The 72,089-nt window shown below is 37.1% G+C and overlaps 1 protein-coding gene and 1 non-coding gene across 5 annotated transcripts; both read left to right on the top strand.

Moving 5' to 3' along the window:
• Positions 1–19,264: 19,264 nt before the first annotated feature.
• On the top strand, positions 19,265–47,684 carry LOC120069763 (actin-related protein 2/3 complex subunit 2A). Of its 4 annotated transcripts, XR_005479672.1 has the most exons (10): positions 19,265–19,528; positions 22,273–22,339; positions 22,426–22,633; positions 43,295–43,464; positions 43,910–43,987; positions 44,222–44,354; positions 44,432–44,523; positions 45,947–46,065; positions 46,150–46,206; positions 47,347–47,430. XR_005479672.1 is itself a non-coding variant. In XM_039021558.1 (9 exons), the coding sequence occupies exons 1-9, from the start codon at positions 19,467–19,469 to the stop codon at positions 47,440–47,442; spliced, it is 963 nt and encodes a 320-aa protein (XP_038877486.1). In that variant the 5' UTR covers positions 19,269–19,466; the 3' UTR covers positions 47,443–47,684. The 4 variants fall into 4 exon arrangements, 3 of the variants coding, with proteins under 3 accessions (XP_038877487.1, XP_038877488.1, XP_038877486.1); XM_039021558.1 differs by lacking the exon at positions 45,947–46,065 and having other exon boundaries at positions 19,269–19,528; positions 47,347–47,684; XM_039021559.1 differs by lacking the exons at positions 45,947–46,065; positions 46,150–46,206 and having other exon boundaries at positions 47,347–47,684.
• Positions 47,685–61,431: 13,747 nt separating this feature from the next.
• Positions 61,432–61,538, top strand: LOC120069792. The gene has a single exon (XR_005479696.1). It is a non-coding gene; the product is annotated as a small nucleolar RNA R71 (small nucleolar RNA).
• Positions 61,539–72,089: the final 10,551 nt, after the last annotated feature.

Below are 72,089 nucleotides of genomic sequence, written 5' to 3'. Positions count from 1 at the left end.
GCATCTGCCTATCACTCTCTATTGTGACAATAATGGAGCAGTTGCAAAATCAGAGGAACCACGAAGCCATAAAAGAGGAAAGCATATCGAGCGGAAGTACCATCTCATCAGGGAGATTGTACACAGAGGAGACGTAATCGTCACCCAGATTGCTTCCAAAGACAACTTAGCTGATCCATTTACGAAGGCCCTCTCGGCTAAAGTGTTCGAGGGTCACCTAGTAGGACTAGGTCTACGAGTTTTGTATCACTAAGGCAAGTGGGAGAATTTATGGGTATTGTAATGCCCTAGTGTATTTGTATATTTTATTCTCTCCATGTAAACTCAACATTGTCTATATTTGTATATATTGATCCACTGGAGTTTTAGTCCAAGTGGGAGTATTGTTGGGTTTTATGTCCTAAAACTCGCAGTTTCTAAAATGATAAACATATTCTATAATCAATATACTTATTATTGATTTTATAAATTGTATGAAAGTCTAAATCCAATAAACTAATACCCATGACTATTGTATGAGTACTTGAACTTTATGTGGAGACATAAAAGTGGATCAGGTTCAGTAAATAGTCAAAATGATCTATGGTACATGAATAAGGTTGGGCACCTTATTCTGGTAACACCATTGGATGCGGCCTACTCTGTAGTTGTTACAAAGAGTTGTAAAGTGCTACATACAAAGTGATCCTAATTCGTACATATTATGGCATGAAGAGTGAGCATCCTATGCAATGAGTTTGCATAAGATCAGGACCAAGAAATAAGTAAATTTTACTTTATAACATTGTTTACTATTTAAGACTGACTATTTCACCTAGATGACCTAGGTAACTCGATCTTAATCCTGAGCTAACTATGAACTTCTATTTATTCAAGATTGCCCTTAAATTTGCATAGGTGAGGGTTGGCTCAATAGTGCCGGCTCAATAAGACTCCCATTTCAGGGGTAAGACCAGATAGATAGCTGGGGACATAGGGTGCAAGACAGAGTTCACACCTACCCGATTTATGGATAGCAGAAAGGTTGTTCTCTCAAGTACTGAATCCAGGTCTTGAACAAGGGGCCCCACCCTCTCACTGGGTTGAGAGAGTTTGGTTTAGTGATTGGATCACAAACTAGTTTTTCATTAGAGGATCAGTAGGGACTTGAGGAATAAGACGTAATCTCGGAGGTAAAACAGATATTTGACCCAGCCATTATTACGAACAACCTCGGAAGAGTTAACTTGCTGATTATGGTTAAATTATGTGGACATAATATATCTACAGTGAGGGGAGTGCAATTATAGGCTTTAGTGGAGTGATCCATTAGTTAACGAATGGAGATTAATTTGGCCTAATGAGTTTAGTCAATTAATCTCGGAACATTGGAGCCCATGATCTGTAGGTCCGCGAGGTCCCTCTACTAGCTCGTAATGGACTAGCTCTAGAATAACGTGATAAGTTAATTTGAATTGTTCAATTAAGAATAAGGGAATTAGTAATTATATGAGATATAATTACAATGCTTAATTTGAGAATTAAACGAATAGGAGAATTATATATTAAAATATGATTTAAATATATAAGGATGGATAGTGTTAAAATTAATTTAATATTTTGATATTAAATTTATTAAGTTTTTATTTAAATAATTATTATGAAATAATTAATTTTTCATTTCAAAATCAAAAACAGATTTTTAATTTAAATTTTGATTTTGTGATAAAATTGGAAAGGTAAAAAGCAAAACACAAAATGGAAAAAAAAGTTTTTTCATTATAATCACACTAAGTAGCTCACACAAAGTGCATTCAATTTTGCCTTGCTTCTCCAAGCATGAGCTGCAACTCATGCAACTTCTCTCCTTGCATGTTGATCTGCAATAATAATGAGAGATTAGAGTGAAAATCGGGCATGCAATCTATAGAGAATTTCGGAGAAAATTCAGGTTGAAGAAAGAGTTCTTCAACAAGATACTGCACTTGCTGAGCATTTCTCCTTCATCCTTTGATTCGAGCTATTTTTGAGTCTCACAAACTCAATCTAGAGCACCAAGAGAATAGTGGGGAAGATCTAGAGGTGGTATGCAACAAGATTTGGAAGAAGAATAGCACTGAAGAAGGACCTTTGAAGCAGTTCTACAAGAGGTATGTCTTGAAACTCACTTGTTTTTCCTGCAAGAGCATGCTTTATATTGTTGCAAAATTAGTGAATTAGAGTGCTTAGATGCTCCTTGTGCTTCCCGTTGTTCTGATACAATCCTACATACCCACGGGAAGAACGGATCCCAAGATGAGAACCGAGTATTTGATAGGATCACCCAGAGATTAGTGGCGAGTGTTGGATCAATTTAGACAAATTTAGAGAAGACATACGGCATCGAGAGGATGAAAGCTTTAGGTGCCACGACGTTTGATGGAGCCACAGATCCAACAGATGTTGAGGTCTGGTTGGACTTTATTGAGAAATGTTTTAGTGTTATGAGATGCCCTGAGGACCGTAAGGTCGAGTTAGCGGTGTTTCTGCTACAGAAATGGGCTGAGAAATGGTGGAAAGTGATGGAGGCCAGGAGGAGCAGTTCAGAGCTATGTCTTGGTCTGAGTTTAGAAAAGTATTTGAAGATAAATACTTCCCTAGTTCTTTCAAGGAAGCATAAAGGGATTAGTTTCTTGGGCTAACTCAGGGATCAATGGCGGTCGCTGAGTATGAGTAGAGATACAAAGTTATCTCAGTATGCCCTTCCAATCATTGCGAAAGAGAAAAAGAGATGTAGGAGATTTAAGAATGGCCTAAGGAAGTAGATACATACTCCCGTTACCTTTACAGGTAATTAGGTGGATTTCACTCAGTTAGTTGAGACAGCTACCAGAGTTGAGCGAAGTGTAGTGAAGTTAAACCAACTCTAGATATGCTCTCAAATTAGGCGATCGTTACATTTTCACACTGATTGCGAATTTTTCAAACCTTTTTTTGCAAAATGAAACAAATTTTCATTTTATTCTTAGGTTACAATAACCGACTTCGGATTCTCTCACTAACACACGACCGAGGAGGGGTTTTCGGCCAATTATCATGTAATTAACCAATATAATAATTGATGAATATAATTATATTATATTTTTACCCTATAATTTGATATCACATATCTACTATAGTGATTTCTCCTCCACTTGATATAAATCATATTTATATCTAATTTCCTCCAAAATAATGTATCTCATACAGTTAGCCAATTGTATCATATATAATTAACCAGTCCAATTATATCATATATAATCAAACTCCCTCTTGTCAATATGAACATTTCAAACTGACCCAAACACTGATTCTCGACTTTATCCAAGCTACCCAGGGGACCTAATGGACCTGTGGCTCAAAGTTCCAACGGTACGTGAATAGCTGACTAAACTCTTTAACCACGAGATCCACCATCCGTTAACCGTCAGGCATTCCACTAAAGACCAACAGCTGAACTCTTCTTACCACAGATATATTTTTGTGTCCATCGTATATAACCAATCATGAGTACAATGACCCTTCACAGATGCTCGTAAGTACAGCTGGGCCAATTTACCATTTTTCCTCTATAGTTACATCTCACTCCTTAAGTGCCACTGATTCCTCTAATGAACAATACAACATAGTCCAACTATGTGTGAACACCTCCCGGGCAAAGAGAATGTGTGTAGCGCCACATCGTTCAAGCCCTGGAATCAGCCTTTAAGGGAGCTATCTATCTACTTACCTCTACCTGGGGAAAGGAATGAATTCCATCTTGTGTTGCTGAGTTTCCAGCTCCTAAACTAGAAGAATCCTCAAAATGGTAGGTTTGAATCAGCGACCTGGCCATTTGCATCCATACAGATCAAAGAACCGCCCTCAATGGCAGAAGTTCCCAACTCACTCAGGATTGAGGTCATGTTACCTATGGTCATCCTAGTGAACTTAAGTCTCTGTCATGAACAGTGTTATATAACGAGACGTTAACACTTCATGGTCAGGTCTTATACAAACTCTTTGTATAAGACGCCCCCTCTCGTATGTCCCTTACACGAATGATCAGGATCAGACCATCTATGATAAGTCATAACATTTGTGACCATTCCATAAAGTGGACCGCATCCGTAGCGTTACCAGGATATGGTTTCCCTCCTATATCCATAGACTACAGACCATTTTGGTTATCACTCAAGACATGAACCACTTGTATGTCACCACATACATGCTTAAGTTACATATAGATAACCAGGGATTTTATGTTTATTGGTTTGTAGTAAAGCAAATAAAACATACAACTGAGCAAGATCAAGATGTGAAGTAAATATCATATATTATACAACACAAGCGTTTGTACAAACTATTTACAAAATACAGGGCACGAGACTTTAGGGCATAACTTTTATATATGTGTGAAATAACCAAGCAAACATGCTATCATTCACCCTTATACTATAACAATTATAATATAAAGATGATGCATGTCAATGCTATTTATGCATGCATAAATATAACTCTTATATTATATGATGCATGAACATGCTCTTACATAATTAAATCATGCTTCTCTAAATTATAACATTTACAATAAAGAGATAATGCATGACCAATGCATAACATAAGGTTGGATTTATTATATGTGTATACCATATGACATATAAAAAACATACATCGCATGTAAAAAATTAAGGATTAATGGACCGGGATGAGCCTTTACAAAAAACCGGAATGAAATAACCCTATCTATTACATTTTTCATCGAGTGAACCGGGTCTTGAACCGCCAGGAGGACTCCATCGTATAGTAAACATTGAAAATAGATGATCGCCCAGCGCACACTAGACGATAGGCGCAAAATCTAAACGATCGCTTAGACGACAACGAGGCTGCAAAGCCTGATCGTCTAGGCGATTGCTTAACACGACGAAAGGTAAATGATTTACTATGCGTTACTAAGCGATGAAGTTTGCTGAGCTAAACGATCATCTAGTGCGCGCGCGCATTAAACGATACGTGAGCATCCCATCGTCTACATGACCTGATACTCAGCGATCGCTTACCCCTTTGTGTACACGACCCGATCAACCCTTGATCGCCTCCTTCCTCGAAGAACTGCAACCCTTGCTTCGATCTTCATCACAAACAACTCAATACTCAAACAGACTTTGAATTATAGACTCAATAACGATTATTAATGCCCAAAACGCAGGGACCTTTACAAACAATCGAAAATGTAAAAGAATTAAATCAAACCGAGGCTAACATCCACGAAAACATCCATTAATCCGCACATCCACAGCAATTTAACGATTAAATAAAGCAGACATGCACCCACCAAGAATGTATATGTAATTCATTGCAATAATGAAATTGGAATATCGGAATCTGACTCTGATACCAATTGAAGGAACTCTTAACAAAGAGCATCCATGAACGCGTTCGGATCTTTCTGATTTCATCGTGACCGAAAAACAACACATATATTCCAACAGACAGTTATGCAAATTGACACTAACTAACAACATCTTTCGACAATAAAAACACAAGGGAAAGAGTTCTCATACCAGTTAAAGACCCTATTCAAACGTTGATCTCAGACGCAGCGGAAGAACCTCTATGCGAACCCTATCGCCCAGCAAACCAGTTCGTCTACACGAACGGCAGCAACTCGAACAAGCACAAACAAGTGAATAGTGGGACGACATCACCAGTTGGAGCCCTTGGTATTCTCAGAGTGAGAATCCAAAATGTGGTCTTTGGTGAATTTGGTAAAGGTTGGAGAAAAGACAAATCGTGTAGATGATAAATAAGTGGAAGAGAAAAAGAGCTATCGCATAGCAGAGATGCTTATCGTTTAAAAGAAGCTACATGATCGTGTAGGTTTTACTAAGCGATTGTTTAATAAAAGGTAGACGATCGTTTAGAAAACATGGCACATTATACGATCGATTAGGAAAGCTTAGTGATCGTTTAGGGACGGGTGTGCAATCGTTTAGGCGCAGGTGTACGATCGTTTAGACGATGAGCGACTATCGTATAGGCTCTCAAACTAGGCGATCGTTACGTTTTCACACCGATTGTGAATTTTTTGAACCTTTTTTTTGCAAAATGAAACAAATTTTCATTTTATTCTTTGGTTACAATAACCGACTTCGGATTCTCCCACTAACGCACGACCGAGGAGAGGTTTTTGGCCAATTATCATATAATTAACCAATTTAATAATTGATGAATGTAATCATATTATATTCTTACCCTATAGTTTGATATCACATATCTACTATAGTAATTTCTCCTTCATTTGATATAAATCATATTTATATCTAATTTCCTCTAAAATAATGTATCTCATACCCCTGCCGAGACTTATACTCAGTATAATTACCAGTCTAAATTATATCATATATAATTAAACCCCCTTCTTGTCAATTTGAACCATTTCAAATGACCCAAACGCGATTCTCGACTTTATCCAAGCAACCAGGGGACCTAAATGGACCTGTGGCTTGAAGCTCCAACATACGAAAATAGCTGACTAAACTCTTATGCCATGAAATCCACCACCGTAACCGTCAAACATTCCACTAAAAGAGCAACAGCTGAACTCTTTTACAACAAAATAGATTCTGTGTCCATCGGATATACAATCATGAGTACAGATGACCTTCACAGATGTCCGTAAGTACAGTTGGGCCATTTTACCGTTTTGCCCCTGTAGTTATCTCACTCTTTAAGTATCCACTGATTCCTCTAATGAACAATCAACATAGTCCAATTAGTGTGAACCCTCCCGGCTAAGAGAATGTGTGTGGCGCCAAATGTTTAAGCCCCTGGAATCAGTCTTTAAGGGAGCTAATCTATCTACTTACCCCTGCTCGGGGAATGAGTGAATTCCATCTTGTGTAGCTCAGTTCCTAGCTCCCAAATCAGCGACCTCCAAAATGGTAGTCTTGAATCGACAATCTGGCCACATCGCTCCCAGACAAATCAAAGGACCGCTTTCAATGGCAGAAGTTCCCAACTGATGGAACGAGAACATACAAGCAGAAATAAGATCTATTACACTCTAATTGCTTTTAATTTAAAGGAAAAAACATGCAATTGAAGAAAAAATATAATTAAATTACCTTTGAAGCTCCGAAAACCTTTTCCTCGCTAACTTCGATCCGAACTCTTTCGAACCACCACTAGAGTTGACCTACTATCCTCTGGATCAGAACCGGATTGTGGACCTGTGGATGAAGAACCCGAAGAGAGGAAAGAGATGGAAAAAGAAATGTGATTTTTCTTTTGGTTTTGGGTTTTCTTTTTTTTAGCCAAATTTAGAAAATATTTTTGGCAAAAATGCAAAAGTTTTTCATCCAATTGAAAAGCCCTTATAGAAAAAAGCCATGCAACAATGCATGAAACAAATCCATAAAACCCAAACCTAGAATCCACTATCTAATGGGTTATGTCTCCACTATAAGCCAAGCACACTAGCCCACTAATTTTGTTAGTGATATCCAACAAAATTGGATTTTCCCACTAACTTTAGTCAAAGGGCAAAATAGTCATTTTGTCAAGGTCAAACTTTGACAAAAAGTCCATTTTGACTTTTTATGATTTTTTTGTTTGACTAATTTTTGACCTCCGCATGAATCCGCATTCATTTTCTCGAAATTCAAATCACATTTGAATATAAGGTCGGTCAAAATTTGACTTTTCAAAGTCAAAAGTCAATTCTTTGACTTTACATTTTGACCTTTTCCATTAATTTCGAGCTTCCGAATATGAACGTATTCATATTCTTGATATTAAATCATTTAAACATTAAAGCTGTATCTTAAACTGAACCTGACCATATATCACATATACTTGTCAGTTTCTCTCTCTCACCTAATTCGAACAATTAAAATTTATCTACATTGTTAAAGTTATTCCATCATATGTATAAGTTTATTCCATATGAGCTAGTAGGAGAACCTAATGGACCTATAGATTTATGACTCCAATGATCCGTGATTAGCTGGATAAACTCTTTAGACAGAGCTAATCGACATTTGTAACTCACGGGTCATTCGACTATAGTCCCGTAGTGCACTCCCCTCACTATAATATATTTGTGTCCATATGATATAACCATAATTAGTAAGCTAATCCTTTACAGGTTGTTCATATCTCAGCTGGGTCATAAAACTGTTTTATCCCCAAGACTACATCTTGTTCCTTAGTTACTGATCCTCTAATGAACAATTGGTTTAAGGTCCAACCTATAAACCGAACCCCTCTCGGGCAAGGAGAGGGTGGGCCCCTTGTTCAAGACCTGAATTTAGTACTAAGGGAACAACCTATCTACTATCCCTATAACGGGTAGGAGTGAATTCCGTCTTGCACCCTATTTCCAACTATTCACCTGATCTTACCCTTGAAATGGGAGGCTTATGGGCCAGCGATAATGAGCTGCCTCACCTATGCATATCTAAGGATAATTTCGAGTGAACATGAGTTCATAGTTAGCTCAGATTAAGATTAAGTTATTAGGTCCATCAATTAACGAAATGTTCATTTTATACATAAAACGGCATTTAGAACGTAAAAAGTGACTATTTCATGGTTCAGTTTTATGAAAACTCATTGCATAGGATGCCCCCACTTTCATGTCTCCACATGAACGTTTAGGATCACATCGTGTGTACTAACTACAAAATGGGCCACATCTATAGTGTCCCCAAAATAAAGCGCCCAATCTTATTCATATACTATAGACCATTTTGGCTATATATTTAAACTTGATCCACATTTATGTCACTACATAAAGTTCAAACTACATTAAATAGTCTCAGGACCTTAGTTTATTGGATTCAAGATTACAATTTCAATAACAATTTTATCGAAAAACAAAACAGATTATGTTTATTAATTTACAATTTACGAGTTTTAGAACATAAAATCCAATATCAACTCACTCAGGATTGGTGTCATGTTACCTATGGTCATCCTAGTGAAGTGAAGTCTCTGTCGTGAAAGGTGTTAAATAACGAGACGTTAATACTTCGTGGCCAGGTCGTATACAAACTCTTTTGTATAGGATACCCCTGCTCACATGTCCCCTGCACGAATGATCAGGATCAGACCATCTGTGACAAGTCATAACACTTGTGACCATTCCACAAAGCGGGTTGCATCCGTAGCGTTACCAGGATAAGGTTTCCCTCCTATATCTATATACTACAGATCATTTTGTTTATCATTCAAGACATGATCCACTTTTATGTCACCACATACATGCTTAAGTTACATACAGATAACCAGGGATTTTATGTTTATTGGTTTGTGGTAAAGCAAATAAAACATACAACTGAGAAAATCAAGATGTGAAGTAAATATCATATAATATACAACACAAGCATTCGTACAAACTGTTTACAAACTACAGAATATGAGACTTTGGGACATCAACCCCAACATTACTATGAACTATTTTCCCTATTCACCTTGCTAATGATCCATGCAAACATTTCACGAATGGAGGTCACTTCCAGGGTGACATGAAACAAAGCATGAATCTCATGGTGTGAACTCTTAAGGACGTGAGAGCTATGAACAACATACCGTATATGTTATTAATATCCCAATGAAGTGTTCTGTTGTTGTTGGGAAAATCTTTACTTAGGTATATTCTGGCTAATAAAACAATCTAAGTCTAGGTGTTTTTCCAAGTATAACAATTAAATTTGGAACTAACCTACGATGTCTAGGTGATAAACCAATTTTTAAAACTTCACACAGCTCACACATGCTCATGAAACCAAGTTAACAACACTCAATTATTCGGTCATAATCCCCAGGTAGGAGGTGTTCCATTGACCGTCAACCTAAATAACTCAAGCCTTAGACAGGATTATATACCAGTTGAGTTTGTAACTACAATTTTACAAGATAACAACCTATTTTAACTATTAAAACAAGTTGTAAACCTACATGAGCATGCATTTTATCTTTGTTATGAATTTTAAATGTCTAACCCAATTTTATAACAACTTATAAAACTTTAGACATGTTTTGCATCCATAACAATGATCAAACATTTCGGGATTTAAAATAACACCTTATATTAAACACTTGAAACCCTAAACATACATATTATATATTATAACTCCTTATAACATGCTTGCAATAGGCTTCCTATTGTGGGATTTTAAATCTACATGGCATACTATATGCACATATAAGATTTATTTAATTATAACATACATCACGTGCATAAATAATTAAACACACACTAATATGGACCAATTTTGGCATTTAAAGCAAGCAAACGACCCAATTATTATTATAATAATAAAAATGGCTCCAAAGAGCTTTTAGATCATTTGAAATACCCCGAATCGAACCCGAACGACCCGAATCGGACCTCCAAAGCATCAAATGGGTTGAAACGGTCTAGAAAAGGGTTGAACCGGACCTCCCAGACTCGAACCGGCTGAACTGGTTTGCTTGAACCACCGGTTGGGTCACACGTGCATCTTCTAGACTGAGATGAACAACGTTGCGATGCTGCATCCATGCGTTCAAACGCCATGGGTTGGTTCCTTCAAATCTAGGTTGAAAGATGAGTAGCGTTGCAACGCTTTAGGGGTAGTGTTGCGACGCTGCCTGGCAGTAGCTTCAAAGCTGAGTTTCTGCTGCTGACCTTCCTTGCTTCTTTCTTCAATTACAACCTAATTTCAATTCTATTGACTCTAACAAATTTATAAACTCTTAATCACACATTAAGGCCCATAAACAAAGAGATAGTTACAATAATTAACGCTTAATTGTAGAGAATTTGATACCAAAACTGGAAAAAACTATATCAGTCCACCATTTTCATACATCTTATAAAAAACACCCACCAAGCTAAAATTAACACGAATTGAGTGCTTAAATCTTACTTTGATACCAATTGATGGAAGTAGCAAGCATACAATGGAGGAATCCAGGAATATTAAGTACTCTAATTCATCAATTTTAGCACAAAATCAGCATATTCATAGAATATCAAGAGGGTTTCAGAAATACCTTTAAAGAACTCCTTTTGATCCACAAAATCAGCAACAATCTCCTTAGCAACAAGGTGTAGACCATCAATAGATCTTTCCTACTATTCTCTTGGACCTTTGATTGAGTTATGAGACTCAAAATAAGTTGATTTTTAGGGAATCTTTAGGAGAGAAGATGACATTTGCTAAGGAAAATCACCTTGCATGCCCTAGTACCTTAGTTAAATGAACTGAGTTTTATCCTATTATTTCATGCATACCAAAAACACATCAAGATGACAGCTTCTTCTTGGAGATTTTTAATGGATTTGAGTGGAATGGTGAGTAAAGTGGGAAAAACCCACTAAAATTGGAATTCTCCATTTCCGATTTTAAATTCAATTTTTCTTTAATCAGGTTTTCAGAAAGTTCAATTAAGATTAAAATAGAATTTAATATTTGAATTTTCCAAAAAAAAAAATCAATTTTCTAATTTTGAATAAAATTAATTCAAATAATTATTTTAAAATAAAATTAATTCTTTAATAATTAATTACAAAATTAATTATTTTAATTTAATATCAAATATTAAATTCATTAAAGACTAATTCCATAATCATGAATACCTATTCATGTAATTAATATTTAAATCAAATTTAAATATTATTTGATTCTCCAATTTCGTTTAATTCAATAATTAAACATGTAATTATATCATAAATAATTACTAATTCCTTTAATTTGAATTTGAATGTTTCAAATTTACTCATCACGCTATTCTAAGATTTATTCCGTTTATGAGCTAGTAGAGGGACCTAATGGACCTATATATCATGGGCTCCAAGGATCTGAGATTAACCTGCTAAACTTTTTAACCTAATTAACCAACATTCGTTAACTACCGGGTCACTCCATTAATACCCAGTAGTTGCACTTCCCTCAATATAGATATATTGTGTCCACTCGATATAAGCATAATTAGTAAGTTAACCCTTCACAGGTTGTTTGTAATAACGCCTGGGTCAATAGCTGTTTTACCCTTGAGATTAAGTTCCACTGATCCTCTAATGAACAATTGGTATGAGATCCAATCATGAAATCGAGTCCCTCTCGAGCCAATGAGAGGGTGGGGCCCCTTGTTCAAGACCTCGAGTCAGCACTTAAGGGAACAACCTCTCTACTATTCCTAAAAGCGGGTAGGAGTGATTTCCATCTTATACCCTATGTCCCCAGCTATTTAGCCAGTCTTACACTTGAAATGAAAGGCTTATTAAGTTGGCGTTGTTGAACCAACCCACCCATGCAAATCTAAGGATAATGTCGAATAAACAGGAGTTCATAGTTAGCTCAGGATTAAGGTTACGTTACCTAGGTCATCACTTTGAAATATTCAGTCTTAAACAGTAAACAACGCCATAGAGTAAGAGTGAATTATTTCTTGGTTCGATCTTATGCAAAATCTTTACATAGGATGCCCCCACTCCTCCTGTCTCCACATGAATGAATCAGGATCACTTCGTTTGTAGCACTTTACAACATTTGTAACATCTACAAAGTGGGCCACATCTGATAGTGTCCCCATAATAAGGTACTCAGTCTTATTCGTGTACTATAGATCAATTTGGCTATCTACTCGAGCTTGATCCACTCTTATGTCTACGCATAAAGTTCAAGTATTCATGTAATTGCCATGAATCTTAGTTTATTCGATTTAGTCTATACAAGTGCAATTTACATATTCAACAACAATTTGATTGAATAACTGGCAATAACATCTTTATTGAAAATAGAATATATTTAAAAAAAAATACAAACTGCGAGTTTAGACATACAAACCAACAATGTGGTGCTGTGTTGCAAACTTGGTGTTGAACTAAAGCGTTTTTGGCTTTAGCTTGTTTCACCTTTCTTTTTCATTCATCTTGTGTCTAAATGTGTCATATTTCATACTTTTTCAAGGATTGTTAGTTTTATAATCTCATGATCGCAAAGTATAATTATTCGTGTTGATTCTTTGTCAAACTGATACATTTTCCTTTTATTTTTCTCAACTGTTCTCAATAGAAAAGCAAAATAACTTGTATTTCTATAAGTTATCATATATGTATATATATATCTTAAGGACATACCTGGCGATGACAAAGAATCTGTTATTGGCCAATGGGACACTTTGGACTTATATAAAAAGTCAATCTACAGAACCTAAAACTTAGGCTCTGATACCAGCTGTAGCGTCCCGATTTTCTAGGATGGGAATTAGATCATTACTACATGCAAACATAAATCTCAAAACGACTCTTTCACAAAATTTAACTAAATCCAAAAGAATTTCATAAAATAACTACTATTATAAAATCTATAAAAGAACATAAAATCACTATTCGGGGTACCCCTAACTCAAGTTTGAAATATATTATTTAAACAAATAAATAAAGGAATAAATAACCAAAGAGTAATAAATGTTTGACCCCTAAACCAAAACATGTCAATTTAAGATAATAAATGAAAGCAATGTCAATTCCCAAGGCCTGGTCATGGATTCCTCTTGTCATTCGTCGTTTTGTCTTTTCCTTTACCTAAAAAAAATTATAGATAAGAGAGTGAATATAATGTTGGAGTGAATGTCCTAAATCGAGTGGATCTTATAGTTTGTAAAGATAAATTGTATATCTAGTAAAATAAGAGGTATTTTATTAATGTTTATACTACATTAATTCAATCCAATAAACTAAGATTAAAGGTTATTTTTTTAAACTTTGTAGAGACATACATGTGGATCATGTTTAAGTAATAACCTAAATGGTTTGTAGTAGATGGATAAGGCTAGGTACCTTATCTTGGTGACACTACGAATGCGACCTGCTTTGTAGATGTTACAATAGTTGTAAAGTGCTATAAATGATTTGATCCTAATTGTTCATGTGGAAACATGTGAGCAAATGTATTCTATACAAATAGTTTGTATAAGACCAGACGGCGAAATGAATAGTCTCTATATGACACTGTTGCTAGAAGAGGCTTACGTTTCACTAGAATGACCATAAATGGCTTGACCTTAATCCTAAATAAGTTGTGAACTATTGTCTATGAAGACAATCCTTTGATTTGTATAGGTGAGAGTGGTTTTGTTAGCTGACTCAACAAGCCTACCATTTTGGGGATTTGTCCGAGTAGGGAGCTGGGAACACAACTACACAAAATGAAATTCACTCATTTCTCGACCTTAAGGAAAGAAGATAAATTACTCCTTTAATAGCTGATTTCGGGTCTTGAACATTGAGGCCTCAACCTCTCATTGGCACGAAAGGTGTTAGTTTATAGCTGAACTATAAAATATTTGTTCATTAGAGGGATCAGTGGTATTTAAGGAGTTAGATGTAACTATAGGGGAAAATTGTATTTGACCTAGCTATAGTTATGAGTAATTTGTGAAGGGTCAACTCACTGTTGATTGGTTATATCCGTGGACATAAAAATAAATCTACAGTGCGAAGCGTGCAACTATCGGTCTTTAGTGGAATGACCGATAGTGATTGAAAATTGATTAATTTAATTAAAGCGTTTAATTAATTAATCTTATATCATTGAAGCTTCTAATCTATAGGTTCATAAGGTCTCCTTGTTAGCTCACTAAAAGATATATAAGAGGAATGATTTGAATTGTTCAAATCAATTGCATGTTAATGTGATTAATATAATATGGTTAATTATAGATGTGATATATAATAAAGAGAGAATAGTATTTGAATAAGATTCAAATATTAAAAAGATGTATACATATAAATATGTGATAATTATATGTTGATTTTATATTAAATATGATTTAATATAGTCATTTAATTGATTAATTAATGGTTAATTAATTAATTAATTAATTAAATTTTTAGAAGTATAGATAAATAAATATGTGATTTTTATTTATTAAATAATTATATATATTAAATTGGATTTATTATATATGGTTATTTAATTATTGGACTAATTAATTAAATAAAAATTATTTAAGTAAATTAGAAGTAGATTAGGAATAGGAAAGACTAGGAGAAAAGGGTCACTTCCCCTCTCTATAAATAGGTCTTCATGGGCCATGTTTATGACAGTTGAATTGGGAATTCTGAATCCTAGTCTCCTACTACTTCTCTCAAAATCTCTCTTATTTTCTCTACCACTTCTTCTCCCTCTTCCAACTCTCGGAAACTACACATCCATTTTTTGGGATCTTAGAGAATAGCAAGGTTTCACTTACAGTGATGTCCCTTGATCATTGAATAGACGTTCTATAAAAGACGCGAAGGGAATTGTGAAGAATTTGGGAATCTACAAAGGTAAGCTTTAGCTCTTCCCTCTTTTCTTCTCCTAAATGCATGCTAATTTTGATTGTTTATCCATTATGTTATTATTTTTATACCATATTTTGTTTATGTAAAATTGAAAACAAAATTCCAAGGCGATCACATGCTTCCGCTTGAGATTCGATCCCTTCATATAAGAATATCCAATCAGTGACCCACTACTGGGCCCACTAAGTGTACAAGTTAGTATCCCTATCACGACAATGGTGTGCATCCGGACGTAGGCATAAGGGGCGAAACCAAGGCACATTTTCATAGGTAGTGATCCCATAAGGACACCGAAACATACTCAAGGGATGAACACAGTCCGATAGGGGCGCTAACAGCCACCATCAGTCTACATGCAACATACATCGTCCAAGTTCATGTCAAGCCACAATATAATATAATAATCATAGTAACATATCTCATGAGTTTCCAAAACAGTCTCAATAGTTCATCCATCGATCAAACATAACAAAACCTTCACATAATATCATATTTTGCATAACATAAACACAGGTTTCTAGAACACCCTCAATAGTCCAACTAAAGCAAGTTATAGCAATTCAATGCTTCAAAATAGAATCATGCTTTCAGTATTTTCACAATCCTAACGTCAACTTGGGTTCGAGGCGAACCAGTAGTAAATTACTTACCTGATATTAAGCTCTAGTAACAAGCAATTTAACTTTCTTGAAATCCTTGAATTTGGAATCAAGCCTATAACATAAACCAAGTTTAGAACTATTAATCTAGGCCTAGTTCCAAACACCTAATTTCCCAAATAATTTCCAACTAACTTTGAATAATCGTACCCAAAGTGTGGTTCGGTTTAAATTCACTTCAACACTTCCAAATCAGCACAACCAAAAGCAAAACTGCCAAAGTTGATCTTTAACTCAAATAGACAACAACTAAATCTCCACCTCCTAAATCACCATGAATTCCACCATTAAGACCAAATTCTAGTGGGTAATCAATATTAAAAGAAACCCACACCAACAATCAACAATGTCCTACCCAAAGTATACCGAAAACTCCTAAAACCCCCTCAAAGCTGTTGGATAGTGATGAGAACGCCTTCAAAACTCCAAATTAACCCGCCTTTAAAACTCCAAATTAACCTTTATAGGTAAATTAAATCTTGGTCAAAACCTAAACCAATATTAATGAGCATTTCAAAAACAACCAAAAACTTACCCAAATCTCAGGATTCTAGCGATCGAATAAAGGAAAGGACGCAGCTGGATGATGTGGTCGAACAATGACTGAGCGGCTCATACGAGTGACGGCTTAGCGGCATACACGAATGGCGGAACGACTGAGTGATGTGCACAACGAGATCTGAAACACGAACTCCGATGACGACAACATGACTTGAGAAGCTGGGCATGAAGGACTTCAACGCAACAGAGGCGTGTGAGCAGCTGGACGAAAATAAAAAAAGGGGGCGAGGCATGAACACGATGAGGATGAGAAATTTTTTTCCCCTTTTGCATGCACACGAGATAATTACACACACACATATATATATACTTTCTTCTCCTTTTACCAACCCTAAACCTAATCCTCCACTTAAATAATAAATATATATACATATATATCATATACTTTTTCCTATTTCTTTCTTAAAACTCCATAATTTCCTCATCAAAACAACGACCCACATTGAATAAAATTCACAACTAACTAAAGTCCAAGTCTTCAAAAAAATTTAGCATATATATTTAAATTGGATTTCTCTCTCTCTCTTAACCCCATAACTAAATTCCATTTTTAGTTCTGACAAATAAAATTCCCAATTATAGATATATATCATACACTTTTTCCTATTTCCTTCTTAAAACTCCATAATTTTCTTATCAAAATTACAACCCACATTAAACAAAATTCACGACTAACTTAAGTCCAAATCTCCAAATTTTTTTTACCACATATATATAAATTGGATTTTTTTCTCTCTTAAACCCATAATTAAATTCCATTTTTAGTTCCGACAAATAAAATTCCCAATTAGCTCTAGATAATGCAAATTGAATTTACCCTAAAATGCCACGACGTCACACATTGTAGGTGCATTTCAATTAGTCATTGCACGTAGCTATTTTACATCATATTTGTCATATTTTGAGCATATTTCAAGTCAAGCACACAGGTATTTTGTCACAACAATATATTTTCACTAGGAGACTAGCCACCCATCATTTTCTTTGTTATGTATCGTCTACTGATGTTGTACTCCTATTTTTTGTATCTAGACCCAATATTTCCACCACTGATTATTACTTTTTCAATTATATAACCAAACATTGTCGATTTTTCTACATTTCGTTTTGAAAATCCAAATAATTTACCCAATTTTGTTCATTCATAGCACGTATTGTTATAGAAGTGCAACAACATATTTGTGATGCATTATTGGGAAATTGGCTATACTGAACCAAATTGACATATCGTACAATTTGGGAAGTGTCATTTTGTTAAAAAAAAAAGAAGAAACAAATTAGGGAACTTATCGTTGTCCACACTTCATATCAAATCAACACAAGGATCTAATGCATTCTCTAGATGAGTCAGAACAGAAGCAGCCTATGTGCCATTCGTACCAATCCTATACTCCTTAAAGCTCTCAAATAATTTTCATGTTTTGGTTGAACATAAGAGATCATTTTAATATTAATAGACAATACATAAAATAAACTACGTCATACTCGATCAAGGTTAAGGTATCCAACATGTATTAGTATTGGACTATCACATGTATAGGTTTCTTTTTCTTTTTTTTTTTCTTTTTTTTTTTTTAAAGTTTAGGGTTCTTTTTAAGGGTTTGGGCTTTTTAGGGTTATTTAAGGTTTGTAACTAGTTTTGAGTTTCTAGTGGTTTGGGTCTTTTAGGGATATTTTTGGGATAATGCTTAGTGTTTTTTAGGTTTAGGATTTTTTAGGGGCTAGGGTCTTTTAGCGTGATGATTGAATAGTGTGTGAGTTACTTTGGTGTAAAAGATTTGTTGAGAAAAAATCGGTCAAGTATAAATGCACATCATCAACTAGTAAAATGAACACATTTCAAATATCGATTCCTTAGAGACCTTTTATCAAATTTACTTTTAAGGGAGAAAGTGTTTTTAAATTGAATCGTGAGTAACCAAGTAATATAGTTGAGAGAATGATTGATAAATAGAATCAAATAAACTTTAACAAAAGAGAAGGGATTTAATTAAGTTCAACACCTAAGTTGAGTTCTAAAAAAAATGTGTCTACATTTTTACCACATTCTACCTTATGTTATGAAGGAGCCTCTATGATAAAAGGAAATGACCGAGAATCTTTACAATAGTTTAGAACACATTTTTTAATTAATGTCACGTCTCTTTGAGAGACGCAACCTAACATTTGACCATTAATTGAATTGCATTTAAAGTCGTTTTCGTTACAACAACTCTCTTTTTGTTGCATTTTTTTAAGAGGCAACTCAATAAAAAAAAAATTGTCATTGTAACAATGGTTTTAAGAATGCCCACAATTTTCATGAATTTTTGAAAAGATTCGAATTGAACACTTAATTCAAATAACTCCAGTTATAGACTGTTAAATAATTAATTAGATTGTATCTTAAAAAAAAAAAAAACAATGCTTTAAAATAAAATACATATTTTTATAGAAATTTTCACACAAAAAAAATGTCAAACTATTTAAAAAATAACAAAAAAAATATTAATAGATGCTGACAGCAATGTATCATATAATATCAATGATAAACTTCTATCCGTTTCTATTACTAAAAGTGACAGACTTCTATCAATCTCCATCCATTTTTATCAACTAATATTAAAAATTTGGTATAAATAGTTTCCTATTTTAAATCCTCCTATTTTTATTCTTATAAAATACTTTTCTGAAAATTCAGCGATACATTTTCTCCTCATACTCTATGCGGAGTTCACAGTATATAACATATATGATGCATATTATAATAATGAAATAAATTACCAGGCGAAGCGTGAGTTCTGCAAAAGAGAAGGGCGTCGCATTTGGGCAGCCTCGAAATCTTCAGTCACACGACGTTTTGAGATTCCATTCCGGTCTTCAGTTTGGCAATTCTACATCTGTAAGACTCAGTTGCAGGGAGAGTCACCAAAAAACTGCAATCGATGATACTATTGCAGTCCCACTCCAGATTTCTGCTCCAGACTTTGTTAAATCGGGTGCACAAGTAGGTTTTTCTTATTAGTACTTATCTATTTCTAACTGATGGCATATTATATGTATTCTACCGCAATTGGTTGCTTCCTCTTAGTTCTCTCTACAATCTCCTATTTTACTGTTCAAATAATTTTAATCCTACCAAAAATAGGTGTCCCATAATACTCTTTGTTTCATCCATGAGTGCTCTGTGTCGCTTGAATTCGTATTCCAAGCCTCTTCTCCAATTTCTTAGAATTAGGTGTGGTGAATGTTCCGGGTCATTTTGGAGATGTTTGGGTTTAGCCTCCCTCTAATACTCGCTGATTGGGCTGAAGTTTTGTATAATCAGACTGCCTTCTTTGAAAATTTCTGAATGTGGTTACCTAGATTCAGGCTAATTGCGCAAATTGATTTTGAGAAAATTAATTATTGTTGTTAGTTTATATCTTTTGGCTCTAGTTAAAAAATAAGAGAGATTCATCTTCTTCAAGGTGGACTATGTGACAAGGTAATCCGCGCGAAGTTAGAGATGGAAACAAAAAACAAAAAACAAAAAACAAAAAACAAAAAACAAAAAACAAACAAATCTTAAACTGCACATTGGAGTAAGGGCCAAATCAAAGCTTCAAAATGCCAGGAGACTTGATTGGTTTTCATAACCTCAAAATGCTTGATTGAAAAATCAATTTAAAAATTTAACTTCTTTTTAGGAATCAATCATGCACTAGTACTGTATTGATGAATTTACAAAATAATTGTATTCATCATGTACAAAAACTACAATTACAATGAAGGAAAGAAGACTAACGGGGAAAATAATTTACAAGAAAAAAGTGATAAGTTGCAAAGGAGAAATAAAAAGAGAAAAATACAAGGTATTTTTGAAACTCTTGTTTGCCTTATCCAAAGAAGGATAAATCCAATAGGGTCAAGGATTATAGGCCTATTAGTCTTATCACTAGTGTTTATAAAACTTTAGCTAAGGTTCAAGCTGATTATTTGAAAAAAGACCTCCCGTCGACAATTTCTAAGATGCAAGGTGCTTTTAATGCTGGGAGACAGATTTTGGATCAGTCTTTGATAGCCAACGAAGCCACTCGAGGAGTACCGTGCTCTAAAGAAAGAGGGGCTGGTTTCATAATAGACTTTGAGAAGGCCTATGTTCATGTGGATTGGAATTTTCTGGATAATATTTTGGAAAAGAAAGGGTTTGGTTATGGAGAATGTGGATGACGGATGTGGGGCTGTACGAGGAATGTGAGTTACTCTTTCTTTATTAATGGTTGGCCAAGGGGGAAAGTTTGGGCCTCAAGATAGGGGGGATCTGTTATCCCCTTTCCTTTTCCTATTGCTGTTGGATTTTTTTTTCTTTTTTTGAAACGGAAACAAGACTATTTCATTTTATTGAATTAATGAATGAGTCTAATTCTCAAAGTACAATGAAACAATTAAAGATAAATAGAGAATACAATGGAAGTTTTGGAACAACACGAACAAAAAGCGAGATAAAAGAACGGAAACTTAACTAAAAACAAAAACCCAAAGAATAAAAGATTTCCAAACGAGTAGTGTTCTGGCAAAGTAAAAACTTGAGAATTGATAATCAGTAGGTGTGTTGGGGCTAATATTTTGGAACCCTTCAAGGTGGGAGAGTAAAAGGTGGCCTTATCTCCTCTTAAAGTTTGCTGATGATACTATATTTGTTTGCTTTGGAAACAAGGCTGTCTAAATCATATCTTGGGGTTCTTTGAAGCTATGTCTGGGCTTAAAGTCAATAGAAGTAAGTGTCAACCCTGCGGTATCAACTATGACAAGGATAAGATTAAGAGTTGAGTTGAGAGGATTGGTTGTTCCATTAGTGAATTCTCCTCTTCTTATCTTGGTCTACCTTTAGGTAGCAATCCCCAACCCTCATCTTTTTAGAATCCTGTGGTTGACAAAGTGAGAAAAGAACCGGCTTCATGAAAAAAATGTTACTTTTTCTCTCTGGTTAGATCCCTTGTTATGGTCTGCAAGGAGACATACTTTGATTCAATCGGTTATTAGTGACATCCCCATCTACTTCTCTCTATTTAGTACCCCTATTAAGGTTTGCAAGGAAATCGAAAAACTTATGTGTAACTTTCTTTGGGAAGGAGTGGATGAAGGAAAGGGGTCGCATTTGGTTAGGTGGGATGTTGTTGGGAGGTTGGTGAACCGGGGGGTTAGACATTGCTAGCCAAATGGCTCTGGGGTTTCCCTTTGAGCCTAATGCCCTTTGGCATAAGGTTGTCACTCACATGTATGGGTCTCACCCTTTCGAGTGGTTGTTAGGTGGGGTTAAAGGCACCTATTGGAATATGTGGAAGGATATTTCTTAATATTGTTTGTTGTTAACTATCATGAGTTGGTCTAGTCGTAAATAAGGGAATATCCCCTTGATAGAGGGCGAAGAGGTCATGAGTTCAATCCATGGTGGCCACCTACCTAGGATTTAATATCCTACGAGTTTCTTTAACATCCAAATGTTGTAGGGTCAGACGGGTTGTCCTGTGAGATCAGTCAAAGTGCATGTGAGCTGGCCTGGACACTCACAGATATTAAAAAGAATATATTGTTTGTTGTTTGTATGTGAGTTTGGTAGAACTAAGTTCTTCATTAGATGGAATGTCACCACCAACTATGTCAATTCCCCATGTCTAGCCTTGGACTTTGACCAAGATTGAGAACTCCAAAACTAAATGATGTAATTTAATTGACCAGAATGACTAATATTTTTCTTGTTGATTATAGCCTTGAAAAAGTGGTGGAAGTGGATTATAACTGGGTGGAATTTGATGATGTGCGTTACCATGTACAGGTAATTTTTCTTATTTTATTTTCATTATTTTGAAGCTTATTGAAATTTTTTTATAATGTCTATGATTGAGTTGAATTGTTTTTCAGGTCTCAATGAAGAACCCCCATCTCTTCCTTCTATCCGTATCATTGCCCATCCCTTCTGCAGATAATGTTTTTTGTGGCGGGCTTCCATCTGGAGCTATTGAAGCTATTAAAGCTGCATATGGCATACTTGTACAGATTCTTGATCCTCCAAGAGATGGTTTTAATCTCACATTAAAATTGAATCTTTCGAAACTTCCTCTTGATGAAGGTTCATTGAGTTTTCCTTTTAAGGTCATTATAAATTGTTATGGATATAAATATATAATTTTTTTTTTGAAAGGAAACAAAAATTTACATTGAAATAATGAAAAGAGGCTAATGCTCAAAATACAAGGAAACAAAAAATTCGAAAATAGATGAAGAACAACAAAAATGAGAGCAAATACATCCAGATGTCTATAATTAAGCGAAAGAGAAAGGCCCCCCAAAACTACAACTTGAATAGAGAAAATACAAAAATCTTAGAGGTAGAACATCAAGCTTCCCAGCTACCAACACTTTAAAACAAGAAGAACCACCAGCTTTGAAATTGTTACGGATATTGTACCTTGTATTTTGAGCATTAGTCTCTCTTCATCTATTCAATAAAAAGTTTCGTTTTTCTTTTCTAAAAGAAGTTGTTATGGATATTGCAGAAAAAAAGGCGTATTGTTTTATTTTTTCAAGATCTTTTATTGTTTTCTGTATCATCATTTACGCTTCCTAGCACCTGGGTGGGTTTCACTACTGCCTTTGCATAGAATATACTAGTTTGGGAAGTTAATGTTTAGAAATTTTCCTTGAGCTCAATTGAGAAAAATCATAGGTAGGTATATGTTAGAGTATTAGCAGAGACATATTAGTAGTGGAATCATGCTAATTACTTAGGGCGTTCTAGATATAAATATAGGGAGTTAGGGACATGATTAAACAAGACTGGAAAGTAATTTTGGAGAGTTGAAGCCTCTCAAGTGATTGGGTAGGATAGTCTAGACCTCATGAAGTGGTTAGAGTTGACTAATGCAAGCCCAAAACATCTTAAAATGGGATAGGGAAAAGAATCAAAGCCGCAAAAGAGCTAGGAAATACCCTCTTTGGAAAACCACATAGCATATTAAAGAATCAAAAGGCAAGACCCCAAATCGATTGGGACTTTAAGATTTCCTGACAGCCAAAACAAGGCAATCGCCATTAGACTGTTAAACTCAGAGATCGAGAAGGAATTTCCTGCATCTAGAGACCACAAATCTCACGATAGAAGTTGGCTGGAATTAGAGGAAAAGACATTGGTGTTACTACTGCATTAGACTATGTTTCAGATGACTCGGTTGGCTCCACTTTGAAATAAATTATTATAAGCTTTTGCAAATAAATTCTCTAATAATAGCTCTTATTGCTTTGGTACCTCTGTGATAAGTTTGTCTTCCTCAGTGAACACGAGCTGATGAAACCCAAAATTGGTCTGAAATTTTATTCAAAAAGTTATCTTCCAACAACTTTCAATAAGCTATTTATAACTTGTATCTGAATGGAAAGGTTATAATAGAAAACCTTCCTAAAATAAAAGACCTCAAGACACTAAACAAATATTAGTTTGTAACTATAACGATCTAAAAAGAAAGTAAAGAATTTCCCAAGACTTTAACACTATCCCAAGAATACAATTATCTATTCCAAGAATGTCAAGAATCACTCAAGACTAAAAAGATTATACAAGACTTGCATCAATTCCACCCGTACAAAAATTAACTCGTCTTCAAGGTTAAGTTGCTAAGGAAAAGGAACGAGGGGCATGAAACTCAGTAAGATCTGCAACGTTGAAAGTGGGATGGATGTTCAATCTTCAGGGATGCTCTACCCAATAAGCATTGAAGCCGATTTCTTGTAAGACGCGAATAGGATCAATCTTCTTTTGGTGTAAGTTTGTTGTGATGTCCAGTGGGTTAGCAAGACTTTCTTAAATACACCATTACTAAGTCACCAATAGAAAAGATTTACTCTAGATGGTGTTTATCAGTAGCTACTTTGTACATAGAATTGGCTTTTTCCAATTGAGCTCGAACATCATTATGTAGTTCAACGATTCTTTCTGCCATCTCCTTAGCTTGTTCACTAAAATCAATAGAACAAGGAAGATTATCAAGATCAACAATTGATGTAGGGAGATGAGTATAGACTATCTCGAATGGTGACCATGACTTCCTTGTTGATTTGTTCTTCATATGATTAAATGTGAACTCGGCCTGAGCTAGAGAAAGGTCCCATTGTTTGGGGCGATTTTCTCCCAAGTGTCGAATGAGGTTGCCCAATGTTCGATTTGTGACTTCAATTCGGCCATCTGTTAGTGGGTGCCTAGTAGTATTAAACTTGAGATTGGTCTCAAACTTCTTCCAAAATGTTTGCCAAAAGTAACTCAAAGATTTCACATCTCGATTTGAAACGTTGGATTTAGGAGTGCGATGTACTCGAACTATTTCTTTGAAAAATAAGTTGGCAATGTAGAGATGTTTTCTTACATGGAAGGAAGTGGGACATCTTACCAAAACAGTCCACAACTACAAGCATTGAATCTTATCCTCATCCTCTTTGAGTTTTAGGAAGGCCAAAGAAAAAGTCCATAGAGAGATCTTCCCAAATTGTGTGAGGAATAGGTAATGTTGTATACAAGCCTTTTGACGTAGACTACGAATCTTGGAGAATTCTTGAAGGAAAAGTATTATTCATTCATTGTCCAAACATGAGGGGGAAGACCTTCAACATTTATTCTTTGATTGCTGTTGTGCTAGTAACTGTTGGAGATCCCTTTTCGAGTGCTTCAACATTAGCTGAGTTTTTGGTAATGACTTTAGAGAGAACGTGTGGCAGATTCTAGTTGGGCCAAAATTCAAGCAAACTCTAAATCTTTTGTGGGATAATGCACTGAAAGTGGTACTTGCTTCCATGACAAGGAAACTCTTTGGTTTGTTTGTTTTGAGGCGGCTCAATGCCTCATTGTGGTGCTCTCTATCTAAGTCCTTTGCGGCATACTCCATACAAGATATTAGCCTGAATTGGAGTGCTTTCATCCTCTCGGGCAGCTAGGAGATTGAAGCCACTAGCATCTATTTCTTGGATCTTTTGCTTTACTTTATTAATATTAGATTTGTAGTGTTGGGAAGTTTTCTGTATTGATCTCTTTCTAAGGCTCTTGTAAGTTCTATTTTCCGATGTCAAGGTTGGTTGGGATGCTCCTTGAGCTTAGTGGATTTAGACTAGGTTTCTTTTTGGATATGATGAAGGCACTAAGGGGGTGTCAACCTAGTTGAGATGCCTGGATGTGCCTGCTGATGCTCAGCTATTCTTTCGTATCACATTGTACATTGAGCATTAGTTTCATTTCATTTTCTTAATGAAAGGGTTTGTTTCATGTTCCCAAAAAAAAAGAAAAAAGAGTGGGAAGACTCTCAGTTATAGAGTTTTAATACAAGTGGGGGTAAAAAGGGAATTAACCTAGACTATTATCCAATTACCCAATTAACTTCATTCTTGTTGCATCATTCTACCCCTTCAAAAAGAAAACTTGTCATCGAGTTTTAAAAAGAAAAAAATGAAACAATCAAGAAATAAAATAAACTTGTCCAACGGAGTATGGCCAAACCAACCTCCTACATCTTGAACAAAAATATTATGAAAAAAGCCCAAGACATATAATTTTCATCAAGTTCATCATGACTCCAAGCGTTGTAGTTGTAGGTGTTCGAGTACCCGTTGACCAAACTAGTATTTTTAAGCAAAGGAAAATCCTCCTTCCTTAGTGAATCGATAGCCTTCACCTATTGTACAGAAAGGATGTTCGTCCAATAGGAGTCATATCAACCTAAGTTTCTCTCAACTTCTTTCCATCCCCCATAGGCCTGGATAATAGCAAGGTGGTCAATTTTCATTCTATAATCCAGATCTTGGTGCCAAGGTTGATGATTCATGTTTTGATGTTGCCAATCTTGAAATTCTAGGATTGGTCATAATGTTAAAAATGTGGGTGATGATGGTGACCATGATTGTAAGTTGGATATGTTTCTTGAAATGAGAGGTATCTGTTTTAATGTTCTTGAAATTGATTTCCCATTTCTTCATTGTTTCTGACTACATTAAAATGTTGAGGTTCAGGATGCCTTTGTTGCCGAGGTTGTTTTCACCCATTTTGATGTTTTTGCAGCTTGGTCACTCGATCATGGACTCGATGTTGGTTGCCTTGATGTTCTTGAAGAACAATAGTTTGTTCTTGGTTGGGCTGAATGCCCGCTTGATCTTGAAATGGTTCTTGAACCCATTCTTTGACATTCTTGAATCGGTGTTGTTGTTCATGATTTTCATATGGAAACCGAGAAAACATTGCCAACCAACTTCTTCTTCCTCTAACGTTTCAGAATCAAAACCAACCACATTTTGTGGTATTTGTTTGTTGCTCGGGAAGGAATAGTAGGTTCTACCTTGTCCATGAAATTGTAAGGACCGTTTTCCTTGATTTCTTTGGTCATTTTGAAAAAAGTCCTAGTTTTTCTCCAAACATTTTTACCAATTTTTTTCTTGGTGTCTCAGATCTTGAGCTTGTTGATCTTTGGTTTCCTGATAATCTTGATTTTCCGCCCTCTCTTCTTGATCTTTACCTTTGTTTTTAGACATTCTGCCAAATTTTTTAGTTAATTTCTCCAAAGCCTGATAAATAACTACGATAGACTGCTCAATTACTGACAAACTTTTAGTGACTGACCGTGGGGAGGAGGAAGATGCGTCCACACCAGTTGGAGGAGAGGGGTTCTTGACAACCATCAAACCCTTTCACGAAGGGGCTCTGATACCAATTTGATGTAGAGTATGAATCTTGAAGAATTCTTGAACGAAAAATATTATTCATTCATTGTCCATATATGAGGGAGAATACTCCTATTTATAGAGAGTTTTAATATAAGTGGGGGTAAAAAGGGAATTAACCTAGACTATTACCCCATTACATAATTAACTCCATTCTTCTTACATCACCTGTGTTTTGAGATGATCCTTTGATGTCTAACAAACATAGCATACCTTTGATGTGCTCTCTAGTTTTGCTTTTCTTTTTGGAGATGGTTTGTTAGATTTTAAGAGTTTGCTTTTTGATGTCCTCCCTTTTGTAATTTCAATAGTTTTTTTTTCTTCTCCTTTGTTTTTCCGCATTTTCTCTATCCTCTTGAAGATTATTGTATATTTGAGCATTAGTCTCTTTTCATTTTATCGATGAAAAGTTACGTTTCCTTTTAAAAAAAGAACATCGCTTTACAAAGTTAGTTACATCACGACATAGTTTAAGCTAGTAAAAATGCTTAGAAAGTAAATCAAGAGTAATATCTTGACCAAAATGTCCTCCTAGTCTGCTAGAGTGAATTTCTTTCCATAGTGCTTCCCGAAGAGAACCAAAAGGTATGCATAATTGGTTTCCCTTGAAAAGGTACCCATCTACTAATTGAAAGCCACTCAAATGAATGTGAACGAGGCAATTCCAAATATTGGCAAAATCGGGATCAGTAAAATAATTATTAGGAAATTGTTCGAAAGCAATAACCTCCACTTTAATAATGGAAAGTGGTTGGTTTTCACAACTGAGTGCATCAACAGCTTTGTTGACTAAATTTGTGCTTGATAACGAAGTCAAAACGTTGGATGAAAGTTGTCCAATGGGCATGCATGCGACTGGTGTGCTTTTAAGTTTTATGTATGCAGAAACTTCAAAGAAAAATGGTTAGTACATAGGATAAATTCCTTGCCAATCAAATAACGTTCTCATATTTTAAGAAGTGAATAGGATAAATTCCTTACCAATCAAATAATGTTCTCATATTTTAAGAACTCTAACAAGTGAGTAAAGTTCTTGCACATAGGTACTTCATTTTGCCCTTGAATCACTTAACTTCTCACTAAAGTATTTAGTTGGGCGATCATTTTGAGATAATACAGGGATCAAATCCCAGCATTTTGAGGAATCATGGCATTCATTCATGTGCTTCAAAAAGAGAATGCCTTCCCTCGCCTCCCCATCACCGGATTCTCACCGGTGACGATGACACCTTCACCACAACCCCATCCTCTTCTCCCGCTGCTCTACCAATATGCCTCCGACCAAACCAGCCTCCATCTCCATAGACCGAAAGATCTTCTCCATTGAATCCGATGGCCGCTACCGCGTCTCCCCATCCGTCTGACTGAAACCACAAAAGACCGAGCTTATTTTCTTGCCCCGCACTGGCAGACCCTCTCTTAAATCAGATCGACCTTTTCCTCTTTACTGAATGCTCCGCTAAACCTAAAGTTCTTTACGGAGTTTCAATTGGATGATCAGACATTGTGCATTGAGAAATCAAACAACCGACAAGGGGTATTGGCCGAAGTTGCTAAGCTTGATAACAATGGAGGTATAAATAAGATTCTGGTCTTTATTGGTGAAGGAAGAAAGGGATGGAGAGCTTTTTATTCCTTGATTTGCTCTTTCCTAGACAGAAAGGAGGGTCCCCCACTACCACTACCACCTCCTTTAGTTACGCCGTCCAAACCCTCAAAGGAAGCTTATCCTTTAACCTTTAAAGAGGCATTAAAGACAAAACCTACTTTATTTCAATCCAATGAGGCTGGTACTGCTGTCAATCCCTCTTTGGCCTCATCTCACGCCACTATTCACTTCAGCACGGCAGTTATTGTCACAAGGCAATGCTTTCACGATGATTGGTATAGCATTTTGCGGGCCTCTCAGATCCATGTTTGTGACAGATGTGCATTAAATCCGATTGAAGTCGACCGAGTTCTCCTTAGCTGCGAGGATGAAGAACAAGAAAAAGTCCTGAGGTCGATCAAGGATTGGTACAAGGTTGGTCCGTTTTCCCTCAAATTCTCCCCTTGGAATAATAGCTCGGAAAAGCCAGCCCGATGGTCCCCTGCTACAGCGGCTGGATCAGAATCAGAAACTTACCTTTGGACCGTTGGGATGCCCGTACTTTACAGTTCATTGGGGACATTTGTGGTGGTTTTATGGAAATTGCTAAGAAAACTCTTTCCCGTTTGGACCTTTTAGAAGCATCGATGAGAGTTAAGGACAACTCCACTGGTTTCATTCCGGCCTCCGTCAGTATACCGTCCTCATCAGCGTCCCCTATTTTGGTACAAATTGACTCGTTTTTTTAACAACAATCACTTTTCTATGTTTTGTGGCCGGAATCCATGGCTCCCAGCCCTCAGACGGTCGTCCCCCCTCTATAGACGTGGCTTCCGAGGTGCGTGACGACGAGCACAAGGGTCTCCTAGGACTGTACCCGATGTCAGCGTCTGCCCTCCCAATGCAGGTACCAGCTTCTGACCCCATACATCCCTTTCTGATCAATCCCAGAGTCAACAACCTTTACCAAACTGTCTTCCTTCCTTGGTCAATTTGACTTCCGCCTCATACAAGTACCCTCTTGTAACCAGCCCGTCCGTTTCATCCATAAAGCCCAATCCTAAACCTTTTACCTCGCTCGAGCTCATCAACCAGCCCGCTCCTTCTGGGCCTCCCATTTCTTCCCCCATCCAAACCCAACTTTTGTCTTCCCCTACCCAGTCCTCCTATCCTCAGATTAACCCCCTTCCAACCCAGCCCTCGCAAAGCCCCCCAACCATTCTGGCCTCCCCTCACAAATTGCCCATCACTTTACATAACAAGAAGTCCTTCTTTGTTCCTGGCACTAAACACAGACCTTCGACCTCCTGCCTTTATATCTCCGACCATGACGACTTAGACCATAGACCTCTCCCCCTATCCTCAGCTCCTCCATCTGCATCCTCCCATCATTCCCCCCCTGCAGCTTAGCCCTTCAAGGCTCGATAGTGGGAACCTCCCTCCTAGCTGAGAGTGACTTAGAGCCAGAAAACACTGTGGTCATTAGTCCATTAGACCCTATTATCCATCTTCGGCTTGCAGTTCCCTGGCTGCTGGAACACAATTTGTGCATTACAGCTCTTCCATCCACCTCAAGAAAGTCTAAGCGCTCTCACAAGCATAGCAAAGGTATTAATGAATGGCTTTACTCATCTATCAATTATGACAAGGACCAAGGCCTACCCTTGTGGGACGAACACCCCTATATGATCATTTTATCCTGGAACATTCAAGGTATCAAGGCTTGGGAGAAGCGTGTGGTTGTGAAAAATTTCATCTTAAAACACAATTCGACTATGGTCATTCTTCAGGAAACCAAGCTGGAAGTTGTGGACCGTTTTACCATTAAGTCTCTTTGGGGTTCTAGACATATCAGTTGGTCTGTGTTGGAGGCCTNATTAAGTCTCTTTGGGGTTCTAGACATATCAGTTGGTCTGTGTTGGAGGCCTCGGGTTCTTCAGGGGGTATCATTCTCATGTGGAATGATCCATCTATCGTGGCTGGTGAGGTCTTTAAAGGTCTCTACTCTCTCACAACTCAGTTTTTTTTGGCTGACAGTTTCTCCTTTTGGCTATCTGGTATATATGGCCCTTCTCGGGCAAAAGACAAGCCTCTCTTTTGGCAGGAGCTGTCTGATCTTCAATGGCTGTGCACGCAAAATTGGATTTTGGGGGGAGACTTCAATGTTTCTAGATGAACCCATGAGAGAATCCAGCGGTAAGCCACTCTTGGCTAGCATGAAATCCTTCAACTCCTTCATTGTTGGGGCTGATCTTATAGATATTCCTCTACAAAATGGCTTCTACACCTGTCAGGTCATAGACACTACCCGGTTTTCACACTCATTGACCGCTTTTTTATCACGGATACCGTCCAACAAAAATTTGCATACACTACCTCCAAGAGATTGGAGAGACCAACTTTCGACCACTTCCCTATCCTACTATCCATTGGTGTTGACAAATGGGGCTCTACCCCTTTCTGCTTTGAAAATATGTGGCTGCATCATAAAGATTTTGGAGACCTTGTTGATCATTGGTGGAGGAATACTCCTTTGATCGGGCACCCGGGGCACGGTTTTGTTAAAAAGTTGAAGGGTCTAAAAGAGGTCCTAAAAGCCTGGAACAGAGATATCTTTGGCTGCATGCACACCCAAAAGAATCAGATTATTGGGAAAATCTCGTTACTTGACGGTATGGAGGAGTCATCGGGCTATTCGCCTATCTTGAGAGCTCAAAAGAAGAGCCTAAAGGCTTAGCTTATCTCAGTGGTGGCTAAAGAGGAAGGCAAAGATGCAAGCTCACTTGGCTTAGTGAAGGTGACTAAAACACCAGGTTTTTCCATTGTATTGTTGCCACTAGGAAAAGACTAAATACTGTCCTTGTAATCATTTCCTCTGTCGGTAGTAGTCTTCTCTTAGAAACTGAAATTGTCGAGGAATTCCTGAGTTTTTTCACAAGTCTGTACACAAAGAAGAATTTCTTTGGGATCTAGGCAGACGTGTCCTCTTATTATAGAGAACAATGGTTTATTTAGGCCATCATTTTCTATTTTCTTTGAAACGGAAAAGTTTCTTCATTGATATAGCGAGTGAGACTAATGCTCAAAATACATGGACAATTAAAGGAAAACAAAAGGCCTTAGATAAGAGGACCCCAACACACATACTCGAGGAAATTGAAAAACTGGAAAGCTTGGTAGAAGAAGATGAACTTCACAATGCAGATTCGAATTTGAGACTGTCTTTGAAGGCTGAATTACTGGAAATTTTAAAAGTGGATGAAAGGAACTTGATACAAAAAAGTAAACTCAATTGGCTGAAACTTGGGGATGAAAATGCCAGCTTTTTTCATCGATTTCTAGCGGAAAAAAAAAGAAAGAATCTGGTTTTTGAGCTAACCAATGATCAAGGCACTTCAACTACCTCCTTCGTGCCGTCAGGTAGATTTTGGACCCAATTCTTGTTGCAAATGAAGCGGTTGAAGATTATAGATCCAAAGGGAAAAAGAGTGGATTCTTAAATTAGACATGGAAAAGGCGTTCGACTGAGTGGATTGGACTTTCCTTGAAAAGGTCTCGATTGGTAAAAACTTTGATCCAAAATGGATATCATGGATGATGGGGTGTGTCACTCATCCAAAATCATCTATCTTCATTAATTGAAGACCTTGAGGCCGGACATTAGCTACAAGAGGCATTCGACAAGGGGATCCTTTATCATTGTTTCTTTTCCTTCTTGTAAGTGAAGTACTGAGCTTTTGGGAGGGGCACAAAGGAGGGAAAATAAATCATTTGATCAAATGGGAGGTAGTTGCTTGGAATCAAAAGGATGGAGGTTTGAGACTTGGCAGTTTAAAGGTGAAAATTTTGTCATTATTAGCCAAATGGTGGTGGAGATACTTTAATGAAGAAAATTCACTTTGGCATCAAGTCATTAGAAACATTCATGGAAAAGACTTGTTTAATTGGCACACATCCGGGAAGTCAACCTAAGCCTTAGAAGTCCTTGGATCAATATATCAAGAACCTGGGTAAAAGTAGAAGCCTTAGCAACATACAAGATTGGCAACGGCAGTAGAATCAGATTTTGGTTGGACTCTTGGGTCGACAAACTGCCATTGAATGTGCTATTCCCTAAAATATTCAAGGTTGCCCTTAAGCTGCAAGGGTCTGTGGCAGATCATTGGGACAACATCCATCTTTCATGGTCTGTTTTCTTCCGAAGACTCCTAAAGGATGATGAGTTAGTTGAATTTCAGAATCTTAATGGGATGATATCAGGGAAAATTTGGATAGCCCAGACAAGCGCTATTGGTTACTAGAAACCGGGGGAGCCTTGTTGGTTAAATCTTAAATCATTGGTTAATCACCTCAAAATCTCACTCCATTAGAAAGAGGCTTGGAAAAGGCAATTTGGAAGACCAAGAGCCCACGCCAAGTTAACATAACAATTTGGATAATGATTGTTGGTGCTTTGAATTGCTCGGAGGTACTACAAAGGAAGCTCCCAAAAAAAAAAGCTTGTCTTCTACAATCTTTCATCTCTGTTCTTTGAGTGTTCATATGCTGTCAATTGTTGGCAGAATTTATTAAAGACCTTTGGCAATTCCTTTGGAGATAATATTGTGCAGATTCTGGTGGGTCCTTTGCTGAGGTCAGGTTCCAAAATGCTCTGGAACAATGCCGTCAAAGCACTGTTAACGGATATGTGGTTCGAAGGAAATCAACGAGTTTTCCAGGGTAAAGCAACGCATTGACAGGATCGCTTCGAGGCTGCAAGGCTTAATACCTCCTCATGGTGTTCCCTCTCCAAATACTTTGAAGATTACTCAGGGCAAGACATAAACCTAAATTGGAGCTCCTTTTTTATGCAAGATTGTTAATTTTAGTATTTTAATTAGCTTTCATGTGATGTACCGGTTTAGATGTTGGTAGGCTTACATTCGTTGTATTTTGTGAGGCTTTCTTGGCTGCTTTGCCAGTTTCTTGTTGTTTGTAGACTAGGTCATTGGACATTTTGTTATTTGGTTTCACTACTTGGAAATGATGCGGGTATTATGGGGTTTTAACCTATTTGAGATACCCGAGTGCACCTTCTGATCCTCTATTTTGTACTATCTTTTCATTATATAAATGAAAAGTTCTGGTTTTGTTTAAAAAACAAAATAAGAGGACCAAACAAAAAGAAAAAAAAAACTGTTATAACTCTATTGTTAAGGTTTTCCATTCTTGTAAATATTTTGTGATATTTTACTTTTCTATGCTTTGTACACTTGTATATATTCATATCTTTGGTGAATGAATAAAGTATTCTGATTCTCTCTCAAACCTAAGAGTTTTACATGGTATCAGAGCTCTCTAAACAAACTTAGAGTTTTGTGAACCTTAGGGTTTGAGAATTTAGAACGCATTTGTGATACGTTTAGAGTTTTGTGGAGAGGCGAGTTTAAACTTTTGCTCACAGTCGCCATCTTTGGTTCGTTCGTCGTCGGAAAAAAAAAGCTAGTTTTTCGACACCGCCCAGTTCGTCGAGGAGCTCAGCTGCCGATCTACAAAACCCTAAAGTCAGGATTCCATCTGACCAGCGTGTGGGGCTCACGCGCCGCTTGTTCCATTCCGCCGTCGGTCCCCGCACCGGCACGTGTAGGCACGTGCACCATTTATTTTGGTTCGTCTTTTGTGGGTTTCCTCAGTGTTGTTGACTCTTCTTGGTGGTGTGTTTGTTTGGGATATATAGATATACTCACGGCTTGTAAAGATATCTCTCTGGTAAATTAGGGTTTGATTCTCTGCTGTCCGGTGTCTATTTTTTGAGGTAATGTTTGATAAGAAACCAGTAGTCATGTCTAAGATTGTTCCTATGGTGTCAAAAGTAACTGAACACAAGTTGAATGGATCCAACTACTATTCATGGAGACCGAATGTTCGTCACTTTATTAGGAGCATGGAGATGGATGATCACATCACAGAAGAGCCACCAATTGATGCTAATAAAAAGATTTGGTGGTAGGACGATTCAAGAATGCTTCTACAAATCAAGAATTCTATTGACCATGAAATCGTTGAACTAGTAAACATTGCGAATCAGTCAAGGAACTATTGGAATATTTGGATTTCATTTATTCAGGGAAAGAGAATATTAATAAAGTGTTTGATGTTTGTAAGACTTTATTTCAACCTGATCAAGGAGAAAAATCTCTTACAAGCTACTTTATGGAGGTTAAAAATACATGTGTGGAATTCAATACCTTGATGGCAATCAGCACGGATCCAAAAGTTCTAATAGCTTAACGTGAAAAGTATTTATCATGAGCTTTTTAGCAGGTCTTGCACCTAAATATGAGATGGCCAAAGATCAAGTGTTGTCAAGCTTAAATATCTCATCGTTGGAAGAAGCTTACACTCGAATACTTCATATCGAGAAGATACAAGCAGTTACATCATCTGATTCTAGTAGTGCTTTGATTGGGCACACAAATGATTTTAGAGGTAATAAGGGGATTGAATCAAATAGCTCCAAAGGTCATCTCAATAACCAAAGATCAAATCTAGGAGGTGTTTGCTATTATTGTCATAAACCTGGCCATACGAAGCATGAATGCAGAAGATTGATAAATAAGGGTCAGAGGATGCCATCACCCTCTGCACATGTCGCCTCTACTCCTGATAATCTTGACAAGTCAATTATGATTTCTGCAGAGGAGTTTGCTAAATTTCAGCAGTATTAAGAGTCATTGAGGGCATCATCTTCTACTCCCATTACGGCCATCGCAGAGACAAGTAACATTTCTAAATGCCTTCTTTCCTCCACGTCAAAATGGGTCATTGACTCTGGCACTACAGACCATATGACAGGTAATCCCAGTTTATTCTTTAACCTTTGTACATCTACCTAATGTCACTATAGCTGATGGAACCTCCACTCCTGTTTTAGGATTAGGAATTGTCCATTTTACTGAATCAATTTCTTTGTCATCAGTTTTAAATTTACCACATTTCTCGTTTAATTTGATTTCGGTCAGTAAACTCACTCGTGATCTTCATTGTTGTCTCCTTTTTTTTCCTGGTTATTGCTTATTTCAGGATCTTATGACGAAACAAACTATTGGTAAAGGGCGTGAATTTGGAGGTCTTTACATCTTTGAACCACAAACACCTACGGCCATCACATGCTCAAGCGTGTCGTCTCCCTTTGAAGAGCATTATCGTTTGGGTCATCCGTCTATCCCTGTGTTGAAGAGTCTTCGTCTACAACTTCAACATTTGTCTTCTTTAGATTGTGAGTCATGTCAGTTTGCTAAATTTCATCGTCTGAGTTTGTATCCTCGAGTCAATAAACGAGCTAATGCTCCTTTTGAATTAGTTAATTATGATGTTTGGGGTCCATGTCCTGTTGAGTCCAAAGGAGGGTTTAGGTATTTTGTTACATTTGTCGATGACTATTCTCGTGTTACGTGGTTATATTTAATGAAAAGTCGTTCTGAGTTACTTTCTCATTTTCGTAACTTCCATGCTGAAATTCAAACTCAGTTTAGTGGTGCTCTTCAAATCCTACGGAGTGATAATACTAAGGAATATTTCTCTAATACACTCAAGTCTTATTTAAATGTCCATGACATTGTTCATCAATCTTCTTGTGTCGATACTCCATCTCAAAATGGGGTTGTAGAATGAAAGAATCATCATCTCCTTAAGATAGCCAGAGCTTTGATGTTTCAGATGCATGTTCCAAAATCCTTTTGGGCTGATGCTGTTTCCACAACTTATTTCTTAATAAATCGCATGCACTCTTCCATTCTTAAGGGTGTGATACCTTTTCGTACTTTATGCCCCAAGCAACATTTGTTTCCCATTCCACCTAAAATATTTGGTTGTACCTACTTTGTTCGGGATGTTCGGCCTCAGCATACCAAGTTGGATCCAAAGTCCTTAAAATGTATTTTCCTTGGTTATTCCCGTGTTCAAAAGGGGTATCGACGTTATTGTCCTAGTCTAAATAAATATTTCATCTCTCCTGATATCACGTTTTTTGAACATACCCCATTTTTTTCATCACCATCTTTATCTTCGAATAAGAGTCAGGGGGAGCATAAGGAATTAGAGGATGATTTCCTTGTCTACACAATTATTTCTCCTTCCGATCCTCTTCCTGATTCATCTCTACCTGTGGCTACCTCTACTCTTTCACCCATCGTTAAGGTCTATACTCGATGACAACCTCCTTCAGTTCCATGCCCTGTACCAATCTTCTTCGTCATTGGATCCAGAAATGAGTGATGATCTTACTATTGCTTTTCGTAAAGGTAAACGTACATATGCTCATCCTATTTCCTCTTTTGTTTCATATAACCATTCATCGCCTTCCACATGTTCATTCATTGCATCCTTAGAGTCTGTATCCATCCCTAAAACTGTTTATGAGGCTTTGTCTCATCTTGGTTGGTGTGCCGCAATGGAGGAGATGACTACCTTAGATGATAATTGTACTTGGGATTTAGTTTCTCTCTCTGCAGGAAAGAAGGCTATTGGTTACAAATGGGTGTTTGCAGTTAAAGTCATTCCTGATGGTTCTATTGCTCGGTTAAAAGTGCGCCTTGTAGCGAAAGGCTACGCACAAACTTATGGCGTCGACTATGCTGATATTTTTTCTCCTGTAGCAAAAATGGCATCTGTGAGGTTTATTTCATTAGCTTCAATCAATCATTGGCCTTTACATCAACTTGATATTAAAAATGCATTTCTTCATGGTGATCTTCAAGAATAGGTGTATATGGAGCAACCATCAGGGTTTGTTGCTCAGGGGGAGAATGGAATGGTGTATTGCCTTCGTAAATCCTTGTATGGATTAAAGCAGCGCCCACAAGCTTGGTTTGGTAAATTTAATCAGGTGATTGAAAGCTTTGGAATGCGGAAGAGCACGTCAGATCATTCGGTCTTTTTTAAGAGATCTGAGGGTGGTGTCATCTTGTTAGTCGTATATGTGGATGATATTGTGATTACTGGTGATGATGCTTTAGGTTTCCAGTCTCTAAAGACCTTTCTTCATAGTTAACTCCATACTAATATTGAATGTTTCTCAGATGCCGATTGGGCGGGATCTAAAGAAGACAGAAGATCAACCTTAGGGTATTGTGTTTTTGTTGGTGGTAATTTGATTTCTTGGAAGAGTAAGAAGCAAAATGTGGTGTCACGTTCAAGTGCGGAATCAGAATATAGAGCAATGGCACAGATGTGTGAATTGATTTGGATATATCAACTTCTTGTTGAGTTGGGATTTGAAATCACCACACCGACAAAGTTGTGGTGTGATAATCAAGCAACACTTCATATTGCGTCTAATCCAGTATTTCATGAAAGGACTAAACATATTGAAGTTGATTGCCATTTTGACGTGGAAAAATTCAACAAGGGTGGGTATCTACAGGATATGTGAAGACTGGAGAACAATTAGGAGATATCTTCACGAAAGCATTGGATGGAAGACGTATAGATTATCTATGTAACAAGTTGGGCATGATTAACATATATGCTCCAACTTGAGGGGGAGTGTTATAGTTCTATTGTTAGGGTTTTCTATTATTATAAATATCTTGTTATATTTTCCTTTTCTATGCTTTGTACACTTGTGTATATTCATATCTTTGGTGAATGAATAGACTATTCTGATTCTCTCTCAAACCTAAGAGTTTTACATAAACCATACAACTCAATTCTAACAAAGAAACAAAGAAGTAACCATAGGCTGGAAATAACAAAGAAAGATCTCCAAATATTACATAGGCCTTGAATGGAAAAACGTCAAAACGCTGGTAAAGAGTGCACCAAATAGAAGCAATCATCCTGACAAACTTGAGAAAAACCAACCAAGCAAAAATTAACAAGAAGCAAGGCTTTCAAACCAAAATCAGCGAGCAAGGCTTTGATCGCGAAAGCCCAAAACAACTGAGGGAAAGACTTCTGAGCTGGATCAAATAGGAAGCTATGAACCATGCCTTGGAAATCAAATTCTGAAATACAATCCCTTCCTCCACTAAAGAAATTGTAGCATCTCTTTCCTTAATAAACAACTGACGACCCCTCTTCAAATTGAACTAACAACAAAACCGAGCAATCAACCCAATTTTAGACCTAAAACTTCAGCCTTATAGAAGCACCCATAAACCTTGAAACACATGAAGAACTTGGCATCAACCCAACTGTAAACCACAAGCTTCAACAATAGAGACAAGATGGGAAGGAATTTTGGAAGCTTGCAGAAGAGCAAAACAGTAAGCTCTAGCCTCCTCTAACCTTGAAACATCTTTTCTTGAAACCAAGCGTTGAAATCATGCCCAAAGTCAAAAAAAAAAAAAAAAAAAAAAAAATCATGTCCAAAGTCATTGACAAACTCTGACTCTTCTTGAACAACCTTGGCCCTAAAACAATATGAATCTTCACTACTAATACTCACTGGAGAATCTTCATCTAAATCTAAATTGCCTTCTTTTTTGAGTAATTGTAGAGCTGCTCGGAATACTTTTAATAAACTGGATCTCCGAATCTGCAAATTTGAGCACAGATTGTTGAAATTTTTGACCTTTTAGAAGCTAACGCTGGAACTTGGGCACATACACAACAAACCTCTAATAAATCTGGATTGACAATTTCAGCTACTGATTTAAAAACAGAGCTCTTCTTTCTTGAAAAATGTTTAGGAAAAGGCTTCAATAATCTTGAGTACTTTTTGGAAGCAGGGCGGCTTAGATAGGCTTGGGGAGATGGAAAGACCCCCATTCTAATTAAAGAGCCGTCATCGGTGATTGAATGCAAACCGTCATCTTTCTCTATCCTCAAAGGACTTTTTGCTTCACAAACTGGATTCTTGTTTCCACTGTCCTTTGTATGAGAATCAATACTTGCCTGAGGAATAGCAAAAGAGTTACAATGTCCAAGTTATTTTTTAAAACAACTTGAGGAATATCAAGATATTTCTCAAAGACCTTTGAGCGAGAATTGTCGAAAAAGGGTTTGTTTGCCTTAGGGATTTATTTGTAATTTACTTATGGGCCTAGGGCTTCCTATCTGTCTATTTATTTGAGCAGTCTTTCTGTATTTCAGTGTAACTTAATAATAAGATTCAATCGTGGTTTTTTCTCCCTGGCCTAAGGTTTTCCACGTAAATCAGTCTTGTGTTTCTCTTCTTCTATTTTTATTTTTATCATGGTATTAAAGCACGGGGACGAAACCCTAGCCACATTGATGAGTCTCCTTCGACGACAAATTTTGAGATGGCTGACACGATTAAGGAAGCTATCCAACAATACCTAGAGACTGCCTTACCTCGCCTCCTCCAACAAATGAGTGCCGGTGGACAGATTGGGGTCTCGCCCAGATGTGAGCGATGCCCAGCCACCCTTCAACCGTAGACCAAGCCGACATCTCAAGTGTAGATAGTGGTCGGCCCCCTAGAGATGCAGATCCAGCCTTGTTCGGTGTTTGGCCAGGTCGAGTCGTAGCCTAGACGGTGTTCAGCGACTATTCAGATCCGTTGACGATGATCAAACCTACCGATCGGCCGGGAACCTTCGCGCACAACAGGCCGGTCGATCTCCCAGAAGTTTTCGCACAACCTAGACGAGAGCTCCCAGCCGCCGTGACTTCGGATGAACTTCTAGCCGCGACTTCGAACCCTAGGGCAGTCGACCACACCGGGTTGACGGCGTTTTCTGACCAGCAACCTCCAGGGGTAGGACGGCGGTCCTTTCTGACTGCAGTGACGCCGGTCTGGTTGTTTTTCCGGCGAACTCTCCGGCCGGTCTGATCGGGGCATGTTCTGATGAGATTAAAAGCAGGTTTGTTTTCCTCCAGCAACAGCTCTAGATGTGTATAAGAGACAGGTTCTAGTAGCATGGAACCTCAAATTGGCAGACCGTTACTTTATACGGCGACTGCCAAAGAGATCTGGGATGCAGTACAGCAGTTGTATTCGCAGAAGCAGAATGCATCCCGCCTATATACCATACGCAAACAAATTCATGAATGTAAGCAAGGAGTTATGGACGTCACGTCATACTTCAACAAATTGTCCTTGTTATGACAAGAAATGGACTTATGCCGTGAGATTGTTTGGAGATGTACATATGATGGAACGCAGTATTCCAAACTTAAGAAAGCTGATCGAGTGTACGATTTTCTGGCGGGGTTAAATCCAAAATATGACGGTGTTCGCAGCAGGATTTTGGGTCAATGCCCTACACCATCACTGAGGGAGGTGTACTCTGAAATACGCCTCGAAGAAGACAGGTCTAAGGCCATGAATATTTCAGTTGTTATGTCTACTGAGGCTGCAGCTTTTGCCACCAAGTCATCTGGATCAGATAGTGACAAGAAACCTCCACCTATCTGTCAGCACTGCAAAAAACCATGGCACACGAAAGACTAGTGTTGGAAGCTTCATGGGAAACCTCAAAATTACAAACGACGCCAGTCACAGGACAAGACTGGTTCTGGACGTGCTCTGGCCAGTGACTCGGCAAATGATAAGACTTTGACTCCGCCTCAAGTTGACAGTCAGAGTAACTCAAGTGCTGTTGGGGTCAGTGCAATTGCACACTCAGGTACGACTCAGTCTTTTGGCTTTATTAGCATTAATGGTAAACATCCTTGGATTGTGGATTCTGGAGCAATAGACCATCTGACCGGGTCTTCTGATCATTTTATCGCATATCACTCGAGTGCCGGCAATGAAAAAATTAGAATCGCCGATGGCTCCTTTGCCCCTGTCGCAGGGAAAGGACATCTGTCTCCGTTTAATGGTTTGATATTGCGTGATGTGCTGCATGTTCCTAAAATTTCGTATAACTTACTATCTGTTAGTAAAATTACAAGGGACTTGAACTGTCAGACTGTTTTCTCACCCGACATTGTTTTATTTCAGAATTTGGGCTCGGGGACGACGATTGGCACTGTCCGGCACGATAAGGGGCTCTATTTCCTGACTGATGAAACTTCCTTTAAGGATGGTTATAGGACTAGTTTTGTTTCTTTGAATTTCTCTGTTGTTGAAACTGATTTTATGTTATGGCATTACCGTCTGGGACATCCCAGTTTTCAATATATGAAGTACCTTTTTCCGCATTTATTTCATAATATTAATGTCATCCTTACAGTGTGATGTGTGTATCTGGGCTAAACAGAGTCGTGTTTCGTTTCACTCTCAACCTTACAAGCCGTCCAAACCATTCAGTCTTATCCATAGTGATGTCTGGGGTCCCTCACCTACCACTACCTCTACAGGCAAACGGTGGTTCGTCACCTTTATTGACGATCACACCAGATTGACCTGGGTCTTCCTTTTGACCGATAAGTCTGAGGTGTCCTCCGTTTTCCAACAATTTTATGTGACCGTCGAAACCCAGCTCAACACAAAAATTCTCTGTCACTCCGTTTTCCAACAATTTTATGTGACCGTCGAAACCCAGTTCCAAGATTAATTGTTTTTTATCATGATGTCAAGTTTGGCACAAGGTGCACAACAAAGTCATCCACAAACGTTCAATAAAATTCAGTTTCCGTTTAAAAAAAAAAAAAAATCATCCACAAAGAGATGGGCAAACCGAAGTGACAGAGAACTCTTGGGAATCTCATTTGGTGCCTTTGTGGAGACAACCAAAGCAAAGGGATCTCAACCTTGCTCAAGTAGAATTTGCCTACAATCACTTGAGTAACCGCTCAATAGGGAAGTCTCCATTTGAGATTGTTTATACTCATCTCCTTAGACTTACAGTGGACTTAGCTAACCTTCCATCTTTTGTTGATATTAGTATTTATGGCTGATGCTGACTCTCATCAACGGTTTAAAGAGTTTCAAATGGGTGATCTTATCATGGTTCATCTCAACAAATCACGTCTGCCTACTGGACAATTTTCTAAGTTGACAAACCGTCCACTTGGTCTCTTTCCTATTTTGGAGAAGCTCAGCAATAATGCCTACCGAGTTGATTTACCTCCAAACATGCAGATCAGCTGTTGCTTCAACGTTGTCGACATCTATCCCTACCATGCTCCAAGTGCTTTTGCTTTGGCTTCTTAACTCGAGGACGAGTTTTGTTTTTAGAGGGAGGATCTGATGGAGGACATCTTTAGTTCTTGGAGATCTTTGCTCTTTTCTTGTTAAATCTTGGCTCTTGTTGCTGGGTGGTTTTCTGTTCTAACCACTTTCAGTTATTGTTCTAACTATTTTGGTTTTTATTTTATATTTCCTTGGCCTTTATCTTTTAGTTTTGGAAGTTAGTTTTTTGTTAGATTTGGTAACTTCTTTCGGTTATCTTAGTTACCTTCTGTATTTTCCAGCCTATTTAAGTGGCTGTTTCTCCTCATCAATACCTTATTAGAAGCATTATTCATAATTACTCTCTCTAGTCTACATCACACTGGTTTTCAGGTTTTTGTGATTGAGCTTTATTGATGCTTTCTTTGACTAATTTCTTGCAGATAATAGGCACGCTGTTTTGGTAAAAGTTGCGTCTATTAGGGAAGTGGTTCTTGGTGCTCCACTAAGAGGAATTCTAAAACAACTTGGATCAAGGGTTGTTGCTTCTGACGTCAATAGGGTTGTTGCACTGGTACATCGTCCAAAAGAGTCGTTTTTTCTTGTCCCTCAGGTAGAAAGATCATTTTGCTCTTGCTTTTATTATGTGGTACTATATTTACTATTTTTTTTTAAATTTTTTTAATTGTCGAGGTGGAATAATCCCCGGGAGCTAAAATGTAAGATGCAAAAATAAGAGTAGGCTCTAGTGAGTCAAGGTGCACAACCTAAAATAGTAATACAAATTTAATATATGAAAAGTTAAGTTTAAGAATGCATGAGAAAGAAAAGTAATTGAAATCAGGCTTTATTTAAGACATTGTCGTTAATGTGCCTTCTTTTTTCACGTATCCAATGTTGTCTTTATTCCTTGCATTTGCTAGCTGCTCCTTCCGTAATTTGTTGTGCTGGATAGGTTTATACTGATACAAATGAATCATTCAACGCATTGCTTACTTCCACCACCACCCACCCCACCCCCCCCTCTTTTGACAAGTTTAAAATTTCGGTAATAACAGGCTGAAAAGGTAACTGTGGTGTTTCCGATGAGATTTAAGGATTCTATAGACATTGCTCTAGCAACTTCTTTTCTCCAGGTAAGGTTATAATTGATTCTCCCAATCAAGATGTCTGTAAATGATACCTTTAACTTTCCTTACGAAATAATTAGGGTGCCATATATTTGTGTATAATGCTGACTGGATTTCCTTAGCAGAATATTCAAATGGTTGTAATTCTAGTGATGGCACTTCTGACGTTATGCTTCTGACTGTTTAGGATAGCACGAGTTATTTGACTGAGTTGTGAAATTTCGTGTTATGTCTGTTCAGGAGTTTGTGGAAGCAAGACGGACTGCTGGACTTAATAATGCCCCTCCTTGTTCCTGGTCTTTGTCTCCTCCTCAAGAATTGAAGGGCGCTCCTAATGATGCATTATCAGCCAATGCAGGATTTGTGACTTTTGGTGATGTTCGAAAGCCGGCCTTGTTCTGCAAGATTTTTCCATTGTTCTAACCTGCGTGATCTCTTTGTTGAATGCAGTAATTTTCACTCGGCATGTAGAGGGGAAAAAGGTGGACCGTGTAATTTGGAGTTTGTCAACATTTCATGCATATGTTAGTTATCATGTTAAGGTTGGTTTGTCTACATTATACTGTTCTAAATCCATTTCCTTCATCATGTAGATTGTTTAAGTGGACAGAATGAAACATGTTTACTTTATGATACAATATCGATTCTAGTCTTAGCATGTATACTTATCTTTGCCCAAAAATAAGTTTTGACTCTTTGGGATAGTAGAACGAAATGAAAATGCCCTCCCCTCTTCTTTTATCCTACCTCTAATCTTTCTTTCCTAGCCTTCATCTGGTCCTTGACTCCTTTGCTTGTTGGATTCTGTTTTAGAGTTGAGCATCGTCTTGTTTGGTCTTCTTGGATTATGTTGTAATTGTCTGTTATTATTACTCCTTTTTATGGGCCGATTTTTAGCCTTAGATATTTATATTGAGGTTAGTTTTGATCGGAAATGATGAGGGTGCTAAGGAGGTGTCAACCTAGTTGAGATGCCTGGGTGCACCTCTTGATCCTTAGGCTTATTTGGTTTTTGCTCTTAGTATAATTCTCTTGTACTTTGAGCATTAGTCTCATTCTATTTATTAATGAAGATACTCGTTTCCTTTTAATAAAAAAGGAAATGAAAAGAGATTAATGCTAAAAAATACAAACTAAAAGTAGCAAATAAACTGAAATAGGAAATAGAAAAATTCAAAACAAGATAAAGACCCATAATAAAACAAGCCAAAGGTAGGGTTGGGACAAAATTTGAACAAGATACAAACTTTTCATTGATTAATTAGCTGAAGGACCAAATTGGAAGTATTAGAATTACAGGGTAGGGACAAAATTAAAAAAAAAAAAATTAAAACTATAGGGACCTTATTGAAACTAAGCCAAAACCATAAGGGATTAAATTGAAACTTTTAAATCATAGGGGCAAATTGGAATTATTCCTAAACTATAATAGAAGGAAATAAGTGGCTTTTTTGGGTGGATAAAAAAGATAGTATATGGACAATGTGTGAAGTTTAATCAAAACATAGGAACCAAATTGAAAGGCTATTTCAAAACTCTAGGAACTAAATTTGTAGTTTAACGTTAAAAATAACAGGTCATAGTTTCTTGGTGTGCTCTCTTTCAAAAAGGAATAGAGAAACTATCATTCTGTTGGTGAAAAGTTGCAATAAACCCCAAGAGTTTATCAAAAAACTGCTTCAATCAATGTTAGTGCTAAAAGACTACTAGTCGCAGAAAAAATTTTGGGTACATCAAGAGAAGGCATGAAATTCCAGATTAACTCTCAATATCCATATCCATTATTTGAAATGCTTTGACCCAGATTAACTCTCAATCTCCCTATCCACTACGCTTGTGAGTGGCAAAGTTTATCCTTATTGCAGATCACCTTAATTTCTGAATTACCGAAGATGGTTTTTGGAAGTCAAGCCTCCACTTATTTATTTTAATTTAATTTTTTTATTCACGCGTTCTCCCACCAAGAATGCATGGCAACGACTCCAACACAAAGGAAGTTTGCCTCAAAAGCTGATTGTATGTAGGATGCAACTATATCTAGGCTGGTAACTGTCAAGTAGGTTTTCGATTATCAAAAACCTTAGGTAGTAACTGTTCCCCTTTCACTATGTTTTGCATTAATTCTTCGTCATTTGGCTCTGAATAAATACTTTCATATCCCCCAACAGTGTTCAGAAGGTTTTATGCACACACGGATGCGACGTCGTGTTGAGTCCCTAATTCAGGTAGTATTATATCTCTCATTTTTTTGCATCTTTTTTTTCCTTTTCTTTTATGAGTTCAACCATGAGAGGGTAAACACTCTAATGCTTTAACCAATTAAGCTAGAGTTGGGATAATTTGCTATTTCTTGATGTTTGAGAAAATTGTTGCTGGTTTAAGATCATTTGAAATAGGAGTTTGTAACTTCAGTGATGATTATTTTCGGCTGTGAAATCTCCTATATGTTATGTATGTGTGTTTTTCTTCTTTTATTATTTTGTGTTTGTTTATGTTTTCCATATCTTTTAATTGAAGTCCACACTTTTTCTTTTTATCTATGAAAATTGTGTCCTTGACAATAGTAATAATATCGACAATAGTTTACTGTGAAGATAGAATTCAGCGAGTTTTTTAGTAATAACCATTATTTGGATTGAACCTTCCCGGCTTAAAAAATGTGCAATGTTCATTGGGCAGTAGAAGATATCAATGACCCTTTCTTTTTCTTCTTTTTCTGGTATGGAGTTCTTTATGAATTTGTTAAGCTGTTTTTGTTCAAAGATTTAGAAAGCATACATCTACTGTGAAGCAAACCTGGTTTAATTTTATTTTTTTTTCCAATAATTGTACGACTGATTCCATGAACTGTCTGGAAAGTGGGAGGGTCATGTTCCATTACGCATTGTAAACTAAGTACTCTGCGAAAGACTATTCCACCCGGCTGTTTAGTATGTCAAGAGTTACTAACGCTGAAATTTAATTGACCGGCAACAAAAAATAGGGGATATTTAGAACTTGGGGATTTCTTTATTGAATATAAAAGGACTCGTCTTTATTTGTTCAAGTTCCACCTTTCGCTCATGAAACTGGTGATTCAAGACATGCCTAATGTTTTCTTTTCTCCATATTCCGAGCTAACGCCTATGGGGATTGGGGAGATTCATTCTCCAAGATCCTTCGTATATTATCTCAGCTCTCTAGTTTGGACAATCAGAAGCAGCCCCCCCTTCCTTTTGGTCTCGTCTATGTTGATTTCTTCAGCAATCAATCCAATCCTTAGTTTGAGGCCGTTGTTTATTTCTCATCTTTGATCAAGCTACTTTTATATGGTATTCATTTCAGAGGCTTTATATACAACACATGCGTTGTCCCTTGTCTTGTAGGCACTTGATCGTGCAAAGCCAGATGCTATCGATACAAGGAAAAAAACACACAGCAGATCCTTCAAACGGCTGGTTAATGATGGGAATGCTGGCTGATGATGTTTAAGGGCTTTTCTTTTTATTTTTCTTATTGTTGTAATTTATTTTACTACAATGTGCCCGTGATTAAGAACAAAGAAATTGAATTTCATAAAACGTTCATAGAATTGTGGAAATTTTGCAATACTAGTTGCTGGGCGAGAGGCACTCTGTTTTCTCCATGATTGTTGGAAAGGTAATGGGGTGGTTGTATTTTATTTATTTCATTCATAGGGCCATCCAGTCTTCTTTTTGGCTTCCTTTGTGCGATGGTTTATACTTGTCAAATTTGAAGTGTCGATATTTCATTTACCCTCCAATGATATACATATTACCTCTAATAAATTTACTTCAAAAGGTTTTGTTTTTCAATATGAAAAATGACAATTCTTTTTCCTGCTTTGAAGTTTACGAATGGAGGCTGAGAAGTGAATTGCACCTGTATATGTGGTTTTGTATGGTATAATATAGCTGAAACATAAGGAGCTGTTTGGAGTGCATAGTTAGTTATGATAGTATGCAAATATTATAGTTTGTAGTGTCATAATAGTCTATGGAGTTGAATAATTCGTTGTCTGGTGGACATAGTATTTTAGTTGTGTTTGGAGCACTAATTATTTTAGTTTGTGCTCAAGAAATTTATGTTTGAGGTGCTTATTTGTTTAACATGGAATTTTTAAATATGGTTTTAGGTAGATTTTTTCTTCTACAATTTTTTGTTTGTTTTTGTTTTTGGTATTATTACAAGTAATGGTTTGTTAAATATCATTTTTTGAAAATAGAAATGAAAATATTTCTTAACATGTCAATTTGATCTTCAACATACGAAACTTGAATTAGAGCATGTAAAAAATGTTCTTAAAAAGTCGATTTCATTTAAATATTGATAATTATACTCATGTTATATGTTCTCAAAAGTGTTTTATACATAAGTTTGGTTGGTTTGGTATGCACTTTTGATTAATGACAAATTATTATAAAAGAAGAATGCTAAAAACTATTAGATTAATAATTTTAAATTTATATTTAAAAATACTTTTATTGGGAGATTTTTTTTTACCATATAATCAATCAAATTGGTTGTCAGAGGTTCGTTGAAGATGGTCAATCGAATTGGTTGTCAGAGAGCTAGTCATTGAGTTGATTGTCAGAAGTGGTTGGAATTTATCGATAGATGTAGTTGTCAAAGTAGGTTGCCATAGCATGATAGTGATAATTGTCATCAAAGTTAGACAATGGTAGTAGTTGATGGTAGTTGTTGAAGTTGGTTGTCGATGAAGTCATTGAAAACAATATAGGAAAGAAGAGTTTATTTTAATATAGAGGGGGTGTTTGAGACAAAGATTAGGCTATGATTAATAACTATCTCTTGTTATAATATATACTATTTTGTAATCCCAATTAGTTATAGTTGCTACAATACATACTATTTTGTAATATTATTTCAAAATCTCCATTTGTTACAGTATTTACTATTTGTTACCGTTTTTACTATTTTACATTTATCATTTTTTTATTATTTGCTTCAATGTTTACTATTTTTTTCTCAAACTAAAATAGTTTACACCTCAAACCAATACTATTATAATCCAAATTAAAATAATCTACTCTCTAAATACAAACTATTGTGACCCAACTAGAATAACTTAGGACTATAATAATCAACTCCTTGTTCTAGATGTCCCTGAATTATAAATTGTGCACCTTCCATTTTCTTAATACACTTTTCAAACATTTAGTAGACTATTATTGGAGGTTCAAACAATCCCTAAATTGATTATTCTCTAAAAGCATTTTGAGAACTTACTATTAATATAACGATGCAAATTTTGATCATGAGTCCAAAAGAAATTATTGAACAATTATCAATGGTCATCTCTAAAGTAACAAAATTGAAAGAATGGATAGATCATTTCTACATTTATATTGATAGGATATCTATCACTTATTAACCACTTCTATATCTATTGTTAATGAACCATTTTTGTGTCATTGATGAACCATTTTTTATATATATTAGACCACTAATATGCAATGATGACTTTTATTACTAGAATCTTCACCATCAACGCAACATTGCCTATGGTGGTAAGAATAACGTTATATGCTAATTCTAAAATTAAAGTTTTTACATTTAACCAATAGAATGAAAAGCATTATTCTTACAAGTTTTGTAACTTCTCTGAAAAAGCATTAGGTTGATTCATCACTCGAATTATGGATGTTAAAACAAAAATCACAAACAAGAACTGTAACAACAAGATATTAACAAGGAAAGACACCAACAACTCGGTAAAGTCCAACTACGTCTAGGGGATAGTGTGTCCAGAAAAGATAATCCACTAATATTAATAAGTTAATCAATTTACAACGTAGTACTTATCTGTAATATACGACTACTAGAGTGACTCACTTTAGAGCTCAACTCATTGATCACCTAGGCTACCCTAGATGTGAGATTCCCTCTCAAATATACTTAGGCTCCTCCCAAGTTTGATAATATTAATGTTGAACACTTTGACTTCCGAAAACGTGTGAGACTCCTTTCAACGCTGTTATCTTTCCTTCAAGTCAGCAAACTCCCTTCACTGATGAACCTTAGGATCCCCCTCAGATGGAGAACTCCTTCTTCGTAGAAAAAGCTTAGGCTCCCCCTAAGATCGTGAGAACCCCTTCTCGATGGTGATGGATTAGGCACTCCTTAAGACCATGATTATCTTCAACATGTTGCACTCAACGGATCAAGAACTTGCACAGCGGAATATAGTGAGCAAAGAGCAAAAACACAATGTTGCACAGTTCAGCCACAAAAAATATCTTGCTCAACTAACAAAAGCGGCAACTCTAAATGATTGGCGAAATTACCTTTAATAATCGAATCAAAGAAAGGAATTAAATCCCTAGTTGGAAAAGATAAGCAGGGCCTCAATAAAAGAAAATATCAGACGAAATGAATCAGTCGAAATTTTTCCAATCAGGAAAAATTATCCTACAAGAAAAAAAATCTGTTGTCTCAAACGAAGGTTAAGACTTTATTTGAGACAACTGTAGAAACCAATGCCTTAGAAAAATATAAAGCCAACTAAACAAATCTCCAACAAACTCCCCCATTGACTTATATTTTTATTTTCTTTTTGAAGATAGAACAAGAATCAAACAACTAACCATTCAACAAAAGAGTTGTTTGAAATCAAGTCTTAACATGTACAATAATATCAACAACAATTGCATAGAAAAAGCAAAAACAACAAAGTCTTCCAGAATAGAACCAAAACCAATACAAACCACAAAACTAAACAAAACAGCACCAAACCAAACACAAGCATAGTTTCAGCAAATCACAAAACAACAAACTCAAAAGTAGTAGAACCAAACCAAACCAACTCCATTAGCTCCAATCTGAACTCTCATCCTTTTCTGACTTGGAAAAAAAACTAACTTCTCCTTTAAGAAGAGGAAGCTCTATCATACCTAGAGAAAACAAACTACATCATCTAATGCACATCATTGACTTAAGCTTTTTTTTTTTTTTTTTTCCTGAAGTGTTTGCATTGTGGACTCAATATCATGAGATTCATTCGATAGAAGTTGAAGAATACGACCACCAAAGGAAGACTCAATTAAAGCTTTCTTAGGTCCATAAATTTTTTAAGACGAGATGGTAGTGTCAATGTCAGGAAAATGGTGCCCTTGCAGAAGCTTGGGATGAATGACAAACAGACTTGGAGAAGAGCCAGAGGGTTCAGTAGAGGTAATCAAATTCGGTGTCTGGAAAACAAGAATGCCATGAATCAACCTGGGATAAGAAATGAGCAAATGAAGGGATTTGGATCCAATGTGCCTCTTTATCTGATTCAGAAAAAATGCACCATAGTTGAACTAAGATCTAGTTCTAATTTGATAGATTAACGTAGTAAGAGAAATAAAAAATCCAGACTTATGGGAGGAAATGCACCAATTAGATATCCCAATCCCGTGTAGAAGGACATATTTCATACTAAGCACGACTAAAGGCAACTGACCCTTAAAGAAACTGGTTGATCACGATATGAGATAGAACAAATAGATGTCTTTTGATGTGGACTTTTTGGTAGTCAGGACTAGTTGGATCGACAAAATTTGATGATAAATTTACTATAAATTTTAGAACAAGTTAGGGATAATAGGTTCCCAAATTCAACACAATTCTTTCTAATCTAGTAGCAAGCAGCAATTCCATGAGGTCAAGACATTCTTGAGTACGTTTGTATATTTCCTTTTCATCAACATATTCCTCTTGACCATGTATTTTCACAAACTTGCACTCTCCTCAGAATGGAAGGACACTCCATCCATGGGAACATGAGGACCATCAACACTACCAAACTACTTTCCCTTGCCTTTTGTACAAGCACGAGTGACACGAACATTCCCTGTGTCCTCATTTTCAGAGTTGCTATGAAACCCCTAGTTGGAATCATCCTCAGAAGATGACTGAATAGAATTATTTTCTAAAGTTTCATGCAAAGCATCAACATCAGCTTTCTTTGACCGAAGCTATACTATAGGAATATTATCTTCGTTGTCTTCATCGAAAGAATGGATACAGTTAGGAGATTTTTCAAGACTTCGAGTACTTGATTCAGGGTTAACATCAGACAGAGCAACATTCTTTAAACTCTCATCATTCACAATAGTCAAAGGATCATTAACCACAATTCCTTGGTCAGGCATAACAGATGTCTCAAAAGATTTGACTCATTCCAATAATATGATCTACATTCATGTTTGAGCTGCCTCTTCTGGTGGGTTGTGTTATCCTCAGGGAATTGTTATCAAACCAGAAAATTGACCACGTACGCATACCATGGTAATTCTTCAATTTTAAATAGCTGCTCGTCTGGGAAGGTTGCGTTCACCTCTGACAGGTTGTGGTCAACTTCTAGATTTTCTAATATGGAAAAATGATCCGCAACCTGATTCTCCATCCCCTTGTGATCAATGATTTCCATATTGAATTCTTGAAGGAGGAGAACCCATCGAATCAATCTCGGCTTCGCATCTTTCTTTGTCATTAAATATTTTATCACCGAGTGGTCAGTGTGAACGATTACTTTAGCTCCCAGTAGGTAAAGTCTGAATTTTTCCAACGTAAATATCATCGCAAGTAATTCTTTTTCTGTAATAGTGTAATTTGTTTGAGCAGGGTTCAAGGTTTTACTCGCATATGCGATTGGGTGTAGCATTGTTTTCTTCTTTTGCGCCAGCACTGCCCTCATCGCATAACCGCTTGCGTTGTACATTAGTTCAAAGAGCTGTGTCCAGTCCGGTGTGATCAACATAGGTGCGGTTTGATGGTAAAATAGGCATGCGCAGTGGAAAAGAGGAACAATTTTACTCTAATTGCATAAATTAAACATACAACCCTAAATCAATTAATTAGGGTTTTTTTTTTAAATATTACCTTTGAAGTTCCCGAAACTCTTCTATCTCCACTCGAACACGAACTAGACAACCACTAAAGCTGACCTACTATCCTCTGGACTCAGAACCGGGTTGTGGGATCCGATGGATGAAGAACCCGAGAGAGAGAAAGAGATGGAAATAGAAGATGGAATTTTGGGTTGGGTTTGGGTTTTGAGTTTATCTCCAATAGTGATTTTTCCAGTCCAAATATAGAAAACAGTTTTGGCAAAATGGCAAAAGTCTTTTCTCCAAATTGAAAGCCCAATTTTATAGAAAAAGCCATGCAAAATTGCATGAAACAAATTCATAAAAACCTAACACCTAGAATCCACTATCTAAGTGGGCTTAATGTCTTCACTATAAGCCAACACCTAGCCCACTATCTTGTTAGTGGAATTATCCAACAAAAGTTTGGATTTTCCCACTAACTTTAGTCAAAGGGCAAAATAGTCATTTTGTCAAAGTCAAACTTTGATCGAAAAGTCAACATCTTGACTTTTTATGATTTTTTTTTTTCGTGTTGACTAATTTTAACCTCCTGAGCATGAATCCGCATTCATTTTCTCGAAATTCAAATCAAATTTGAATTTAAGGTCAGTCAAAGTTTAACTTTTCAAAATCAAAATCAACTCTTTGACTTTTGACATCTTTGACCATTTCCATTATTTCCAAGCTTCCGAATATGAACATATTCATATTCTTGATATTTAAATCACATTTAAATATTAAAGCTGTATCTCTAAATTTACTAAAGATTTTCAATAACAGCTTTATTGAACAAGAATATGATATTACAAACTACGAGTTTTAGGACATAAAATCCAACAAACTCCCGCTTGGACTAAAACTCCTAGTAGGATTAAATGATGTTGAATTTAACTGTGAGAAATTAATATTACATATGAGTACAATAAACATATGAATATGATAAACTAGAGCATTCACGCCCAATATAATCTCCCACTTGTCCTAGTTTAGAAACATCGTAGACCTAAACTCTATAGGTGACTCTAAAAATTTTAACCGTGAGGGTTTTTGTAAAAGGATCAATAATGTTTTGCTCAGAAGGTATCTGGGTCACTACAACGTCACCACGGTGTACAATTTTTTGGATAAGGTGGTACTTGCGTTTGATATGCTTTCCCCGTTTATGGCTTCGAGGTTCTTTTGAATTTGTGACTGCACCGCTATTGTCACAATACAAGGTGATGGGTAGATGCATATTTAGAACAACTTCCAAATCTATCAAGAATTTCCTCAACCATACTGCTTCTTTTGCTGTTTTGCAAGCAGCTACGTATTCAGGTTCCATTGTGGAGTCAGTTATACAGGTCTGTTTTACGCTTCTCCACACTACTGCTCCTCCGTTAAGAGTGAACACTGATCCAGATGTAGACTTCTAGCATCTTTATCAGTTTGGAAATCAGAGTCAGTGTATCCAGTAAGGATCAGATCCTTAGCACTATACACGAGCATGTAGTCCTTAGTTCTCCTGAGATACATCAAGATGTTCTTAACGGCAGTCCAATGATCACGTCCAGAATTAGACTAGTATCTACTGACGATCCCTACTGAGTAGCATATGTCAGGTCTAGTACATAACATTGATACATCGGGCTTCCAATTGCGGAGGCATAGGGAATACTTCTCATATCCTCAACTTCTTGAGGTATCTTAGGACATTGTTCTTTTGACAGATGAATTCCATGTCTGAAAGGCAATAGACCCTTTTTGGAATTTTGCATTTTATATCTAGACAACATTTTGTCTATATAAGATGCTTGAGACATGGCTAGTGTCATATTCTTGCGATTCCGAACAATTTGGATCCCAAGAATATACTGCGAATTTCCTAAATCTTTCATTTGGAATTGTGTATCTAGCCATTGCTTGACGTCAGTAAGATATCCTACATCATTCCCGATGAGGAGAATATCATCGACATATAAAACCAAGAACATTACAACAGAATTAACGATCTTTTTGTAAACACAAGGCTCGTCAACATTCTGTTCAAAGCAAGATTTGATTGCAGTATCAAACCTTATATTCCAGGATCTATAAGCTTGTTTTAATCCATAAATGGATTTCTTAAGCTTACAAATCTTTTGTTCTTGACCCTAAACTATAAACCCCTCTGATTGAACCATATAGATACTCTCTTCAAGATTGTCATTCAAAAAGGCTGTCTTGACATCCATTTGCCAAATTTCAAAGTCATAAAAAGTTGTAATGGATAAGAGTATTCTAATCGACTTAAGCATGGCAACGAGAGAGAAATTTTCTTCATAGTCCACTCCCTCTCTCTGGGTATAACCCTTTGCCACAAGTCGAGCCTTAAAGTTTGTACTTTACCGGCTTGGTCTCGTTTTCTCTTGTAGATCCACTTACAACCAATTGGTTTTATATCATTTAGTTGATCTATAAGTTTTCAGACAGAATTGAAGTTCATAGACTCCATTTCGAGGTCCATGGCTTTGACCCATTGATCACGGTCCACATCTTTCATCACCTATTTATAGGTCGATGGATCCTCTATGTCGTCATCAAGTATGACGACTTGTGTTTCTGTTAAATCCAAGTAACGGTCAGGCTAATGAACAACTCTCCCACTACGTCGAGGCATTCTCAACTCTTGAGAAGGATGTGGCTGACCAGATGTACTAGTTTTATCTACTACTTTAGTAGATGAACTAGCTCTATCTGTAGCGTCTTTTGAAATTTCTTTCAACACTATTTTACTACATGGTTGATGATTTCTAATGTGGTTTTCCTCTAAGAATGTGGCATTTGTTGATACAAATACCTTGTTTTCTTAAGGATGATAAAACAGACCACCCCTTGTTTCCTTTGGATAACCTACAAATAGGCATAACTTTGAACGATGTTCCAGTTTCTTGGGATTTTGTACCAACATATGTGTTGGGCAACCCCAAATTCTAAAGTGACATAAACTACTTTTACGCCCTTTTCATAGCTCATAAGATGTTTCTGAAACACTTTTAGAGGGAACGTTGTTCAAAATATGGATAGTAGATTCAAGTGCATATCCCCAAAAAGAATCGGGCAATTGAGCATAGCTCATCATAGAGCGAACCATATCTAATAAGGTTCGATTTCTTCTTTATGATACACTGTTCTGTTGAGGCATACTAGGTGCAGAGAGTTTTGACTGGATCCCGTGTTCTATCAAATAGTCTTGGAATTGTATGTCCATATACTCTCCACCTCGATTTGATCGAAGTGTCTTTATTGTTTTACCTAATTCATTCTCAACTTCAGCCTTATATTCTTTGAACTTTTCAAGAGAATCAGACTTGTGATGAAGCAGGTAGACATGACCATACTTTGAATAATCATCAATAAAACTGATGAAATATTCATACACACCTCGAGCCTTGACATTCATTGGTCCACAAAAGTCCGAATGTACAAGCTCTAAGGGTACTTTGACTCTGAGACCTTTTCCTGAAAAAGATCTCTTGGTCATCATTCCTTCAAGATAAGATTCACATGGAGGTAAAAAGTTATCTTCTAACTGACTTAAAAGTCCACACTTGACCATCTCCCAATCCTATTGAGATTTATGTGACCAATTCTTAGGTACCATAAATAGGCGTTGGAAGAAACCTTTTGTTTTTTATTCTGAGTTTCTAATGTTCTCAACATTTCAGTATTTAAAACAAAATTTACTCTAGTTGGTCTTAACTTATAGGCATGCGCAGCGAAAAAGTGGAACAATTTTACTCTAATTGCATAAATTAAACATACAACCCTAAATCAATTAATTAGGGTTTTTTTTTGAAATATTACCTTTGAAGCTCCCGAAACTCTTCTATCTCCGCTCGAACACAAACTGGACAACCACTAAAGCTGACCTACTATCCTCTGGACTCAGAACCGGGTTGTGGGACCCGATGGATGAAGAACCTGAGAGAGAGAAAGAGATGGAAATAGAAGATGGAATTTTGGGTTGGGTTTGGGTTTTGAGTTTATCTCCAAAATAGTGATTTTTCCAGCCCAAATTTAGAAAAAAAAAATTTGGCAAAATGGCAAAAGTCTTTTCTCCAAATTGAAAGCCCAATTTTATAGAAAAAAGCCATGCAAAATTGCATGAAACAAATTCATAAAAACCCAACACCTAGAATCCATTATCTAAGTGGGCTTAATGTCTTCACTATAAGCCAACACCTAGCCCACTATCTTGTTAGTGGAATTATCCAACAAAAGTTTGGATTTTCCCACTAACTTTAGTCAAAGGGCAAAATAGTCATTTTGTCAAAGTCAAACTTTGACCAAAAAGTCAATATTTTGACTTTTTATGATTTTCTCCGTGTTGACTAATTTTGACCTCCCGAGCATGCATTCATTTTCTCGAAATTCAAATCACATTTGAATATAAGGTCGGTCAAATTTTGACTTTTCAAAGTCAAAAGTCAACTCTTTGACTTTTTACATCTTTGACCATTTCCATTATTTCCGAGCTTCTGAATATGAACGTATTTATATTCTTGATAAAAGTTGTATCTCTAAACTTAAAAACCGACCACTATATCACATATACTTGTCAGTTTCTCTCTCTTCACCTAATTCGAATTATTCTATCATACTGTTCTAAGTTTATTCCATGTGAGCTAGTAGGGAAACCTAATGGACCTATAGATCATGGGCTCCAACGATCCGAGATTAGCTGGCTAAACTCTTTAGATGAAGCTAATCAACATTCGTTGACTCACGGGTCATTTCACTATAGTCCCGTAGCTGCACTCCCCTCACTATAGATATATTTGTGTCCATATGATATAACCATGATTAGTAAGCTAATCCTTCACAGATTGTTCGTAATCTTGATTGGGTCATAAAAACCGTTTTAACCCCGAGACTACATCTTATTCCTTAAGTTCCACTGATCCTCTAATGAACAATTGGTTTAAGGTCCAACCTATAAACCGAACCCCTCTCGGGCCAAGGAGAGGGTGGGGCCCCTTGTTCAAGACCTGGATTCAGTACTAAAGTGAACAACCTATCTACTATCCCTATAATGGGTAGAAGTGAATTCCGTCTTGCACCCTATGTTCCCAACTATCCACCTGACCTTACCCCTGAAATGGGAGGCTTATTGGGCTAGCGATAATGAGCCGCCCTCACCTATGCAGATCTAAGCATAATTCTGAGTGAACAGGAGTTCATAGTTAGCTCAGGATTAAGATTAAGTTACCTAGGTGATCAATTAACGAAATAGTCAGTTTTATACATTAAACGACATTTAGAACAAAAAAGAAAATGACTATTTCATGGTTTAGTCTTATGCAAACTCTTTACATAGGATGCCCTCATTTTCATGTCTCCACATGAACGGTTTAGGATCACATCATTTGTACTAACTACAAAATAGGCCGCATCCATAGTGTCCCCATAATAAGGCGTCCAACCTTATTCATATACTATAGACCATTTTGGCTATATATTTGAACTTGATCCATATTTATGTCACTACATAAAGTTAAAACTTAAACTTAATAGCCTCAGATCCTTAGTTTATTGGATTCATGAATATAGAATTTAAATTTACTAAAGATTTTCAATAACAGCTTTATTGAACAAGAATATGATATTACAAACTACGAGTTTTAGGACATAAAATCCAACACGGTTGTTAATGCGTTCTTCAATATCTTGAATGCGTTGAGGCATTGGTCATCAAAGTCAAACTTTCTTTCTGCCTCTAGCAACACACTCAGTGGTCGTGTAATCTTTGAAAAGTCTTTCACAAAGCGTCTATAAAAGCCAGCATGTCCTAAGAAGCTCCTGACAGCCTTCACGTTCGCTGGAGGTGGAATTTTTTCAATCGTTTCAATCTTCGCCTTGTCCACCTCTATCCCATCCTTAGAGACTTTGTGCACCAGCACAATACCTTCCTTCACCATGAAGTGGCATTTCTCCCAATTTAGCACGAGGTTCATCTCTTCAGTATCTTCTCTAGATTGTTGAGACAGACTTTGTATGTTTGCCTATACACCGAGAAATCGTCCATGAAAATTTCCATAGAATCTTCAAGATACTCAAAAAAGATGGCCACCATACACCTCTGGAAAATGCTCGGCGCATTGCATAGGCCGAACGACATGCGTCGAAATGCAAATTCCATAAGGTAGGTGAATATGGTTTTTTTCTTGAGCTTTTGGAGCAATCATGATTTGGTTATAGCCGGCATATCCATCCAAGAAGCAGTAGAAATCATTTCTAGCTAGGCGGTCTAGCATCTGGTCGATAAAAGGCAAAGGGAAATGATCCTTCTTTGTCACCGCATTCAGTTTACGGTAGTCCATGCAAATTCGCCAGCCAGTGACGGTTTTCATTGGTATCAGTTCATTATTTGCATTTGGGACTACCGTCATCCCTCCTTTCTTCGGCACACATTGCACAGGGCTGACCCACGTGCTGTCGATGATTGGATAGATAATTCCCCCATCTAACCACTTGATTATCTCATTTTTCACGACCTTCTTCATCGCAGGATTGAGTCTGTGTTGATGTTCGATCGATTCTTTGATTTTCCTCAAGACGAATCCTATACATGCAATATTCGGGGCTAATTCCTCTAATGTCTGCTAGCGTCCAGCCAATTGCTTTTATGTGCTTTCTCAAGATGCTCAGCAGTGCATTCTCTTGATCTTCATTAAGTGCAGAGGAAATTATTATTGGCAGCGTTTCACTCTGCCCCAGAAAAGCATACTTTAGGTGGTTTGGAAGGGTCTTCAGCTCTATTGTTGGTGGTTGTTCCAAGGATGGTTTTGTTGTTTTTCTTTCTTCATTCATTGTCAGCTTGTCTTCCTTGGTTGTTGTTTCTGTGATCGCATTGCAGGCTACTATGGAAGCGGTCGCATCCTCATCTTCATTTTCATCTTCAGACTTTTCTTCTTCATTCAAATTTGGTTCATCATCGGATTCAACGAGGTCTTCTTCTTCTGAGTATTTCATGGCTTTGATAATATCAAACCTGAGCTTCTGTCCATTCACGCTCAGTGTGATTTCTTCTTTGTACACATCAATTTGAGCGCGACTAGTGGATAAAAATGGTCATCCCAGTATGATGGTTACATCTTTGTCCACTTCATAGTCCAGGATGATGAAGTCTACCGGTAATATACATTTGTCAATCGTAACTAGAACATCCTTCACCTTCCCTTCTGGATGCACAAGGGATCTATCAGCTAATTGGAGAGTCACCGTCGTGGGCACCAGCTGCCCCACATTCAGCTGCTTGAAAATTGAAAGGGGCATTAAGTTGATGTTGGCCCCGAGATCGCAAAGCTCTTGACCAATGTATAACCCTCTGATTGAGCAGGGTATGGTGAAACTTCCAGGGTCGCGCATTTTCGGTGGAATTATGGATTTTAAACTTTGCGTCATTGCCACCGTTGCGAACTTACTAGTGCTTCTTTTCTTCGTCACCATGCCCTTTAGAAATTCCGCATACTTGGGCATCTGTTCGATTACTTTAGTGAACGGAATGTTAATATGCAATTGTTTCAGCATATCCATGAAGTGTTGATACTGCCCTTCATCATTTTTCTTCTTTTTAAGTCTCTGAGGGAATGGTGCCAGCTGTATTTTCACAGTTCCCTGTTCTTTCGGCTTCGAAGTGGATGCAATCTCCGGTTTTATCGTCTCCTGTTCTTTTATTTCTTCTTGAGTCAACGGGATCTGCGGTTTCATCGCAATTGGAGTAGTCCTACCTCATTCCTTCTTCTCCTCCACTACAGCCTTTTTGCTTCGCAACGTCACAACTTGACATTGCTCTTTTCCCGTACCCTCTAGGTTGTGCGGGAGTTCTATTGAACTCAGCAGTGCCCCTTGCGGTCTACTCTTGAGTTCGTCCGTGATCTATCCTATCTGAATTTCAAGATTGCAGATGGACATTGCTTGATTCGGAAGCACTGTTTCATTCTTTTCAATATATTGCTTCAGTAAACTATCCAAAAATGAAGATTGCGGTGCCTGCGAATTGTTGGCTTGGTTTTGCGTTCGACCGTTTGTTCGCGAAAAAAATCCTTGTGGCCCTTTCTTTTGCGCCACTAGTTGAAAATTTTGTTGTTGATTTTTCCACGCGAATTAGGGTGGTTTCTCCACCCCGGGTTGTACGTATTGGAAAATAGATTATTTTTCACGAAATAGACTAACGATAGGTTTCTCGGGCACTCCTCCATTGGATAGCCTTCACTGCAAGTAGCACAACTTGCGCCCGTTTGGTTGATTGCATTGACTTGCCCACTATGTGTTCCTGGGCTACTGATTGCGATTCCTTGTATCAAATTCATCATCGTAGTCATTTAGTTCTGTAAGGCTGCGATGGCCCCATTGCTTGCGTCATTACCCTTAATTCTTAATCTTTGATTGCTTTCTCTCTAGTCTTCATGATTTTTAGAAATGCGATCAAGTATATTCTTGGCCTCATCGTATGTCTTATCAAGCAGACCTTCAGCTGCTGCCGTATTGGCAGCCGTCTGCGATGTAGGGTTCAAATTGTGGTAGAAAATTTCCATCTGTAAACAATCTGGTAAGCCGTTATGTGGGCAATCTCTTATCAGCCTCTTAAACCTCGCCCAGGCGTCACTGAGCAATTCATCAACATCCTGTTCAAAATTAGTGATCAACTTTCTCCTTCTGGCGTTCTCTATCGGGGGGAAGTACTTATTCATAAACTTCTCCACCACCTATTCCCATCATGTAATCTCCCCTGGTTTGAGAGAATAAGCCCATTTTCGTGTTTGGTCACACAACGAAAATGAGAACAGTGTTAACCGAACCTCCTCAGAGGAAATGTTTGGGAACACAAACGTATTGTAGATCCAATAAAACTCCGGAGGTAGGCGTGCGGATCCTCGCCACGCCTTCTGCCAAACTGTCCGACAGTTTGAATCATCTGCAGCATCACCAGTTTCATTTCGAATCTCGATCTGTCAAGATATGGCCTCATGATTCCTAGTGAGAAATCATAGAGGTTGGACGATGCATAGTCCTGGATGGGCCTATTGCGGTCATTCGCCAAGAGGATGGGATTCGCCGTGAGATTATTTGCGTTTGGTGCTCTGTTTTCTAGTTGCTTCGCCATGTTTGGATCTTTCTCTTGTTGACGTTGGCGGCTGTTTCTTCTTCTTCTTCGAAAAGTTCTCTCAATCTCTAGGTCGTAAATGGGCTCAGGATTTTTTCCTTCGCTCATACGACACACGCTTCTTCTCTTACCTAAAAAGAAGCAGTGCACAGAGATGGAAAGTCTGCAAAGAAAATAAAAAATTTACTGTTAGCACAATTTGTATTACCATAGTCCCCGGCAACAGCGCCAAAAACTTGATGCGTGGTTAATGCGATGAAATAATGGTGTAGAATGCGATGGTAGAATATGCATTGTGCATGCAAGTTTTCTTAGCAAGATCCAAGTATAAACCCTACTAAGTTGCCTGGTAAGGCCAGGGTCGAATACAGGGACTATGGAAACAGTATGCGATGGTGATTTCTGATGACTTTGCGATGACAAATAAAATAATGCGTTGGTTGGTATGTTTGTTTAGTGTATAAATTCTATGCGGAAGAATTAAGAAAAGAGTCAATAATAACGAAAGTTACAATGAGTATGCGGGGGAACGGGTTGAGAAGGTAATTAGCTAGCGCTTCCTGGGATTGCGTTCAATTTATGCGATCATGCTACACACATACAACAACAATTCATCTTACAATGCAAGTGCCATAGTTCCTAGTTTTAGGACGCATGCGATGTATGCGATGATGTCTATAGGACTTATTCCTAAGTTGTAGCACTATAGATTATGTCTTTATGCAATGCACACAAGATACAAGTCCAATGATATACAATGATGACCTGAATTTATTTTCCTTATGTGATACTACTTCTAGATATGCATTAATAATGAATGTTCTTGTAGTATGTTGTGCGTTGTCACAAGTTTCCTTGCGTTGGAACCAAGTATAATTCCACCGCAAGTTTCTCGGTGTGATCCGAGGTCGAACACAGGGACTGTTTGAGGTTATTACGTTATATTTGTGATATATGTGACCGAAGGTTTTTCAATTTATAAAAGATTGTGTGTACAGATATTTAAACATGCGATAAAGTAAAGTAAAGCGGTAAAGATGCGATAATAAAATAAATTGCGATAAAGTAAACCTAAGCTATGATGATACAGGATACAGGTTACATGATACAAGATATCGAGGTTGAGACTGACTGTGAAGATTATACAAAGGTCGTGTTATACGGTGGTAAGTCTTATGTGCGAAGTAGAAAGAGAAAAGACAACTAATATAGACATCGCAAGTTCCTTTATTGCGTTAAAGACATAAATGTGGTTCCGCTTTCCCTTGGCGTACACCTCTCGGTGATCGGCCACATTCCCACATCTCTGTGGTGAAACAGGGACGAACGTAATGAACGCAAGGTTGCTTCCATCTCTAGAAGTACTTCTCGCTTTAGTTAACACATTCTTCTAACCTTCTCTCGGTAGATCAGAATGGCATCTTCACTTCTGCTCTCACAGGTTAAGATGTCGTCTAGCATGCCTTAGCTAAACACATTTAACTCTTTAGCACAAATTAATTTACTCGTTTAATCCATATTTACCAAGGGATTAAGAAGACTTCATGGAGAAAACGGTAAATGGAGGAACGGAAGTAGACAGAAAAGTGGAGATGGAAACGATCAAGACATTCAATAAAACTATTTAGCATCTGATAAATGGTTTGTGAATGAAGAGATTAAGAAGATGAAATACAGTTGATGAATAGAGTTAGAAACAAATACAAATAAGCGTCAATGTCTTGGTGCCGATCTGGATGGAGATTTCGCTTGCCGGTGTATGGATCGTGCGGATGGATGAGCTTCCCTCTCAGGCTTGCTCAACCGGTAGCAGGGATCTAAGAACAGAGCTTCACGGCGGGGATTTGGCAAAATCGCACTGAAACTCACCTTTCAGCCTTGTCTCTTTTCTTCCCGGATTTCCTCCGATCAGTACTCAGCTCAGCCTCTTTCTCAATAGCCTAATATCAATTCTCCCTCGTATCAAGTATATCCTTCACTGAAATCTATGAGGGTATTTATAGGTGTTGACTGTCTGACTTGTGGTCCCCACTTTGTTGTTATGGAAAGTCCGAAAATGGTGGAATAAATATTCCTTCTGTTAGGCAATCAGACTGTCAAATATGAACAACGGTTAGTTGTACACGTGTCGCAATCCTCGCATTTGCATTGCTCAATTGCATCTTTTGATCGTGTGTTCACGTGCGGTGTTGTTTTTATTACCGCATGCGATTGAGATTCAATGTGGATCGACTGTCGCGTTGCGCCGTCATTACATAGATCGTCTCTTCATTGTTGGTTGACGGGCGCAATGCAACGGAGATGCGTTATTCAGTTCGTCTTGAGCCCTGATCGCAAGCGGTGACTTGGTTTCCTGCAAAATAGAGTAGAAATATCCTTTTCTACCATCTTGATGGTGTTAGTGGATGTAATTGCGATAATTTATAATTATAGTATTTCTTAGCTAATTTTCATACAATAGACGCATATTCTCTCTCTTTTGGCTGCAATATCTGAATAAAGCAGTATAAATAACTTGTATTTCTACAAGTTATCATAAGTCTCTATTTCTTGCCTGTGCGATGATGAATGATGCACACAGGTACAAGGTGACCGCATACCATCATATCTTATCTCTAGGGTGCATGCGATGTGTTAATAGCAAACAGAACTTATTTCTAAGTTTCTATCTCTTGATTATGCGGTTATAATCTGACTCTCTCGAGCCTAGATTCTAATCTGACTTTTCCAAGCCTAGATTCTATCCTTAGACCACCCTCTCGAGTATCTCTAAAGGACGAATGATGCATACATAATACAAGATGATCGCATAAAATGAAGATCTCAGGTTATACTAGCTAAGTGCTTCTCAACCCATTCGACAGTTTAGTTACTCATACGTAATGTAAAGAGAGTGAACAAATATAGAGATGCAAATTTTATTTTAAAAATAAATTCAGAATATAAAATGACAATGGAAAATAAGGATAGAGAGCCTGGTAGCAATGTCTTGCTTCTCAAGGCTTTTATACTGAGTTTTCTCTACTCTGCCCAAAGAATGTTCTTGCTTCTGCAAGAGTCGGCCCTCTCTCTGTTCTCAATGCTTCCCGACACTCTTTCGAGTAAACCAGGACGATCTTTTGGCATTTTCTCTCTTCACTCGCTTCCTCCTTCTAAGTATGTAAAATCTAAGTATATGGTGAAGATGAACTCTAAATTCTGAATAGCGAAATCGAACTCCTTTAACGAAGGTGGCCTTCGATATTTATAGAGCTTCAGGGTGAAGAGCTTTTCTCTCAAATGATTTCACTGATGTGATGTCATTAATTCTCTGTTTGATGCGCCGATTAATTGTCACTGAAAAGTTGAGTGTACTTGCTACAGTGTGTCGTTAACGGCTTGTCAACTTAATTCGGAATCGACCATTATCAGCTTTCTGTCCCATCGTGATTTATTCCACCTTGATGCGCCGTCTCTATGCGGCCACCTTCTTGAGTAGATTTTCGCGAATGCAAATGATCGCATGGCCTTGCAGTCGCAATTTCTTAGTGCGCTTGGACGCCGCATTCCTTGGATCGCAATTCTGCCTTGCGCCAACGCATTTTTCTACAAAAAATACGTAATTTAGCCGTCTTAATGCGATGGACGTATGTGATCGCAATGTTCTATACTTAATGCTTTTGGACACAATTTTATATATTTTTACCGTCGCAATCCTTCATTGTTTTATATCTTTGCGTTGTAATAACGTGCATTTCTACCCGTTATCAGAGACATACAAGTGGATCATACTTTAAGTGATAACCTAAATGGTCTGTAGTACATGGATAAATGAGGGATACCTTATCCTAATAACACTACGAGCGTGGCCCGCTTTGTAGGTGTTACAAATGTTGTAAAGTGTTACAAATGATTTGATCCTAATCATTCGTGTATTAGACATGTGATCGGGGATACTTTATACAACGGAGTTTGTATAAGACCAGACCATGAAATGTTTAGTCTCGTTATATAACGCTGTTCATAATTGAGACTTTCATTTCACTGGGATGACCATAGGTAACATGACCTTAAACCTGAGTGAGTTGTGAACTCATGCCTATGAGGGCGGTTCTTTGATTTGCATGGGTGAGAGTGGCCAGATCGCTGACTCAAAAAGCCTACCATTTTGGGGATTCGTCTAATTGAAGAGCTGGGAACTCAGCTACACAAGACGGAATTCACTCCTTCCCCGAAGCAGGGGCAAGTAGATAAATTGCTCCCTTAAGAACTGATTCCGAGGCTTGTGGCATCACACCTTCTCTTGGCCCAAGAAGGGTTTATTCATAGTGGGACTATGATCTATTGTTCATTAAAGGAATCAGTGGTACTTAAGAAGTTAGATGTAACTACAGAGGCAAAACGATAAATTGGCCCAGTTGTACTCACGAGCGATTTGTGAAGGGTCATCGTATTTTGATTGGTTATATCCAATGGACATAGAAATACATATGTAGTGCGAAGAGTGCAGTTTTCGGTCTTTAGTAGAGTGTCCGGCAGTTAACGGATGGTGGATATCGTGATTAAAGGGTTTAGTCAGTTATTCACGTACCCTTTGAGCTTCAAGCTATAGGTCCATAAGGTCCCCTTGGTAGTTCCTGTCTCTTATACACATCTAGATGTGTATAAGAGACAGATTTTAGTCAGTTATTCACGTGCCCTTTGAGCTTCAAGCTATAGGTCCATAAGGTCCCCTTGGTAGTTCAATGAATTCAAGTTGAGAATCAAATTTTGGGTAAGTTTGAAATGTTCAAATTAACAAGAGGGAATTTAATTATATATGATATAATTGATATGATGTATTTGATATATTATTATTTGATTGGAGAAATTAATATAAATATAATTTATATTAAATGCCATAAAATAGAAAAAGAACTATGGTTTATATGTTGCATATGATGCAATATTAAAACTATAGGTTATAAATATAATATGATAAGTTATTTATTGTATTTATTTATATTTATTAATTATATAATAATTAATATTTCTTTTTCTAAATAACTACCTTAATGGGTGGTTTTAGACGGTTTTATGGTTAACTGTGAGATAAAAGAAATATGATTTCAAAATTCTCAAGACAACGAAACAAGTAATCAGATTACTAATCAGAGACTAAACGATAGAGGATCGAGTTCACTATACGTTAGTACTCATTTCTACACGATCGAGTGTCGAGTCTATGAGATAGATTTCCTTCTTCTACACGATAGTGTTGCCTAATACTCGATCGTCTACTTCCTCCTTTCCTCTATCCAAAATCATACAGAGCCCACAACTCCTGGATTCTCACACTGATAATACCAAGGTAATCTGGTGGTGGTGTCAAGTTCTATTCAAGAATCGAGTTTTACTCACTGGGTGATCGAGGAATTTCCAGTTGCTCATTGCTTCGTGCTGTTCGACGCATTGGTGTTTGATTGAGGAAAATACGTGAAGAAAGAGTTCTTCAAAGATATTTTCACTCGAGCCTTTGTATTTATTTTAAGAAGCATGTTGTAATTTATCTTTAATGTATAATCGTTTCTGTGTGACTGTGAATGTATGTGTTCTTTCACAATGGAGTTTGGAACGATCCGCTTCCACTCACTGGTCCTCTATATTTAGAGTTCCTTCATTTTTTTTATTATAAGAATTTGATACAAAGATTATTGACAAAAAGGGAACTGAGAATAAGATGGTTGACCACTTATCCTGTCTAGAAAATTCAGAAGTTGATCGCATGCAGCCTGACATCAACGCATGCTTTCCTGACGAAGTCGTGTTGAAAATTGATGACTTATGCCATGGTATGCTGACATTGTAAATTTTTTTAGCACGTAAACAATTCCCTGAGGATTACAACATGCAATAAAAGAAGAAACTGATGCACGAATGTAAGTTCTACTATTGAGATGAACCTCATCTATACAAATGTGGTCTTGATCATATCTTCAGGCAATGCGTCCCTGAAACCGCATACCAATACATACTTTCTCAATGCCATGTGTCACATTTTGGTGGTCATTTTGGTGGAGATAGAACAGCAGCAAAAGTCCTTCAATGTGGGTATGACTGGCCCACCGTGTTTAGAGATGTTAAAGATTTTGTAGTACGATGTGACAGCTGCCAACAAACAGGTAATATTTCAAGGAGAAATGAGATACCTCTAACAACGATTTTAGAAGTTGAATTATTTGATGTTTTGGCATAGATTTCATGGGCCCATTTCCTCCATCATGCGGCCATAACTACATCCTAGTAGTTGTTGACTATGTATAAATGGGTTGAGGTTAATTTTTGTGCTAAGAACTAAGTATTGGCATGACCAATGCATCTGTAAGAAAACTTTATTTGTTGGTCAAAAAGTTCTCCTGTTTAACTCACGATTGCATTTATTTCCAGGTAAATTACAATCACATTGGTATGGCCCATTCAAAATCAAAGAAATCTTTCCACATGGCACTGTGGAGTTAACCAATGACGATGGAACTAATGTATATAAAGTAAATAAGCAACACATTAAACCCTATTATGGAGGCGAGGTTGATCGTAATAAAGTCTCCATTGATCTTGGAATGCTCGAGCGAAGAACATGTCGGTGGTCCCTGTGGTGAAATGATGACATCTTAACAGGGATGCATCCTAACTTTTTGTCTTTATTGCTTTCTTATTTTTCCCCTCTTTTTGGATATTGCTTGAAGTTTTGTGGTGATTATTGATTTCAATATAAATTGTATGGAATTTGGATTCTCAAAAAATCAAAAGAGTGTTGGATTGTGTTGAGTTGTATGTCCTAAAACTCGTAGTTTATAAATAGTAAATATATATGAAGTTTATTCAGACAAATGTTGTTAAATGAAAATGAATTTATTGTCTAATAACTCTAAATCCAATAAACTACGAACCCTTGGCTATTGTAATGAATACTTGGACTTTATGTGGAGACATAAACTGGATCCAATTCGAGTAAAATAGCCTAAACAGTCTATAGTACTTGGATTAGGTTGGGTACTTATTTCTGGAGATACTATTTAATATGACCCATTTTATGATTGTTACAAATGTTATAAAGTGTCATAAATGACGTGATCAATTCGTTTATGTAGAGACATGTGAGCGAGAGTGTTCTACATGATGAGATTATATAAGACTGACCACAAAATGATCACTGTTAAATATTAACACCGTTTACCATTAACACTGAATAATTTTACGTCTTGATGACCTAGATAATTTGATCTAAATCCTAAGCTATCTATAAACTCCTGTTTATTCAGGATTGTCCTTTGATCTGCATAAGTGAGGGTAAGCTGAGCAGTGTTGCTCAATATGCCTCCCATTTCAGGGATAAGACCAAGTAGATAGTCGGGGATATAGAATTTGCAAGATGGAATTCACTCCTACCCATTTTAAAGATAGTAGAAAGGTTGTTCCCTTAAGGGCCGATCCCAGGTCTTGAACAAGGGGCCCCATCCTCTCGCTGGCCTGAGAGGGAATGGATTTAGTGATTAAGATCCTAAATCAATTGTTCATTAGAGGGATAGTGGTACTTAAGGAGAAAAGATGTAACTCAGGGGTAAAATGGTAATTGACCTAGCTGAGGTTACGAATAACCTGTGAATGATCAACTTATCAATGACAGTTATATCAAATGGACACAAAATATATCTACAGTGAGGGGAGTACAACTACAGGCTATAGTAGACAATCCTATTAGTTAACGAATGTTGATTAACTAGGTTAAAGAGTTTGATCGGCTTGTCTCAGATCGTTGGAACTCATTATCTGTAGGTCCATTAGGTTTCCTTGCTAGCTCACTACGGACAAAATTGAAGAATTAGGTGAAGTGAGAATTTGAAATGTTCGAATTCGGCCTTTAGGAAAAATTGTATTTTATAGAATATATAATTTAGAATTAAATAATTAATTATTTTTGGAGAGTATATTTTATGTTAAATAAAATATTAGCATGAAATTATTTTAAAATTTGATTAATGTGATTAATCAAAATTAGTGTTAAAGTCAATCATTAAAAATTTCTTAATTAAATAATTTCTAAAATATGAAAAATATATTTCATATTTTATAAAAAAAATGATTTATTATAATTTTTTAACAAAAAATTAGTTAGTGAAAAAAATCCAATTGTTGGATTTTTTCACTAAGTGGATTATGAAGTGGCTCATGCTAAGCTTGACACATATTTTTTGATGCTAATGGAGTTTGAGGTGGAGACCATGCAAGAAGAATTTTTGCATGTGTTTTGGTTTATAAATAGTTTTGTTTTTCCAAATAATAAAGGCTAATGCTTCCTTGAATTATTAAGCCACAAAATCTCTTTCTCTCCAAATTAATTAGTGAAATTTTTTATCTTTCACTAAAAAATTCGGTCCTACAACCATGTTCTTCAACCGAAGAATAGCGAGGATTTTCTATTGGTAGTTTCGATTGCTTACGGAGAGGAAGATTCTTGTGGAAACTACAAAGGTTGTATTTCTAACCCTTTTGCATGCTTAATCATATATATATAACTAGAGCGTTTTTGATCAATTGCTTCTGCTGTGCATGTTGTTTTCATTCCATCAATTGGTATCATAGCATGCTTACAACGTTCTATTGCATTTGGTGGGTGTCTTTCATATGATGAATGCTTTGTGGGCTAAAGTGGATACTTTACAGATTTGGCATTAGTTTTCTCTTTATTTTGTTTTGGAAATTGTAATTACTCACATGTATATGAGCTTTAATGTATTGCAAAGGGTTTGTAATTCTTATGGCGTCATTAGAGTCCAATTAGGCCTTCGATTGTTCAAAAGAAGTGGTAGAACTCAAGCTGACCGAGAGAATTGGTGAAAAAAAAGTCTCATAGACTCGGAAACAACCTTCCAGACCCGAGAACCCAACCCTCAGCACATTCGACCCGGTTCTTTAAGCTCCCATGTGTGCCCTTCGTTCGACCTATCCATGTTCAACTCGATTCGGTGAGTCCCGTGCGTACGCCTGCTTACCGCGTCTGACTCGTCAAGGGCACTCGACCCGCTTCACGACCCGAGTCCCAACCCGTGCATCTGATTGCTCCAGCCCGGTGACTTGACTCGCATGCATTGACCGATTTGGTTTGATTTGGTTAAGCCGGTTTGACCGATTGAACCTGGTCTTTTGGAGTTTTGAAGGTGGTTCAAGTGTTTTTTGGTCGGTTCAAGTTGGTTCAAAAGGTTTGAGGCCGGTTCGAGGGAGTTGCTTGCTTAATTATGTAATAATCTAGTTATTTGTTTGTTTTAATGCCAAAATCGGTCCACTTTAGTGTTGTTTAAGTATTATGCATTTGATGTATGATATTATTTTTAATATGTGTGCATAAAGTATGCCATATAGTTTTAAAAGATCCCACCATAGGATAAGCATGTGGCATGCATTTATTATATGTTATAAGTGTTATAATTTATATAGTATGCATGCTTAGATTTTCGTAATTTAATATAAGTGTTATATTAAAGCATGAATTTTTTTAAGGAAGCATGTTATAGATGAATGTTGTAACGACCAAAATTCAGGAGGGTACATGAATGACCGGTATCACATCCGAATGAGAGGGATCCTGAGGAGATGAAAGTATGGTTAAGAAAAGCTTAAAAAAATTGAAAGTTACTACTTATACCAACAAGGTGCACCTTCTTTTTCGGTGGCTCAATCATAGGAACTCCAAAGTTAAGTGTGGGCTTGTGGCGTTACAAATGTTCTAGGGGTTTATAATTGTTATAAAATAACCTAGATGTCCTACAGCTTCTTCCATTAGGTCACACCGTGAGATTTTTATGTTACGTCTGCTGTCGTTTTTAGGCGGCACTAGCTAGTCTTAACGTAGGATTCAAAACACTGTGAACTCCAAAAATGGATAGAGTTACTTAGGTCCGTTTTCAAACAATTGTTTCTCTTTCAAGGGCTTGTTTGGTTCCGATCTATGTAATAACTTGAGAAAGTTCAGTGATCTAATTTTTTCTAGAGACTCGAGACCAGTGTTCAACATTATGATATTTTTTCACACTAAGTCCTTTTTTGCTATAACTTGAGAAAGTTCATACTTCAAATATGCAATAGTAGA

Source organism: Benincasa hispida, unplaced genomic scaffold, assembly GCF_009727055.1.
Source record: "Benincasa hispida cultivar B227 unplaced genomic scaffold, ASM972705v1 Contig587, whole genome shotgun sequence".
NCBI classification, from domain to species: Eukaryota; Viridiplantae; Streptophyta; class Magnoliopsida; order Cucurbitales; family Cucurbitaceae; genus Benincasa; species Benincasa hispida.
The sequence above is the reverse complement of the archived record's forward strand: the minus strand, read 5'-3'. Positions and strand labels throughout refer to the sequence as shown.

Coding starts and splice junctions, on each gene's coding strand:
- LOC120069763 (XM_039021558.1), top strand. CDS start 19,467: ATGATACTATTGCAGTCCCACTCCAGATTTCTGCTCCAGACTTTGTTA. Junction 22,340..22,425: donor ATGTGCGTTACCATGTACAG/GTAATTTTTCTT, acceptor ATTGTTTTTCAG/GTCTCAATGAAGAACCCCCA. Junction 46,207..47,346: donor GTGTTGAGTCCCTAATTCAG/GTAGTATTATAT, acceptor CTTGTCTTGTAG/GCACTTGATCGTGCAAAGCC.